The 50,569-nt window shown below is 40.3% G+C and overlaps 2 protein-coding genes across 5 annotated transcripts; both read left to right on the forward strand.

Annotated features, from left to right (window-relative positions):
* The first annotated feature begins 2,968 nt into the window (after positions 1-2,968).
* On the forward strand, positions 2,969-14,679 carry lemd3 (LEM domain containing 3). The gene is made up of 13 exons (XM_036148895.1): positions 2,969-4,309; positions 5,809-5,849; positions 7,037-7,106; positions 7,201-7,274; positions 7,393-7,472; positions 7,821-7,966; positions 8,638-8,739; positions 8,835-8,937; positions 10,504-10,667; positions 11,046-11,127; positions 11,204-11,309; positions 11,379-11,457; positions 13,183-14,679. The coding sequence occupies exons 1-13, from the start codon at positions 3,034-3,036 to the stop codon at positions 13,350-13,352; spliced, it is 2,493 nt and encodes an 830-aa protein (XP_036004788.1). The 5' UTR covers positions 2,969-3,033; the 3' UTR covers positions 13,353-14,679.
* A 4,211-nt stretch (positions 14,680-18,890) lies between these two features.
* On the forward strand, positions 18,891-49,997 carry msrb3 (methionine sulfoxide reductase B3). Of its 4 annotated transcripts, none has more exons than XM_036149364.1 (7): positions 18,891-19,052; positions 26,725-26,839; positions 39,896-40,004; positions 42,776-42,853; positions 43,577-43,605; positions 44,849-44,946; positions 48,343-49,997. In XM_036149364.1, the coding sequence occupies exons 1-7, from the start codon at positions 18,906-18,908 to the stop codon at positions 48,496-48,498; spliced, it is 732 nt and encodes a 243-aa protein (XP_036005257.1). In that variant the 5' UTR covers positions 18,891-18,905; the 3' UTR covers positions 48,499-49,997. The 4 variants fall into 4 exon arrangements, with proteins under 4 accessions (XP_036005257.1, XP_036005258.1, XP_036005260.1 ...); XM_036149367.1 differs by lacking the exon at positions 26,725-26,839 and adding an exon at positions 32,494-32,642 and having other exon boundaries at positions 18,974-19,052; XM_036149366.1 differs by lacking the exon at positions 18,891-19,052 and adding an exon at positions 32,494-32,642 and having other exon boundaries at positions 26,740-26,839.
* Positions 49,998-50,569: the final 572 nt, after the last annotated feature.

The raw sequence follows: 50,569 nt of genomic DNA on the forward strand, positions 1-50,569 counted from the left end.
CATTTTGTGACATGGTGTGGGAGCAATCATCTCATCTTGATTGTAAACAAAATAAAGAAGATGGTTGTAGATTTCAGGAGAAACAGGATTTGATCAAACCCAATTTCCATCATGGGAGAAGAAGTGGAGGTGGTTGAGGAAAATAAATACCTTGGCGTTCATCTGGACAACAGACTTGACTGGAGACTCAACGGTGAAGCCATGCCAAGATGGCGGCACAGGACTACGCAGCCACAAAGGCGCTCCGGCATATTTTGTTTTCCATGCTCTAATACAATACAGAAGAGTGGTGCTGCTGGAACTGAAGCTTCACTGTATCCGCTTTGGAGGCCCAGAGATCGGGGTAAGCGACGAATGAGACGGTGAGGCTGCCAGGCAACTCAGGATTTGCATTGTGAATGGGTTGAGACACATACCAAATGTCTCATTCCACATTCTTTCAGATGAACTTGGGTTCTCTAACTTGGATCTGCAGTGAACCAGGATTCACTGAATCATTCTGATGATGGTTTTCAGCTGTTTTATTTTTCCCTTTGTTTCTTCTGTATATACGTAGTTCCTTAGTTTCTTTTAACTTCATTTTGCTTTCATTTAACTTTTAGTTAAGCTTCACTAGCCTAGTAGAGAGGATTTGTCGATGTTAATTCAGATAAACAGCATTCTATAGTGATGTTCATTTAATAAATTCTTGAACTTGAAGACAATTTGTCACTCCTTTATTCCATATGTTACACCCTTGAAGTATGGACAGGACTCTAGATGTGTTTTTCGAGAGTTATTGTCTGAAAGATATCCAAAGTTGCGGTACTACAAGTTTGTCTTCTTCGTGGCATTCACATTAACTAGAACGGGTTTAATTTTTCTTTACAAAACCACTCTGGCCACAAGTAGATTAAAATGAAGTATACATATTAAATAAATCCTCTGTTACTCTGCATTGTTTCATCAAGCTAGATGGTAAATAGCACAGCATGCCCTTTTAACCCCCATGTCCCATTACCCTTTAGGTAACGCATGAAAACACTAACAGGGGCTACAATCAGTATTCACAGTGAAAATATACGACCAATCTGTTTCACTGGTATCTCTAACATGCTATGGGTTCATTAATTATTGTTTTAACAATGTTGTCTGAAAAATGCCCATGCGCTCAGTTTTAGGCATCTCCCTCTGGTGGTCTCAATCGGTATTACACTTAATTGTACAGCAACTGTAAATGTGTTGTACAGCATTTCTGCTTTTTAAAATAATAAAGTAAAATAAAGAAACATGAAATGAAATAATGACAAATGTAATGAAACCATGAATATTGTAAATATAATAAATGGGATGGCTTCTTTTTACAGATTAACCACTGAAATACTGATAAACTTTACTTGCTATTCTCACAAATGTGTGTTAAAAGAATGCCAGTTCTATCTATCTATCTATCTATCTATCTATCTATCTATCTATCTATCTATCTATCTATCTATCTATCTATCTATCTATCTATCTATCTATCTACACTGCTCAGAAAAATTAAAGGAGAACTTTTTCATCAGTGTATAATATCAAATCAATTAAACATCTTGCATATTGTTCTGGTCAGGCAGTAGAGGAGGCTGTTGATCAGTCTCAGCTGTTCTAATGTGAATGAAATTAACAGCTTCACTAAATGAGCAGCAATGAGACGGCTCCAGAAACAGGAATGGTCCTCCAGGTGAAAGCCCCTGACTTTTTTCCTCCTCCTTGTGCTTTTTTGACACCCTTTCAGTAGTTAAGCAGTTGACCAGGGTTAGAGTCACTACCGGTAGCATGAGGTGATATCTGAACCCTGCAGAGGTTGCACAGGCAGTAAGTAGCCATTGCTCCAAAAGAAACACATAGAAGCCAGATTACAGTTTGCAAATGCACACAGTGACAAAGAAATTGGTGACATGTCCTATGGTCTGACGAAACTAAAATTTAACTGTTTGGCCTTTCAAGCTTTCAAGGCTGAGAACACCATCCCAGTTGTGAAATACAAGGGTGGCAGCATCATGTTGAGGGGACTGGTGCACTTCACAAAAGAGATGACATCATGAGAAAAGAACATTATGTGAAAATTCTTAAGCAACAGCTCAAGAAGTCACCAAGAAAGTACCATAACTGGTTCCAAAGTGGCTTAGGGATAACAGAGTCGATGTTGTGGAATGGCCATCACAAAGCCCTGATCTCAATCGTATTGACAATGTATGAGGAGAGCTGAAAAGGTGTGCATGAGCAAGGCCAACGTTTCTGCCAACCTTTGAGAAGCTTGTGAAAGGATATCCAAAACGTTTGTCCCAAGTCATACAGTTTGAAGGCAAGGGTAGAAAATGTTACCAAAAATGTATGTCAACTTTTGAAATCAAGAAAGTGATAAAACAATGTCTAAAAAAATTGCTGTCATTATTCAGGCATTTAAACATATAAATAGTTTTGGTATTCCTAACAGACCTGAGACAGAAAAGGTTTATTCAGATCTTATGTCTGACAGTGAGAAAATAAAGCACTATTGGTGTGTGTGTGTGATTTGTTGGTTGTGATACACTACAAATTGTCTTCAAATTACCACGTTTCAATCCAGAAACAAAATCATAGACTGAATTAAAAATTTTGCATTTAAATCCACCATAGGTTGTGACAAATTTTTTGAACTTTAAATAACCCTACAAATCTTGCTAAAAATACATATTTTGCATTAGAACGATGATGTTGCCATGTTGGGACAAGGTTCTGGTATGGCACCTTTTTTTTCTCTTGTTTTATGGGTCATTGTTATCAACATAGTTTGATAATAATAATAATAATAATAATAATAATAATAATAATTATTATTATTATTATTATTATTATTATTATTTTCTGTTACATAATTTTATCTATTCAATTTAGTATTATATAAATTAGAGTGTAAAGCACATTCAAATAAAGGTAGGTGGCAGTAGCGCAGCTTTGTGTTGACTGCAGCGATAAACACGGAAAGACGAAGAAGAAGGTTTTCAGACTTTTTTTTTTCCCCTTCTAAAGATGGCGTCGACGCAGTTAACAGATGAGGAGCTTTTTTCACAGTTGAAGTGCTTTGGTTTTACTCCTGGCCCAGTCACAGAGAGCACGCGACCGGTGTACTTAAAGAAACTGAAGAAGTTCCGCGAGGAGCAGCAGCAGCAGCGGGGTAAAGGCCGTGGCAGCAGCACCACCACCAGCAGCAGCAGCAGCACGGGGGCATCAAGGCCAGTTAGACATGACGTCAGGCGCCTGAGCTCCGGCAGGAGACCGGGCCTAAAGTCCTCTGTACTCGGCTTTAGCTCCGACGAATCTGACGCTGAGGCTCCGCTGAAAAGAAAGGGCCTGGATCACAACAAGAGAGCCAACCGGAACCCGCACCTTCAACAGCAGCTAAAGATTAAAGCGACTGCGCCTCCTAACGAGGCTAACAAGAAGCTCTATGGCGTTGGGACCGCTCTGAAAAGCAATTCATTCCCGAGTCCAGGCGGACAGACGAGTCCCTCGCTGGGTTGGGAAACCGGGAAGAGATCCAGGCATGATCCTGAGTCCAGGGACGAGGACGGTAGCGACGAAGAGCTGCAGAACTCCCACTCTGTAAATGGCCGTAGCGCCGCTCGCCTGAACACAAGCCAACTAGCCGGAGAGTACTCCGACTCAGACGAGGAGGAAGTTGGGGCCCCAGGAGGCCCGGACCGAGACCGGAGGAGTTTGGAGCTGCGGCGGATTTGTACCACGGGGCCGTTTCCCTCCCATTTAGACGGCAGGGGTTCTTGGGTCGGAAGAAAGAACTGCGCTTATAACCCGCTGGGGAACAGAAGCATGTTAGGAGGCAGAGAAGGGCCCGAAGAAAGGGTGAAGAAAAGCGACCTGGACGCCTCGGGAGGGTCCCAGAGCCACATGGTCCCTCGGAAGTCCGTCTACGGCTCCCTCGGCGAGGACCACCAGAGCAAGAGCGGAGAAAACAACCATGTTAACAGCGAGGAGGGCCCGTTCAGGTTCGGCGCCGGGCTCAGACCGCGCTTCCCGGGCTCCGGCAGCCCGGCCCCGGCCTCCAGGGGGGGCTACCCGAACCACAGCCCCGTCCCCAACCACCTGTACGGCCAGAAGAAAAAGCTGGCCGCCCCGGAGGACGAGCTGCTGCTGCAGTTCAAGAGAGAGGGGCCGGCCTCCTCCGGGAGCTTCAGCGCCCACTACCTCTCCATGTTCCTGCTCACGGCCGCCTGCCTCTTCTTCCTGCTGCTCGGCCTCGTGTACATCCGGATGAGGGGTTCTGGATCCACGGGGGTGGACGGCGCTAGTAAGTGTCCGGAAGGTTGGAGGCGGTGTTTTAATGGAGGTTATCCGCCGAAGCTTTGGCGGTTCTCCTGTTAAACTGTGAGACGAGGAGAGCCGCATCTGGCGGAGGGAGGGCAGCTCTGACTCACTGGGGGATCAGCCTCCAGATGTGGCACCTACACCTCTGGATAGGTCCAGGAAGGTTCTAGATGATTAAAATAGTAACATGCCAGTTAAAAAGTGGCCTGCATTACTGGAGTATACTTTTTATTTCGGTATAACCCCCAAGGACAGGCGCATTAAAGCTAAAAAAAGTTTCTGTTTTCTTATTTTTTACAGCTTTATTTCTAATTGCACGCAGCCCTTGTGCCAAGCGTTTAGATTCAGCTCAAACCAAAAACCTAAACGAGTCGTTTTTTCTTTCTTTTTTTTTTCTGAAAAGCTTTTGGCTTCGCAGCAGGCGTAACGGGATGCAGCCTTCTGCGAAGTCGTCTCACCGTTTCTCAGAACTAGCGAGATGCTTTTAGTAACCGTGAGACGAGCCTCTTCTTTCGGGGGTTCTCCACGACGCCATTTTTGTCCAGTCTCTCTTTGGTAGGCCGCATCCCAAAATGTTCCAGTTTATAACCCCTAGCTGCTGGAGTCAGCAGTCAGAACTATAATGGGTAGAAAAGGAGCTTCGGACATTTTCGTTAATTTCCGTGAGGTGGGCTGTGCTTATACGGCATGTCACGCAAAGCATTGTGGGGGTTCCTCGTAGCTCCTTAGTGCCGGTAAGGGACCTCAGGAGGTTCCTATGCTAAAGGAGCCATGAGAGGAAGCATGCAGGCTCCTTTTCCTACCTCCTCCTCTACGCACCGCACTATTCGGACAGCACTTATCATGGCGACTGCTGACGCACGTCCGCTTTGGCTGAAGAGTCCTGACCCAGTAGAGGTGTTGGGATGCAGCCTTGTTGCTGAATCTTGACCTCTGACCTTAACTGAGGCCTCTGGAGCTGTTCTGGATTCTTCTGGGACCTCCCAGAATGAGTCAGCATTGTTCTCTTGGAGTAATTTTGGTAGGCGGGCCCGGGGAAGTTCTCCACTGTTCCGTGTTCTCTGCATTTGGGTTCTCTGGGGTTCTCTGGATGTCGGGGGGGGGGGGGACCATTTCTTTAGGCCGTGCGTGGCGTCAGGTTCTGTTTAAGCCAACGTCTGGTTGTACGGGTCTGGGCTTGGCCGGTGGAATTAAAGCGGTAACCGTTGTGGTTTAACCAGGAGGGTTATTATGTTTTCTCATACGGCCAGGCTGGTCTGAATAAATGAATTTTTCCCATCCTAACTGGAATCCTGCTTTTAATGTACAGAGGTTATCTCTGAGTCAGGTTATCAGCAGGTCTCTGTGATCCGGCGTCAGAGGTGCATGATTAAAGGGCCGTTTAAATGTCCGTTTGAAATCTTTCTGCTTAGCTTTTGGTTTCACTTTTCTCCCGTATTGCTCCAGTAACTCTTGTTCTGTCTCCTCCTCTCTGTGCTGCAGTTAAGAGCCACCCGTTTGGCAGCCACTTCGACTCCTTATATGTGAGTATGAACTCCTTTGCCTTCTGGTTTCCTGCTCCGTGGCGTTCCCGTTGAGTCGCCGGGACCCGCGGGCCGAGCTGAGTCACGTTCACGCCTTCAGTTCAGACGCAGGAATGTTAGAGGAAAGCGTCTGGCTTCTGTTTGCCATTAAGAGTTGCCCAACCTATATCAAGTTTCTGTTGTCATGGCCATGTGGGCAATATGTGAAGGAAGCGCTTCCTTGTGGGATGTGGGGTTGTTTTTTTCTTTCTTCTAGCAGTTAGTAAATGTAGTTTAATGCAAAGACTGAACCTGATCACACTGTTATGACGAGGATCAAATGCAGCATTTTATCAAACGACGTCCCACTTTTCCCCGAGACAGCCGGTTTCCTGGCTGGTCAGACAGGAAGAGTGAAAATTACAACGGAAACAACCGCAGTACTAATCATTTTGGAAAACGACGACGTCCCGGGAGCTTCATTTCAACCTGCTGCGATGGAGAAACCTGCGTAGAACAGATGAAACGTTGGTTTAGATGTAGAGGGCTCAGAATGAGCAGAAAGAAAACTATTAGTAGAAAGATAGGAGAGGCTGTCCTCTCCTCTCACAATGGATCAAACCTGAGGAAGAAACCCGCTGAATCCACGTAGAATTACAGCTAATACTAAGAAAAAAAATACATGAATTATTGCAGACTTGTTTTAATTTATTATAGAGCTCATGGCAGAAAATAGATTTAAGGAAGTCAGTCATCCCGCTGTGATCACACACTCTAATGGACAATACGGGGAAATAATTGGGTAGAGCCACCGAGAGCGCTGATGCTCCTGCCACTCCAAGCTAGAAAGTATCATCCTGTGCTCCACCGGCTCAGAAGCAGGGCGTTCATCTAAAAGCACGAGGACCACCGTCACTAAACATCTGTTAAAAACCTTCAAAGGGGCTGATTCTGTCCTGCGTGACGGTTTAAAGCAGAGCGTGAAACCTCTATAATGTTCTCTTCTTATAAAGATAATAGCTTGTGGACTACCTTCTCCCAGGAGAGGGCAGATTGGCCTCTAGGTTCAGGAGTGATGAACGCACCGCTACGTCCATCTAAGCGGCTCCTGGTGTAGCCACGGCTGGCAGCCATAGGCCTGAAGGAGGACACGTTAAAGCAGATGTCAATGATTGGCCGCTGTGCTAACGGCGTGTTTCTCTCTGCAGGATCAGGCAGAAAAGGACGCCATCCTGAAACTGCTGCTCAGCCTTCATGACCACTTGGCCGTCGTCGCCGGTAGATATTGACTCTGTCTTGTGTGTCTGTAGCGTGGCTCATTGTTCTTGTATCTGAAGACGTTTAATAATATGCCACTGTTATTTCCTTCCAGGTCATCATGACTGTGGAGACCAGCAGTTTCCCAACAGGAGTCTGTCCAGAGACAAAGTCACAGAGTATCTGTTGGTAGGGCGACTGACCTTTGACCAGCGGCTGACCTCGGCTGACCTTTTGCTCTCGTTGAGTAGCCACGCCCTAACGGTTGGCTCTGATCCATTCTTTTTGCTTTGTGTCTGTTTTGAAGGCTCAGAACGGAGAGTTTAAAGACTTTATTGACGTCGCTCTGGAGTGGATCATCCGGGCCAGCCAGGATGTTGGTATAAGGTGAGAAATAAGTGATCGATGCTAAAATGTCCATGCTGCCGATCTCTGGTTTAAAGTATCGTCTCCAGCAAGACAAAAATAAACAGGAAGAGCTTTTCTGTCTTACAAATCTGAGAAGCCGGAGGCCTTAGTCCTCGCTGTGGCTGACCCGGGTTCCATTCTGGCCGAGCTTACCTGTAGCATCAGCAAGTTTTCTTACTAAATTCATGTTTAATTTCCTGTGTGTTGGTCGGGTTTCATCTGATCTAGTAAGGCTGATATGTGTGAAAGCACTCGTGTCTTCCTGTAGCCAGCACAGACGCAGTGAAGCGGCTGCGTGTCAACATGTGATGGACTTTGTCTCTTCAGGCTGACGGGCCGGGTCGCCGATGACCCGGTGACGGACGTGTCTGAGATCTCTTGGTTGGAATCCACACATCCCAGGATGCCGCTGGGCTGCCGCTTTCGCCGGGCCTTGCTCACAGTCATGAGCAAAGTGGCGCTGGTTGCCGTTGGTGAGTGGACCTCGCATCACAAACACGTGGAAATGATTTAAAACCCGTTAACTGTTCTTTGTTAAAAATGTTCACATATCAGGCCTGCAGTGTTTTTATCTCTGAAAATGGAAGTAATTTATCTGCACTTAAGAAAACAGGCCAACAAACATGGATTTTCTACCTAGATTAAAAAATAATAATTAGTCCTATATAATTAGACCAGGGTCTAATTATATTGGCCCCTTCTCTTTGGCTCTTAGAAAACCAACTAAGTTATAATAAAAAAAAAAAAAACAGGGTTTTAGCAGTTCTTCTGGGTGTTCTTATGCAATATCTGTAGAACATCTCCAAAATAAGGAGATAATCCAGGACATTCAAAAGTAATTTCATGTTTTAGCTTCAGACTGTATGTTTAAATGAGCCACCTATCTTTATTTTCTATAGTTATGGAAAAAGGCTAATTCACCTGCTTTCATTCTAAAAAATAAAATAAAAATAACATCCGACTCTGATCACAGTTCAGCACCAAATAAAATCTCTCAGACTTTTAGGAACTGTTCCTTTTTCTTTTGTCAAATTCTGTAGAGCGCCGGTGAAAAGCAGAACCGGGCTCTTCTGTCATAGATTTGGGTTTGTCATCCTTTGCGATTAACTGAAGCTGAACACGCGTGCTGCCTGTCTTTGTCTAGCGGTGGGCTTCATCTGGAGCGTGGTCTGCTACGTGAAGTACCGCTGGAGGAGAGAGGAGGAGGAGACGAGGCAGATGTACGACCTGGTGGAGAGGATCATCGGTAGGAGCAGCACACGGTCCAGAGCCGGACGTCCGCCGCCTGTCCGCCGTGGAAATAAAACGCCTAACTTAAGTCTGAACTGTGTTGTCGTTTAGATGTGTTACGTACCCACAGCGAGGCTTGCCAAGAGAACCGGGACCTGGAACCTTACCTGCCCATCCCTCATGTCAGAGATTCGTTGGTCGAGGTGCAAGATCGGTGAGTCAGTCAGTCAGTGCTCAGCCTGACATAGGTGCTGATGTTAATCACAGCATCTGTTTATACTTATTCTTGACTTCTGAGTTAATTGTATGAACACAGCACTACACCGTGTTGCCAGATCTGACTGTTTATGACGTAAAACCAGCCCAAAAAAAAAAAAACAGCCCAAATCTCAACATCTCTGCACAAAATGTGCAATCAGGCAGTTAAATAATCTGCACACACAAGCTCACCTTCCCAATCTCGTTGTCATAGCAACCGCTGAGCGTTTTACCAATAGCCTCCCAGCATCATTGTAAAATATTTTTTTAATATAAATTTTCTCTCCACATTTTAAGTTCATGAGTAGATCTCAACCCATTTGAGGCATTTACAGTTTACGCTCACCACTGCGAGCGTGTTAGCATGTTCTAGCCGGCACCTAGAGCCGTTTCTTCTCATCAATGCGTGGCAAAGACGCGTCCTCGGCTGCTACAAGGCGTTTCACAGCATCCGTTCTGAATCACATACAGCACAGTTGGATAAAGGAAGACTTCGTCCCACCCTGCAGTTTTTGGGGTGCGGGGAGCCTTTAGTTAGGCGCACATGTTTGTTCAAAAAAAGGATCAGGTCTCTGCTAGCGCTCCTATTTCCATTTAACGACGGTTGTGCACGCCCCGTGGTTCTGTTCGTTTGGTAGATTCTGGGTTTAAATGTTTGCTGTAAATTATGAGATTCTGTGCGTGCTTTCCGCCTCGCGGAAATTATGGGCCCCAGCAACTAGCTACTTTATCAATCCCTGATAGAATAGTCGTCATTCAATATGGGGAAAAAGTTTACTCAGCTTTGAAACACCAGCTTTACACTCTGGCTGTAGGCTGCTGATACTGACCGCTTCCTGGGCAGGTCTCCGTATTTACTTGGCCGGGCTGTCCAAGAGTATGTATTATATAATGTATTATATAATATATTTCCATCCTGCTTTGTAATCTAAGGGAAGCTTTGCTTATATGTGACTCATTTTCAATGGGGAAACCGACGACTCGGTCTCACCTCTCTGACTTCAGCATGGCGAGGCTGACTGACTGAGCGCCTGTGAGAGCGTTCGAAGTGGGCGGGGCTTCTAGCTGCACTCGCAGTTTGCTGAAGAGCGTAAACTCAGAGCAATTGGTGTTTTTTTACTAGTTTTAAAAGTCTCAAACGAGACAGAAAAATATTGCTAGAATTGTTTCTTGTCACTTTTGAATAAAATAGTCTCTAGCGGTCTGAAAAATTGTGTTGATAAAAGTAAGCAAGGCCGATCCAACAAGGACCCAGAGGTTCTTTAGATACCAGGGATTCGGAACTCATCCCTAGTCATAAGTCATGATCATCAGAATTAGCAGAAATAAGTACCTGAAATGCATTCATTGCACCCTTTGTGGAATAAATCTGCATAACAAGCATCACTTTTTTTTATTTGAATTCCAGAAATGCCAGAATTTTACAGTGAAATCCTGATAGATTCACCAGTAGATGGCGTCACATGGCAGGAAGTGTCCATCAACCGCAAAAGAATGGATTCAAATCTGATTTGTTTCACAGGAAGAAGATGAAGAAGATTTGGGATCGAGCTGTTCATTATATCTCATCTGACGAGTCCCGGATCCGAACAGAGACGCAGCAGATTAAGGGAGCAGACTTCAAGGTGTGGAGGTGGATCCAGCCGCCCCTCATTTGTGACAAATCTAAAGGGTGGCAGGGAAAAGGTACGTCCCAGTCCTCAGCTTAGCAGCATGCTGCGTCCCTCCTGCTTTTATCCTGCTTTCATTTACTCAGTTATTTTTGCTAACGGCTAGTAGCATCTCCCAGCAAAAGAATGAAGAAAGGTCCAAGATCCAGTGAAAAAAAACACACAAAAAATGTGATTCCAAGAGGGGAAAGACAGGAATGTCGCAGGGAATACAGTAGGAACGTTGGTGTTCACTGAAGCGGACCCTGAACCCGCCCATTGCTCAGATGTGACCACAGAGTTACATACTGCGAGAAAGAACGGGGGCGAGTTTTCTCACGTCTGGCCAGGTGTGAACAGGGCCGTCGTTGTGATGTTTTCATGATTTGTTTTTTTTTTTTGTTTGTTTGCTCAGCTTTCCCCCTGAACCGGAGGAATTCACCCCCCAACAGCCTGACTCCATGTCTGAAGATCAGAAACATGTTTGACCCAGACATGTGAGTCCCTGTCTTGTTCCAGCCGCTGAAGGCTTTCGGTTGTCTTTTTGTTAAACACGGCTTTGTGCGTTTGCAGGGAGGTGGGTGACAACTGGGATTTAGCCATCCAAGAAGCCATCCTGGAGAAGTGCAGTGACAACGATGGCATTGTCCATATTTCTGTTGACAAGAGCTCTAAAGAGGTAAGCTGGGACCTGTAAGGTGTGCACCTTTAACGTACAGCAGACTGACTGAAGCCTTTGTCTCCACAGGGCTGTGTTTATGTCAAGTGTCTTTCTGCAGAGCACTCAGGAAAAGCCTTCAAAGCCCTGCATGGCTCCTGGTTTGATGGTAAACTACATGCATTATATCTTTTTTTGTGTGTGTGCTCTTTAAAAAAACTGCCTCTTATCGAATCAAATTGTTCATTTAGCATTTTGAAGCTTTTTCCCCCCTTTAATAAACTGAATCATCAGCCAAAAACTGCTCAGGTCAGTTTATCTAATCTGTGACAGAAAAACCCCTTAGGAGGGAATGTTTAAAGGGGCTAAACATCTGTTCCCAGCTGTGAAGTTGTGTGCGAGTTGATTTGGATTTTCCCCCTAAAGCCGGGCATACACTGTAGGATATTTTCAATCGTGGTACTCATGTACAGCTCAAACTGTATGACGAAACCACAGGGTTTAAAGGTTCACTGCTCACCGTATCTGTTCTTACACTGTGCGGCCGGACGCATTGATGCGACCTGACAGCTCACACTGTACGTTCAAAAACCACACGTGGGAATCAGCCCCGTAGAGAGAGGGCGCTACTCGGACTCTTCTACCCGGAAGCCAAATGTCAACAGTAGAAGAAGAAAAAGGCGGATGTGTTGATTCTCACTGTTAAATATGAGGCTTACTAGAACGAAACACGCTGCCTTAGCAATTCTACCACTTGCTCCTCCATAGATTGACTCCATGTCACACGTACCACCGTCATGCTTCCCTCCGCTCCTGTTTTCGTTTGAGAAGACGAAGAAGAATCTACATGTTTGCGCCTACGCGAGGTCGGGGGAAATTAGCTCGTAGCTCTGCTTCAACAGCAGGAGGCGCTCACGATCACTCACAAGGACCGACTAATAGGGCTGAACGATTTTGGAAAATAATCTAATTGCAATTTTTTTTTTTTTTTCTTAATATTGCGATTTAATGCGTTTTTTTTTTTCCAGTTTATCATGTCTTTTTAAACATATACAAACAACAAATCATTTTGTTTCCTCGCTGTGCAGATTAGTTGCTAAAAGACCCGCAGCATCTAAACTCAGAGCAGTAATGATTGTGTTCTGCCTACGATATATTTCAACCAAAATTGCAATTTTGACTTTTCTCTGCATTAACCACAAGCAACAAAAATGGCCTCTAAATAAAGATGTTTGTAAACAAGGACTATTTAAAACATGAACTTTTAATGTTTCTATTAATCAGAATATTATTCAAGAGAACAGCTTTTAATTGATTTGGACATCAATCCTTGTTGAACATAAAGTGCAACCAACAAGCAAGTCTACATTAAACTGATTGACCTGTACTTAATGTTATGTATGATTATATAAACTCTAAAACAAGTAATAAATTAGAATATCTCACAGCTGCAACTGTCTTCCCTTCCATGTGGAGGCAAACCCACTTTAAACATTTTACCGACACCTAATGGACGCGTCTAATTTACTAATTGTTACATAGCCAAAAATTGCAAACTCTGCGATTTGGAAATTGCGTTTTTTTTAAATCGCGATTATATTGAAAATGCGATTAATTGTTTAGCCCTACCGACTAAATTTCAAACATGTTTGATTCTTGAGCGACTGTCCGACTCCTGATCAGGAGGTGGTCTTGAGAGGCTAATCGCCCCTCGTTATCCCGTATACTACACGACTCAGGACGCACCATAAAGCTGAAACCTCGCCCCGATCCAAAAAACTTCTCGCACGTCTGAAGAATCGGCCCGAAAAGGACAATAACTCGTACAGTGTACGCCCGGCTTAATTGACCTCCAGTGCCCAGCTCTGTACTAAGGTGTTCCATCTCCTGGCAGGTAAGCTGGTGACAGTCAAGTATCTGCGTCTGGACCGGTACCACCAGCGCTTCCCGCAGGCCCAGGGCTGCAGCACGCCCCTGAGGGCTTCCAGCCTGCACCAGAACATCACCAACACCAGCCCCTTTCTGCTGCAACAAGGGCCCCCCAACGCTTCAGGCTTCTCCTGAGGGGCCGCCGTGTGGCCGGCCCCTCCCTGTACCATAGAACTGTTGCTCACTCCCTGAGGCTGCAACACAGCATATTTGACAGAAGCTGTTCAGTGCTGCAGAGTTTTTAAAAAAAACATAAACTTTATATTTCAAAGTGTCATAGAATTTAAAAAAAAAAGCAAACTGAGTATTTATTATCTTTGTCCTCTTCCATAGTTTATTGCCACAGTGGACTCGTATGTAAGTTTTCAGTACAACTCTGTTATTGTTAAATTCTTCAGTTTATTAGCGTGTCATTGTCGTTAAAAACCGGAAGATGGGGAAATCCTTCCGACTTTCTGCTCGGAGAGGATGTGTGCATCTACAGGCTGACCCTGACATGCAACCGCAGCGTGTCAGCGCGGTGGAAGATGGAGCCACCGGTCGTTTCAATGGACGACCTGTGCTTCCTCCTGCTTCCTGCAGGGGGCGGATAAGGTCAACTAACGAGCAGTGCATCAGAATACCAAAATCACCTGACCCCTCTTCAGATCTACATTTATTTTAGCATGCTTCCAAAGTATCGTTTCCGCAAGATTTCTCGTTTTTTTTCTTTTCTTTTCTGTTGCCACTAAAAGCAGCTTCCAGCAGAATAAATGAGTGCCGTTTGTCCTGACTGTCATGATCTCCAGGTCTAAATCGGCCTATTGGTTCCTGACGCCTCCTGATTCGATCGCTGCTCATATTTGCAGCTATTTGGCAATTATGTCACCATTCTTATTATTAATCTGTCTGATCCGATCCCAAGTCCATGTGTCCCACACACTGCAAAGGATTTGAGACACACTAAGCTCACGGTCTCTCGTTTCTGCTGCACCTTTATATTCCTAAAACGTAACGACATGACCCGATTCTTATTTTAATGCAGATAATGAAATGTTGAACTCAGTTCTTGCTGTGTAAATTGTGCGTATAGTTTTCATATTTTTGTTTTGCTTGCTGCAGTGACCGTTTGCTGCAGATGAGCCAACTGTGCCTTAAATTGTGCTTTTTTTTTTTTTTTTTTTTCTTTTGAACTGGCACTGCATTAGAGAATGTACCGGATATAGAAAAATGTTGAAACTGTTTAGAGGATAAATGAGGCAGACGTATAGTTCTTAGTTTGGAATCCTGGAAGTTGGCATTTTGTAGAAGTTTTCTTTGATATTATACCAAAATGTTCTATTTATTTTCATTTTTAATGAGGGTTATGTACTATTTTAATGTCACAAGACCTGTTGTATGTTTTTCATTAATGATTGACACTTGCTTTGTAAGAATTGTCAGGATGTTTATGACAAAATAAACTGAACACTTTGAGAAATAAGCCAGCGCTTAGAGCTTCTCTGTACGGGTTAACCCGCTGGGTCGGCTCAGGCTACTGGACCACATCTGAATGGAGATATTAAAATTGTTGGCCACTCTGCAAGGGGAGTCCAGATGGGCCTACAGCGTTTTGAAGTCATAAACTAAAATAAAATCCAGTTATTTCATAACCATTGGTGTAATATAAATGACTTTTGTAACTAGCCAAGCTCTGTGAATCCTTTTAGATGCAGGTCAGTGGCTGCTGATTTCCCCAAATGAAAAATGACTCACCTGACCTCACTGATGTATGATCCATGGGTTGACCAATCAGAACGTGAAGAGCTAGTTTTTGCCTTTGTACTTCTGCTGTGAATGAGTTACACTAGCTAACACGTCGGGAAAGATGTTTGAGAGCGGTGCTTGGGGAAAAAATAAAAAATAAACTTGTTAGGAGTTAGAAGAATTACTAGAAACTACAAGTGCCAGTGAAGATGATCCTGTTGAAGGATGTTCAAAGGCCACCTGACCCTTAGCAAAAAGTAGTTTACTTGAAGTAAATTTTATTAGGAATACTTAAGTTTAAGTTTAGAAAGTTTTCTCAAACCATATACTTATAGTGCACTTGAAGTATTACTATTGTAATACTTCTTCAGACTTAACTGGGACATTTCTTAGTTTACAAAGTATACTTAAAGTATACTGTTCCAAGATCATTTTAAGTTCACTAAATTATACATTAAAGTATTAAGCAAGTACACTTATCTATATACTAGACGTTTACAAGGTATACTTGTGGTTCACATTTTAGTTTATTGAAGTATATTTAAAGTATACCACTAGTATACTCTTCAATATCCTGCCAATGTACTGGTTATATACTGCTAGTCCATATTTTAGTTTAATTACGCATTCAAGAATTACTAAAACTACAATACTATTTTTGATATTTTTGTATATTATAAGTATACTTAAGTTCACTCACCATCTTGTAGCACCTATATGAATAACATATTCTTACAGTTACCTCATAATGTAGGTACAATGCAATGTGTTTACACAATTACAAGACAGAATCTTGATAACTTTGATTTATTTATATATTATAGAACATAATGTGCAGTTTCTTTAATGTCAGCTTAAACTATTACAGACTGCATTTCAAAATAAATAAAAAATGTATTTCTCTGAAATTAAACCCTTCTTAGCTTTCAATATTGAAATGAACATGTAAACACATTTACATATGAAAATGTGGGAGGGAGAGAAGGAGGAGATGCAGCCAGCACAGGTGGATGCTGGGCTGGCTGGAGGGGATGGGAACAGACAGGAGCCCTTGAGTTTGGCCTTTATAACGATGGCCTGGTGTTGTGCGAAATTCAGTTCCTCTGAAATAATCTGGCCAGCAGCATTTTGACATTATTAAAAAACATATCAGCCCCAGAGGCGTATTCTGCTATTACTTTTTCGTTGAACCTGAGGTTCCCAGTAAAAGAAATAAAAATTAAATGTGTTCTCGTTTTTAGCAGTTTTGTGGTTTGGGTCTTTATTGTGCTGAAATAATCCCAGACTTCTCCAACTTGAGTCTTGTTCACTTGAACAATAGTTTAACCACACACTATTTTATTGTTTATAAAGATGTTCCATTCTTAATTCAAACTTACTATTTAGCACATTAAGTCACAAACATCAATTTCTAGTACAACCAAACAGAACAGTTGAACATGACTATCTGAACATCTCAGGGAGCTGAAATCCCAAAAAATCTTTTCTCTACTTTTCATGTACACGTACACATGGATAACTTAAAATTATACGCTATAATGTCAGTTCCAAATATGTTATCAGTGGGTACCACCTTTTCTTAAATAACTTAATGGATAAGTTTAACTGTGCTGTTATTTTCTTCATAGTATAAACCATATTTGAGACTCCAATATGTCTTGTTGTGCGTTTCCAGACTCTCCTCGAAATTTACGGAGCTCTGTTAGCATTAGCATTTCACTGTCATTCTTAGCTAAGCTAGCATCTAGCTTTAGCTGCATTTGCATCATCTTCGTATTGTCGCCTTTCCCCACTTTCTGTTCTTTTATGGTCGTCATTTGTAAAGATGTCAAGATGACAGTGTCTTCTGACTTTGAATCTCATAATTATGACTTTGAAAGTCGAAATTATGACTTTCCATGGGGTATTTTTTTTACTTTCATGTGGCAGAAACGGGCTTCCATAGAAGCAGAAAAGAGATTGCTAAATGACATATGCCATTAGGCCCTCCTTTCACTGAAACCAAGTCACAGGAAAAACTGTAGGTTGCCACTTTTCCTTTTGCTGGATTTGAATATCTTTTGGTCTATGCGCCCCCAACCTATTCGCCTCCAGGTTTTCCTCAGAAGACATTAAAGAAAACAGGTGAGAAAATAAATAATCCACCTCATTTATGTTAATCGTGCTCGCCATTGTACCTATTTGGTCTACACCAAACCACACCCACATAGACCCGCCATCGAGGCACATTGTTATACGTCTGCCTTCATTGGCCAAACTGTGGCCTTGGGCTGACCCTGGCCTGAACAAAATTAGCCCCAATGAGCTGCAAACTGAGGAGGCATGGCGAGACGTCTGTCAATCATTCTGAACCAAGAAAGACATTAGATGACCCTGACTCAGATTTACAGTACTGATCCCAGGGGGAAATTACTTTTGTTACATGCTCCAGAATACACACATTGTTATATATATATATTTACAACATTCCACATAAGGTAATACCATATCACAATAGTCATATCACTTCACCTTTGGAATCCCAGTGAAGTGATGGTGACTTGTGTAGAAGAACAGTGCAGAGAATGCATAAATGACAGTTACAGAGGGGGGGGGGGGGGGGGGGGGGGTTAGGATAACTGAGGGAGGCGTTGTAGAGATTGATAGCCACAGGCAGGAATGATTTCCTGTGGCGCTCAGTGGTGCATCTGGGTAAGAGGAGCCTTCTGCTAAAGGGCTGTGAAAAATTAGCCGATGGAAAGACCCTGGTATTTTCCCAAGACTGTTTGGCACCGGTTTTGTTGTAAATTTGACAAAATGTGACAGCCTATATTTTTTAATATGTGTTTATTAGATATTTCCAAAAAACAAAACAAAAAACAATTCAACTTTTTTCCGAAATTTAAAGCCGTTTAGCTTCCTATCCAGAAAGCTTTCTCAATTCAAAATGTCTGGAGTAGTGTGGAGTAGCAAGCTTTATAGTACTGCCCAACTGTTTATTAGGTATTTTAATTTTTTTTATTGTAAACACCAGGGAGGGCTTAGCCCTACTAGCTTACTTATACCTGGTTGAAACACATACCAAATGTGTTCTAATTTGGTCTCATTCCACGTTCTTTAAGATGAACTTTAGTTTTCTAGCTTGGATCTGCAGTGAACCAGGATTCACTGAATCATTCTGATGATGGTTTTCAACTATTTTATTTGTCTATTTGTTTCCTTTGTGTGTACATAGTTCCTTAGCTTCTTTTTATCTTAATTTGCTTAGTAGTTAAGTTTCACTAGCCTAGTAGAGAGGAATTGTTGATTGAAATATAGTGTTAATTCAGATAAACAGCATTCTATAATGTTGTCTCTGGGTGTTTATTTTATTTCTGTTAATAAATTCTAGACCTTGAAGAGAAGTTGTCACTCATTTATTCCATATGTGTGCAGAGTTTGCTGCTAAAAGAAGGGCAGTGCTCGAATCACCTTTTCAACTAGTGTCCCAATATCAGCTGTTTGGGTTGATATTTACCGGACAGTAACCTAACAGAGCAAGAGTTATTTGTTTAACGTTAAATAACTTAGAACAGTGCGTGATGGTACAACATTGCTGAATCATTAGAAGTGGCTAGTCAGCAGTCAGTAGCATGCATTTCACATTTTTTCACATAGCCTTCAAATCTATATTCGCTGTGCCAAATTCCATTGGACCCTCCTCTAAAAACTGCAGAGCCCCCCACTCATAATTCACTGTTTACAAATTGAAAATGTCCCTGGATTTAGTTTCATCAATCTGGTTTATTACAGAACACGTTTTTCACACTGTTGTACAGTAGATGGCGGTATGCACATTGGCGTTGGTTCAAAAGTATCTGTTCCAGTTAATAACATCATTTTTGTTGCCGCTGCTGCTGCTTATTGTACAAATATCAATTAGAGTCCTGGTATGTGGTTTTCTACCAGAGCGGAAGCTGGATAGGTTTTTGCCCATATAAGGTCATGTGTCTCGCTCACCCCGTTTGTCACGGGAGCTCGGTGTCTGTTTATCCGCGCTCCGTGCGATGTGGCGCTATAAAAAAGAGACCTCAGCTCCAGACCCTGGACGTCTACCAGCCAGTATCACTCTGCTGCTGCTGCTGCTCTCTGGTAGGACTTTATCTCGGCTTGAACTGATATCCAACAACCTGGAAACACAAACCGGGACGTGTTAACTTGAGTGTTTTGTTTCCAGTGTGTTTCTGTAAAGTTAGTGCATTTAACGACTGATGTGTAATCGATGTAAACTGTATAGGTTTTAATTTCTGAACCCGGCAGGCGGACTTATTGGACAGGGAAGAAGGTGCTGTTGGTTTGCCAGATGATCTTGGGAGACCAGCATGTTCCAAGAAGTTTTTTTTTGTTTATGTAGGCGTGACTTTCCGGGATCCATTTTACTTGTCAGTCAACAGGCTCCAGCAGAAATGAGGACAAGGTGCCATAGTTACACCGGAGCTCTGACAGACCTGCCCTTCCAATATGGCTGCGTGGCTAGCAGTCGCCTAGCTAGGTTATAGCAGCATTTACGTCTGTTTACGTGACTGTCAAGCGACAGCTGGGACTTCACATGAGTCTGAGACACATGAAGAACTCTCTGACTGTGGAGCACTTTTTCATAGTACTGGATGACATATACAGAGATTGTAAATAGCATTAGCCAAATATTATGTTATGGATTTAGACAAAATATAGCACACGTTCCTCTGCCTTTTTAACAGCCTTTCTTCATCCGTTTCATCTTCCTTTCTATGTCGGCAGTCAGAGGAATAAGATTGTAAAGGTTAAACTAGACAGAAAAGTCATTTCTGCACACTCCTGTTGAAAACCCAGTTCTGTGCTTTTCATTTAACAATCCAACATGACCATCTAAAGTCCTTCAAGCTTTGTGAAGGATAGTTAAAGAAATTAAACAATGCGGAAATAAGATTTTTTTCCCCAGATGGTGCAGACGTAAACAATGTATAATTACTCAGTGTTTAGAAATACTATGGAATCCTAATTATTATTATAGAACTCATAAGAATGGCCTGATTTCTTTGAGTTATGGCCTCCAGTAGACATGGGCCAGAATAAGATGCTCACCATAGGTAAACCCGGAGTAAAAAACAACACGGTGTGAACACTGGTGGTGGCAGATAAAATCTAGTTTTATAATGCATTGAGATGGGAACATTGAAAATATGAATCAATTGACAACCTTCCAAACTAGATTATTTTCATATTCATTTGTAACCTAATTTTGAGGATCACCAAAGGTGGAAACTATGGTTATAATAATGCTGTCTGTAACATGTCTTCATTGTTGAGTTTGATCCATAGACTTGGGCAAAGATCTAGAATAAACACCAGCTAAATTTAGGTGTAGCTTTCAACTGGTTTTGGCATGGTGCACTATTGTAAAACACAAGCATAACAAGCTGGTATCAACTGGTTAATTAAGTTAGTTAGGCTCTCAAATATGTCATTTGTAACTTCCCAGCTAAAGGTTTAAATTAAGGATGGTCCAGTAGCCTTCCTTCAAATTAACTGACAGCAAAGCACTCGATTACCTCGTACTGTATAGGCCTAGAGCCAAAGAATTGGGCACTTTTTCTGGAATCTCATTAAAAAAGACTTTAAGCTGTAGGAGCAGAATTTAGCTGTGAAAACACAACTTTTAAAACCATGTTGTAGCTTAATATCAGTGACCAGTTCATGCCGGACTTCACAAATGCAAACAATATTTGTGATCAAACATCTACAGCGCGGTAAATGTTCTATTCTTATCAATGATAAAATACATTTTTAATGTAAAGGCCACTGAATGACTCTTTTACGAACTTCTGGTTTTAGTAATGTAATGCATATGAACACCTCAGATCTGGCCTTTCAAACATTTTCTCTGCTTATTACCCAGGAGAAAAGACTGATACCTCAGTTTGATAGCTCATCAAACTGCTTTAGTAGATTGTTCATATTAACTAAAAAGTCAATCATACAGAGTTTCACATGGCTCATAAATTTTTTGTATGTGGATGCTTTCGTTTTCTGAACATCTAAGTCTTACAGCTCTCTGTCGGATGTTGAACTTGCTTGATATGTATTCCTCTGCCTTAAGTTCAGCAAATCTGTAAAATGTTTAACAGATTTGCTGAACTTTAATTTCTTCTTGTGTAAATAGGAGAGTTCCTATGACGAAATGTGCCAGGTTTTCTCATTCGGCTAAAATAACCGACGCCACAGTTAAACTCCTTTTAGCATAATGTACACTTTGGAAGAATGGTAAAACGTCAGTGTTTCTGTTGCAGGATAAACATTTATAGATCTAACACAAACAATACATTTTAGTCTAAGTATTTTTGTACTTTGCTTACTGTTGTGGTGTTTAGTTGAGGTTTCTATTCAATCATATTCTCTCATGTAACAGCATTCTCACACATTGGAATTTCACCAGATAATGAATTCCAATTTAACGATCTGTTATAATTGAGGATGCAAACAAATAATCAATTAAATGTCGATTAATTGTTTATTCGATTAAAGTTCGATCCAGCCATTTAACTGATTACGTCCACTTGCGGACCTTCATTCATTGTTGTAGTATTGCAGCCATCCTGAAGAGGGCACTGCCGATTATTTTAATGTGGCAACATGAGTCTGGAGTGGGATTTTTTTACACTGTTTATTAACAAAAATTATGCAAAATGCACTTCATGCCAGTGGTTTCACACTGAGCACATAGAATGGACCTCAGCCTCAGCAACTCATGCTGTTGCTGTTGAGAGAGCGGGACGAAATGATGATCCTCCCAAAATGTTCAGTGTTGCACAGCACTGGTGTAAGTTCATGAGTTAATTGGAACAAGAGTTTAGATGGATGCTGATCGGAAGGTACTGTATGGGAGAGAGGAGCAGTGCTCTAAACTAACTTTTCAAGAATCAAATCTTTTATTGTTGTTATGAAACCATAATGAAATTTTGATGAGACACTCAGAATGATAAGAGGGAAACCTAAATTTAAAACACTTACAGAAAAATGAGACATAAGCATCCCTAAAGGACGTAGCCTCGTGAGACCATCCTGATCTCGCGAGCTTTCAAGGTTTCACTCGCAGATCAGTCTGGCTACTCTCCGTTAAAGAAAATTTGGAGCCGTTCACCAAACGAACGTCCAATCAGCGTTGGCTTTGAGGCGGGTTGAGGTGTGACGCAACGAGGAGATCGACAGTTCAGTCTAAAGAACATGGCGGCTTCAGCCGATGAAACTAGCGTTAGTGTGGCTATCGAGCAAGTTTTATCAGAATTACAGAGTATTTATTTGCTGAGCTAACGAGCCTTTACCTGCAGCAGCAAGAGTAGCTTGGCTTGTGGTTGTGTTTTCGTCGTCGCTCTGTTACGAGCGACGACGAAGCATGTTGACGAGTACGTCATATGCTTTGTTGATCTGATTGGTTTATTTGGTCCGTCTATCACCAACATAGGCCAATCAGCTAACCAGTATTTTCGCCCCTTCCCAAAATTACTTCAACGGAAGGTTTCCAGATGGATATGCGAAGCAAATCTATCTGGCGGCGTCAGGTTATAAAGGATGCCCTCAAAAATGTAAAACCCTCAGAAGAAATGCAAAGTATTAAAGGTGCATAGCAACGTTATTTGACTTTTCTTTAAATTTATACATCAGTAGCCCTGTCTGGTTGCATATAAACTTTTTATGAAAGATTATCATGTAATCCTGTCATAATAGTTATTTTGGTGTTTTATGCTTTGTTTTTTTTCTCAATTTGTTAGTAAATAAAGCCTTTCGTGTTTATTGACGATTTTAATGGAGGTATGGGGTCCGTTCTTCGTACGTTGCTTAAAACATCCAAGATCAAATGAGACATCCAAGATGATTTCATCCGGCTAATCATGATCCGGCTAATTGGGTTCTTCCAACACACCTGTTGTTTATGATTAGTATGGCTGGATTGAGTTATCTGAGACAACTGCGCGTTCATGCGTTTGTTTAAAAGGGGAAATGTATCGATAGTAGAAACAATGATCAGCAGCGCTGCTATTGGCTGTTCAGCATGGCCAAAGAACGCCCACAGTTTTTCTCTCAAGCAGAACACAAGCTTTTAATGGAAGGTTATGCCGAATTTGAGTCATTAATTAAAACAACAAGGAACACCTCAAAGTCTGTTAAAGCCAGGAGAGAGGGCTGGCAAAAAGCAGCAGACAAATTAATGCGTAAATACTGTCCATGGTAGATGTTTCTATCACATTCTACAGCATGAATTTTTGCATTTTAATAATTTGATATTATTTGTTCTTTTATATCAGAGCCTCCACGGGACCCACTAGAACATGGGAACAAGTAAAAGTGAAATACAAGAATATTCTACAAAATGGTAGCCTTTAATTATTACACTTTATTTTAAAAAGGCACTTGTTATGTCAAGAGATCCAAATTTCAGTGTCATTCCTTAGACACTGGAAGTAAAGGATGCGTGCAAACTGGGAATTTTAACATAAAAAATCTTTATCCATAAAAAATGAAAATTTTCCTTTTCCAAGTCATCCACAGTTTACACGGTAAAACTGTATTGCTCCGTGTCTAGATAATCCATCCATAGTTTTTTTCTAATACAATATACGGCTCGACAGGAAGCAAGCCTTTCAAAGTAAACTAAACTTCACAATAAAATGGCCCGAACAAATCTTCTTACTGAATATGATAAAAATAAAAAGCAAACTATCATACAAATAACTTAAATATTTTCTATTTATGGCTCTAACACCACTTTTTCCTCTTTAAAAGCCACTGTTAAATTATGTGTTTGTCTGTTTATAACAGCCACCAAGAAAAATCTCTCTACACTGTCGCGCTGCGCTAAAGGATCCTGTCTATTGCGCAATACGCAATTAATTCAAAAAACTCTGCAAATTATTCTTGCACCTTCCGTAACAGGTTGCTGTCGTAAAAATGGACATGACTACGACAGACTTCCCTATCTCCTCCGCTTATACAGCCGTGATCTAATCTTGTTTACATGAAATAAGCCTGCTCTGGAGCAGGCTTAAGCTGGCGCACATGTTGCTATGACAACAAGTGCAGGATGAGTTTCGAAGAACCAAACGATCCAAGATCATGCCAAATCGTCAACAATGAAATCCAGCTAACTGAGTTAGCGACGTACGAAGAACGGACCCATGTACTGTGCATGCATAGCAGGGGTTAAAACAAGGAAGCGGCTAACAGCTACGAGCATCTCCCAGCAAAACAATGAAGAAAGTTCCAAGATCCAGTGGGGAAAAAAACATCAGAAAATGCAAAAATGTTGCTGGTAACACAGTATGAACGTTGGTGTTTAGTGAACACCAACGGATTTTTACAGATTTTTGACCACTCTGTATAATCTGATTGAATTTGACTTGAGATGACATGTTTCATGAATTGGCGCTATATAAATTGAATTGAATTGAAGTTATCCACAAGTAAACGGCTCTATGGTCATTTTCGGATGTCCTATTAAAAATACCATTTGCTTTGACTGTTGCAAATCACCAAAAGTCTGTTGGAAACAAAAAATCCACCTTCCTGAGTCCATCACTGAAAAGAGATGACTGCTTTATTCTTGCAAAAATACTTATTAACTGATGTTATTGTAACACAATACCTAAGTAGCAACTTTTTTGTGCACTTATTTGCTCTGTCAGTCCAAATGTTCTAGTTTGGAAAATAAAAAGGAAATAAAACAGTTTTTTTTTTTGTCTGATTTCATTGATTAATTGTAAAAGTAATCGACCGATTAATCTATTATTAAAATAATTGTTAGTTGCAGCCCTAGCCACACCGCAGTTGTAAGAGGGAAAAAAGTAACGGCGGAGGCAACATGAAGCAGTCCAAATGGAGTCCGGTGTGGGATTGCTTTTGCACCGTTTAATGAGGATAGAAAATGCTCTTAATGCCGTTATGCTTTTAAATATAAACACTCAACAGGTTTCTTAAGATGTCAGCTAAATAGTTGTTTTTCAGCCAGGCTGCCTGGCGGAGCAGAATCAGTTTCTCAACCAAAACTCACCGATTTGCTCAGAAGGCAAGGATGTGATAACAGAAAAACAGAGGGGATTAAGCTAAAATTTTTGATAGAAAAATACATGATGCTCAAAGCACAGCTGATGGTGTAGGCTTTCGTGGGGATTAATAGTGTTTGATTTTATTCTCTTCAACTTGTTTCTATTCAGTAACCTAATAGATTTCTGTTTGTTATATTTAGTAACTATGTCTAAGTTAAATAATGTGAGAAAACCATAGTGTTTGTTCATTTAGTAAATATTTAATACAGGTGGCACAATAAGATATATATATATATATATATATATATATATATATATATATATATATATATATATATATATATATATATATATATATATATATCTATATATATATATATATATATATATATATATATATATATATATATATATATAAAATAAGATAAAAATATGACATGGCACTTTTAAAATTAACATGAAGAAAAAAAACAGTAGCCCTTCATGTTATGGAAAGACCCTCTTGATACTAGGAGAAAACTAGGGTTCTAAGAAAATGGCCTCATCAATTTTTGAATTAGGACAGATGTAACAGGCTAAAACCTATGTCAGCAAATCAGACTCCTTCAAAACAATGTCGATGTTGAACAGCATTTTGCCTCTACAGTATATTGAAGGGAGAGTTGGTATAAAGCAGCTGACCTTCAAGTGCTTCTTCTTCTTTGTATCTCACTGTCTTTTTATACAGTATTAGACTGCTTTCGGAGATTAAGTAGTACTCCAGTTGTGTAGAGCACTATTTTCTCTCCAATTTCCTAGCGTTAGGCTTTAAAGTATGCAGCTCTAAATTAAAGTAGGGAGACTCCTATGGATAATTGCCTTATTTTTCAAGGTGACTACTTTGTCTGTTGCAACATGCAATAGAAAGAAACACTATGAACAAGAACATCAATTTGTGAACGGTTAGAAATGAAGTTATTTTCTTCTGCTGTGTTTTTGTGTTATACTTAGGAAATTATAAATGGAACAGACTCTTTAAAAGTTGTTGCAGCATTGTCTGATAATGATCTAGCATACTGAAATTTTCTCTCAGGGGCGGAATACTCATATACTGCACTCAAAGGATTTAAAGGCATTAAAAATGGTCAGATGAGACGGGGTTACAAGGAAATACCATAACTTGTTCACACTCAATGTCATCTGTCCAGAGTATAAAGACAAAAGTGGGTAGGTCTGTGGATGTTTTGAGCAAAGCTAATTCAGTCTAAGATAGTATGAAAGGCTACATTTAGGCTATCACTTTTAGTGTCAGCATGAAAGTTAAAATCCCCCACTATAATGATGTTACCCATGTTTAACATGAGAACTGACCTGGCGGACAATACAAATCTACAAAAACAGGTTTTTGTGCTTTGCCGTTTGTATGAGAAAAGATAAGGCTTTAGATATTCAAAAGGATTGTAGATATAAATTGGAACATGTGCGTAGAAATGGTCAGGAGCTAAATTAGGAATGCTAACTGTCCTGTATTAGCCAGGATGTCCCAAGTTTCCCATACAGGACACCCTTTGTCCCATATTTTGACTGTAGCCTGGAATTTGTATTTACAAACACTAGACGGCACTTCTCGCCTTACTTGCCTAGACCTAAATAAGAAAGTAAAGGCCACAGGAGAAGCAGACTTTTTAGCTCTGGAATATTTCAATACTTTTTACCTGTTTAATGTCTAAGAAGTGATCAATGGATACTTGTTTTTCTGTCTGTAGTGTCACAGGTTTATGGCTGCCTTCCTTAGACGTGGGCTCGTCTTGACCTTGCGTCACACCCTTGGGCAAGGCAGCAAATCAGTCTACCCTTCTGCACTGCCTGCAGCTATTCTAGGTATTGTAATGTATCCCATTGTAAGTGTTAAAATATTTACTTTATATACGAGAATGTTGCCTGTAATACTGTCATGAAGAAAAACATTTCAGATTGTTTCCCTGATGTATGCCTTTATGAACTGATGCTGAGAAGTGCACCAATTTAGGAGTAGAGCTGGAGAAACTAGAATACTAAAGAGTTATAAAATAAGAACTAGTCAAGGGATTTTATATTTAATCTGTTTAAAGGTGGGCTTCACTAGAAATCTAACACAAAGGTTACTTGAATGGTCAAAAAATTGTCACCAAGCCTTTTCCCATTTCCCCAGGGAGAGCTGAGCAGATGGTGTGCCTGCAGTAAATAACAGTTAAACACCAAACATAGAGGAAGATGATGCGAATACTTGACTTAAAGGAGCCACTAATTAAACAAAGTTCAACACTACAGGAGCATCTTGCTTCTTGTTTCTACAACAGAGGACTCATAAAAACCTTGTTTTTTCTTTTTCTTTAATTTTTTATTTTATGGAATGTTAAGATTTCTGATTGTAACCCATTAGAAAATCTTCAGTTAACATTACCAAAGATTGGGTCATCAAATCAAAAGCAAAAGACGACAATAAACAACACTTGTAATCACCGACAGAAACCGAGTGTCTGTCTGTCTAAGATTTGAAAGGTCAAATTGAACTAATTGTTTAGTCAGAAATATCTCCAGTCTTAATTAAACTCCTCCCTGTTGACTGCAGAATTAACTTTGTATGGTTCTCAGATGAGGGAAAAAAAATAAATTATTGAGGTGAAATACATTTATTAACTTGTATCCCTTACTTTATACCAACATGGGGTAGGGGGGGACAATAATTCAGGATCAATATATATGTGATATAACTTTATTTAATGAAGGTGATATGACATTTCCAATATTTCAATATACATTACAGTCTATGATTACAGCATTTGTCACTAACGTTCTTGGTTTTCTGTAATTTTGTGTGCGTTATTTTTTTTTTTTTTGTAAAGCAAGTATTTCTAAAATCTTGGAGTTTTTTTAAATATGGCAAAATAATTGTCATAAGTTTGTACAGGCATCTGTGTCGGGCATTCTTTGCAGTCTTTTTAAGACTTTTATTCTGTTTGTATCGAATTTGTAATTATATTGTATCAACAGAAATTAAGAAATATATTGTGATACAAGTTTTGGTCATATCGTCCAGCCCTAACACAGGGTTAAAAATCAAAGCTAGCATAAGGAAATAAAAGGAGAAACCATAAGTTTGGTCAATGATCTAGAATGGTATTATGTATTTGCTTTTTTTACTTGTACTGTAGGAAAACCAATTAAATATTAAAAGTAATAAATAGTTTAGTTATTTGGATGTGCATGAATGTTATAGTGCCATGGAGGCTGTAGCAAATATATCACTATGTTCTGAAACAGGTATGTGTGTATGTGAATGAAATATATATTTTCTAAAATAAAAGGTATAATCAGACCCTGCTTAATTTACAGTAAAATCCATAACAGAATGGATTTTGATATCAGAATCAGTTTTATTTGCCAAAATTGTGTACACAAGGAATTTGACATTGGTTCTGCTTTACTCTTAAGACATTTTAAATTTAATTATATAAAATAAAGTTTATTATATACACAGTGTTCTAAAGAAAAATACACGATTGAATCTGTGCAAATAGTTATAGTACCAATGTGGGGACTGTTAAGTGTTCAGAGACACAGGCTGGGGGAAGAAACAGTCTCTGTGGCAGCTGGTTTTTGTAAATTGTAGTGTGTGTAGCGCTGATCTAAAGGCAAACTTCTAAACTGTTTGCAGATCACATACCCTGGACACAGAGATGTTAGTTACCCTTTTCTTGATCTTAGACTTGTATAAGTGGACAGTCTGTCAGCCCTGATGATCCTCTCTGCAGACCTAATTGTTCAATGTAGTCTGGACCTGTCTTGCTTTTTGACTGAAGCCAATCACACTGATTGATGAACATAGGACAGACTGAATGATGGCTGTATAAAAGATGACGAGCAATTCCTATGGTAGGTTTTACTTCTTGAGTTGCAACAGGAAGTAGAGTCTCTGCTGGGCCTTCGTCCGATCAGTGTCTTTGTGTGATGACCAGCTCACATCCGAGAAAGAGTGTGTAATGTACCATCAGAATCTGGAGACCCTATAATTCAACCAACTTTTGTCTTTCTCGTCTTTTGTCTTTGTTATTGCCGCTTTTGGGAGCCTTGATTATCTTTCTACTTTTGTAGTCTCACAGACAGCTGCTGCCTTATTCTGGCTGCAAACCTCGCATATGAAGCTTCATACCTACGTGCAGACAGAGCAAAGAAATCAAAATCTGCACCCCATTTGCGTTTTGCAAGAATGTATCAAATGCAGTGCAGAGAGATGCACTATCCCCCGCTCTGACCGTCTGTCATTGTGTCCTTTGGCAAGACACTTCACCCAAATTGTCTGCTGCCGGTGATCAGAGGGCCCGGTTGGGCCGATGTATGGCAAGGTTCACTTCTGTCAGTCTGCCCCAGGGCAGCTGTGGCTACTGACATAGCTCACCACCGTCTGGCTGTGACTGGTTGAATGACTGATTGATTGTAGTGTAAAGCGCTTTGGGGTCGTTGTACTAGTTAAAGCGCTATACAAGTACAAGCCATTTACCATTTTCCCCCATAGGCCAAATAATCAACCACTTTTTGAATGTGTCTTATCACTTGTATGCTGACGATATTCAGCTCAACTGTTAATTTAATCTTACTGAATATTTAGATTTGTCCTTCTTGATAAATTGTTCTAGTAGTATTAAACAGTGGATCTGTTACATCTACTTGCAGGTGAATTCTGGTTAGACTGAACCCCTATTTATTGCCCCTGAGAACAGAATATCTGAAATCAAGCAATTTCTAGCTGTATTTGCCTCCTCTGTCAAAGAGAGATTTCTAATTCTAAGCTTTGAACTTTGGTGTCAAAAGCCAAATTAGAGATTCATATTCCTGCTTTTTTCTCATCTAGTCTTGATTATTGCAACAGCCTTTTTATGTGTTTGAATAAGAAAGATCTTGACCTTCTCAAGTTAGTTCAAACTGTGGCTACAAGGCTTTTAACCAACACAAGCAAGAGACAGCCCACTTCTCCAGTTTTAATTTATTTTCGTTTGCTGCACATACATTTTAGAATTCATTATAAAGCCATTTCACAGCTCCTTTTCGAAAGCTATATTTTCATAAGGGTTTTCCTTTGCCACCTTCTCGACCCCAGGTTGTCAAAAGGGTGAATTTGTGAGGACTTACTTGACCTTCCAGTGCTGCTTTTTTGGCGGTTGCTAAGATTTTTCTTCCACTTAGCTTTCCATTAATACCACAGGATACAGCTTTCTCTTTTCATGTTTCTGTCTCTATCATGTATCTTTATACATGATTATATTTTGAAGGCTATCTGCCTTTCTTCCTTTCTACTTCTTGATAAAATGAAACACTCTTTAAAATCTGGTCTAATATAAGATCTGCCAAAATTTAGAATATTTTTCAGCGTTTTTTTTTTCCCCCCAATTTTAATTTTATTACATTCAGAATCTGTTTCGGATCCATTCATGGGTTCTATCTTGCAAAAAATGTGTTTTCCAAGAATAAAGAAACCATCTTGTTTCATAGTTGGACACAGGACTATTGGTGATTTGCGACGATCAAAGCAAATTTTATTTTTGTAGGACATCTCAAAACTACCATAGAGCCATTTACTTGTTGTGAACGGGCTATATTGAGCGTTATTGTTTATAATAATCGAGTTTAAACAGACGTGATCACCCTCATATTAAACATTCTCAGTATATTTTAGTATGTGAAGACCTCCCCCGGGCTCACATTGAATACGGTCTAGTTACGGTTACGGCGCTGCAAGGAACCCAGATAACTAAAAATCAATGTGTCAACTCACATTAGTTGCATGCGGTTGTGGGTTGCGAAAAATTCAGCAAGAAGGAAGTTTGACTGGACACCGCAGTGGTCCCCGGATCAAACTCCTGGATTTCATGAGCTAAATGGGAAACACTGGGCCCTAGACAGGATAAAGAATTTCAGAATAAAATCACCGCACCAACTTAGGTAGCTTGACTAGTGTAAAAAGAAATGACAACATAGAAACAGGAGGAAACAGAGGGGCTTTTGGAGGATGAAATTGGATATTTAAGTGCACGGATGACGAGTGTTGCCCTAAAAAAGGAAACCCATCGTTGTTTTTTTTTTTAAAATCATCTATGATGGAAAGCAACAGAAAGGACCACATGAACTTCTCTTCTCGCCGGCGCCGTTTTCGCAGCTGGAGCCGCAGCTGGAGCCGCAGCTGGAGCCGCAGCTGGAGCCGCAGCTGGAGCCGCAGCTGGCCTAGGGGTAGTGTGAGTCGTTGTTTGACTCATGTCCACCCTATTAAGTGGGAGCCAAGAAACAGAAACACCTCAGGATGCAATATGGAGCTATTTAGAAAGGCTCATAATTTTAACAAAATTAACCATGAACACCTACAGACGTATAAAGATTTACTACATGGGTGACCTTTTTGGGGGGCGGCTGATTTTGTTGGTGTAGCAGCCCCCCCCCCCCCTTGTAGAATGGTAGGGGAAACACTGCCTTCTGAACGCTCTTTATTCATGATGTTCCAGGGTAGAATTGTGAGGTGAGGAAAATTGGAAGCCGTATGGTACCACACATGAATCATGGTACTGTTAACTCTTTCTCCTCAAGACCAATGACCTTCCAGATTGTTCAAACAATATGGCGGCTATCACACTTATACAGATAATATTGTATCAGTGTTCTGTCCATCATTGTGCTTTCTGTGGTTTTCACTTTTTGTCACGCAGGTCCACTCACCTGCCTACTACCCCAGCAAGCTCTCCTTTGGTATGAACCAAATTCTGGGATGGTTCTGGCTCTTGGTGGATGCTCTTGGACTTTCAGAAACTTTCACCTTAACATTTTTGACGATCTGGAAAATTATTATTTTAGGTACAATAGTTTAAGCAGCAGTTTATTCCCATATGAGGCCAATTTAATTTAAATTGATTATGGCTGCTCACTTCTCTGTGGTGATATACATTCCTACTGCCTTCCTTTCCTATTGCAAAGAAGACAAGGATTTCAGGCCCTTTATATCAATTAGACTGCCAATGAAATGTCTACACAAAATAAATTTTTGTTTATACCAGGGCATAAATTAAGTCAAAAGGGTTTTCCTATAAAGTGCTTAACTGAAGAAAAAGATCTTTGCAATGAATCAGATTGCATCTGATCACTCTACACAATAGTCTATCAACAATGAGAGTTGTCTGCACAAAACGAGCTGCAAAGGACTGCACTGAATGATGAAAGAGTTGTGACTGGAACCAACAGTTAATATCAACGGAGGCTTTACACGGAAATTATCTTAGCAGCAGGAAACGCTAAGCAATCTGGTTACTGCAAAGAGAACAAGAGAATGTAACATGTTTATCATTTATGCATTTTCTTTTCTTTCTTTTTACCAATGTCCTTCCGAATCTGCAGAAACACTGGGGATTTCAATAGTCCAGCAGCCTGTGCTTTGCAGCGACATTTGGTTTCTTGTACTGTTCATTATCCTGACCCTTTGCTGTTTTCCCCTTGTCATTCTGTCCCTCATCCAGTCCAGCCCTGGTTGTGGCCTTGCTGAGGGGTGTTTGATTCTATAGGTGTGTGGAGTGCCTTTCTCCAGCAACCATGTCGGGATTCAATCTGCTGCATCTAATAACCAAGAGTCCGCCTGTGTCTCTGAGGTCCTGCAGTCTTCCCTCAGGTCCACTGACTGTGTTCTGTGTGCCTGTTGTGCTCTGCCTTGCATTAACACATTGACACATTGCTGGAGTGGTGTGCTGTGTTTTTTAATTTTCTAATCAGGCTGGTCTGAACTAACCATTTCTAGCTTTTCATTGCTTGTTGCAGAGAACAGGGATCTTACCTTTTTATATTGACCTAACACACTCTAGATGAAATGAAAAGGTAAAATGTTAGATTTTGTTTTCTGTCCTGGATCCTCCAACACAAAATGAGCCTAATTAAACTAATGAGCAAATAATTTGTTAAGAACCCTTGGGTTCTACATGGCCCCAACTTCACTAAGTGGTATTTGACTCTATTAAGGTAGAAGCAGTTCCTGATTAGAATTTGTTTGGACATTGCTTATGTAACGGATGCAAACTTTTCAACAACCCGTATACAGATGACAGGCCTCAGCATGGCGTTCACGTTTACTGTGACAGTCACATACACCAGGTAAAGTCCGGCTCCCCTCATCAGGAAAAAACACCACTGTGAGGGAGGGAGTATAGTTACAATCGCGGGCCGTGATATTACATATTTTACACAGTATAAATCATGTTACAGCCTTTTTGTATAATAAATCATGTATGAACTAGTAATAACTAATCATTGTATATTAAATTCCCTTGTGTGGAGGTGGCATTTTTAGAGTTCAAGTAACTTTATTTATCTGTTAGGAACTTCAAGTCGAGTCACCTTGCAGTGCAGAGAAGAAAGACACAATAACAAACATCAGACACACACACAAACATTAGACACCACTGCACATACATAATAAGACTATAAATATACAATAAATATCATTAAAAGATCTGAAAAGAATCAATCACTGTTGATGGATCTAACTGAGGTTGATACAAAACTGGGCATTGCTCTCTTTGTCCTGAATGACAGTGACCTGTACCTGTGACCTGAGGGGATGGGCTGTACTGACTGGAGTGTGTGAGTGCTGTCAGCGGCTATCTGCAGACCTTTTGATTTGACTTATCTGTTGTAGATGTGTGTGAGTGGTTCCTGTTCTTGATCACTCAATAAGATCTTGATGATCTTACTGAGTGAGTTACAGTGGATGGTTTTCTGAGGACATAGAGACCTTGCTGTCACTTAGAGGTGATGTGCTTACTGTTAAGTTGGAATGTAAGTTTATGATCAATTATTGTACCAAGATATGTGTATGAATGGACTTGTTCTATTGCCTTATTGTTGATGTGAAGTGTGGTGGTGGTGTGTTGTTCTCTGAAATCTATAACCAGTTCTTTAGTTTTGGATATGTTGAGGTCTAGGCAATGCGGTACCGCGCACGTGACGTCACCGTCTCAAGAGCAACGCCCCTTTTGCCGCTTAGGTAGGGCATACAGGAGAGAACGCATACAGGAGAGAACGCACGGATAACAGATATGACCGACTTTACAGCCGTTAAACTTTCCCAAGACGATGTCCCAGGCACACGGATTACTGGTCGCACTGTCGAAGAACACACCAACCTTCAGCTCAAACGATGGCTTGAGGTTCGAGGGCTTAAAAAGACTGGAAAACTGGCCGAGTTGATGAACGGTAAGCTTTGTTTTTTTTTTCCTGCGCGGCGATCATGGCAGCGTCGGCCGTTTTTTTTTTTTTGTTGTTTGCAATCACCGTCCAGGAATGGGTATATGTTTAATGTTTGTCTCATTTGAAATGTTTTTGAGTAAGCTATCCTGGTAGCAGGGTATCATGTTAGCGCCTGCTACCATGATAGCCTATATGCTGTCATGGTAGCAGGCGCTTCTTTATTAACATGTCGGCCACCAAAATACTCTTACCTTGACTTGATGTCGCTGGAATTGGGTCAGGATGTTCTTCGGTTGGGCCCTTTCCTCCGACAAAATGCTTGCTACATATGTACTTGAATTTGGTAACTTTTTCCGGGTTGAACTGTTGTGTAGGCCGACCGCCTCGGTCCCAGCGTACACATTTCTCCTTGGCAGTCTTGAAGAAAACATCCTTCATATGCGGCCGATCAGCGTACCTCGAGTCGCTGTTGCACGTTCCATAGCAACAATGTTTAAAAACCATGGTCTTAGATTTGGAAAAAGCAGTCGTTTACCGAGTAAAACCAAGGGTAACGCACGTCTCTTACAGCGAAACAACGGCGGCTTTCGGGAGTTTGCCCCACTGCGTACCACGTGATGTGACGTCATCGTGACGTTGTGTTTCTAAAAATAGCTCGCGCGCGGTACCCCATTGCTTTTGCATCCGAGTCCATTACTGTTCGTCAGTGTTGATAGCGTCCATGATGACTGTGTCGTCTGAGTATTTGATGTAGGTGATTCCAGGTGATTCTAGTGCTTCTGCAGCCATTGGTGTATAGTGTATACAGAACTGGGGAGATGACACTGGAAAAGTCCATAAACACCAGCCGGACAATAGACTTGGGCTTCTCAAGGTGAATATAGGATCAATGTAGCAGTGTCAGCACAGCATCGTCCACCCCCTGTGCTGCTTACATGCGAACTGAATTGGGTCAGCATGTGCACTAACATCACTTTGAAGATTGTACAGGAGAAGTCTCTCAAATGTTTTCATGATCAGAGATGTTGGTGCAATAGGGCAGTAGGCGTTGTTGCTGGTGGGATTGTTCTTTTTGGCAATGGGACATATGACTGAAGATTTCCAGAGAGAAGGAATTGAGTGTTCACATAAAGAGCAGTTTAGCGGAGAGCCAAACACACCTGCCAGTTGACTGGAGCAGGTTATCAGCAGGCGTCCGCACACCTGGTCAGGTGCGGGGACATTGTTTGTTTTAATCCTCCGCAGCATGCTCTCGACCTCCTGTGGACTCAGCACTAACATTAAAGAAAATAAATACAAATTAATTATATTACATTCAAATGAATTGAGCATACCTGTGATAGACATAAAAATCACAATTTTACTCTTCACATACACCGGGCACACTCTGGCTCCGCTATAAAGTAAAGATGTCATGGTAAAATGGCTGAAATAAAATCATGGCTGATTAATAGCGTTTTCAAAACTCTTATCAGCCCACCAAAGTACACAAAAACAGTAACATCACAACTTCAAATATTTTCTGCACAACATACATAAGGGAAATGAAATGAAAGGAAGTGAAATAATTTTGTAGTGCGTTTTTAACTCCGTGACACCTAATTTCAGATTTAATTTAAAGCAACACTTAAAAGAGCAATAAGTAAAGTATTTACTGTAAAATCAACCTAAATCATTCTCATTAATCACCTGGGATGGGCGTAACATTCCCTATAAACAATCAGTCTCTATAATGAAGACATCAACAATGTCTCAGTCAGGTTTTTCTCCTTTCAAACCTAGTCTGGAACTACTTTGGTTCAGAATGTAGCCCGTGTTTACTTCCTGTTTTCTGAGCCAATCATAGGACAGTTCCCAGAGTTCTCGAAACAGAGCGCAGGATTTGGTATTTTATCTTGGCAAAAGAGCTGCAGCCTGCATAGATGGAAGCCAGAAATAGAACAAAATACAACATAATATACCTATCCTGTGGAAGTAAATATTTAGTGCAACAACGGACTGTTGAGTAAATAGCGGGTGTCCGTGAAAGGCATTGCATATGTGTTGTTCAAATTTTAACCACTAGGTATCTTACTTATTGTTCTGTTAAGCAATTACATGGTAATAGTGTTCTCCTGGCATTGAATGGTATTATGTAGTAGTGAGATGCAGTGTCAAAATATCAGGATGCAATGTCTGGACAATAGCATAAAAAATTGCTTTATTGTCCCTCAACTGAGAAATTCGGGCATGATGGTGACAAAGGCACAGAGTTACACACAATTTATAGTAACCATTAAAAGAAAAGCTCATCTAATCAAAAGTTAGTTTTAAAACAACAGAGAATGAGCTTCATCACAAGGGCCAGTATAAGAATTTAAGATGAATACCAGAGTAAGTATTGCACTAATAATATGGCATACTTGGGTAAACGAAAGATGAAATATTAAAGTTAACAGCAGAAAACAGTGTGGAAACACCAGCCTATTTACAGAACAATATGAGATGGTATGCAATATGCATGATAGTACAGCAGCATCTCACAGCAGCTAAGGTGTGTTCAAGTGTACTTTAGCATCTGAGAGACATCCTAAACGGTTCATGATCAGGGTCTCATTTAAAACTTTGCATAGAATCCATATTAAAATCATACATGCACCAAAAAAATGCTGTCGTATTTATAAAACCATGCTTATGCATACCAGCATGCAATTTTCCTTTTTTATAGATCTCAGCTGTACCTGAATGTTTGCGTACCTGGTTCCTCCTCATGTTCAGCCATCTACATGCCCAGATTCTTGTATATTTCTTTGTAGATTGTGAGACCAGTTTATTTGGTCTCATTCACATTGATTTTAAGGAAAGACAGGTCGCACCAATAAAGAAATTGAATAAGCATGGGACCATCTTTATCAGGGGTAGGAATCTTTTACTATCTCACGATTGCATTCTGATTTCTGGGGCCATGATTTAAAATCTTTCTTTGTTTTTGGGCACTGCTAAGATTTCTTTTACTGTTAAGAAGGCTGTACAGCTATCTCAGTGAAACACTTAGTGGTTCCTTGGCTTCACTGTCTGCAAGGTGCAGATGAACCCCTTGTTCTTCACCACGCTGAAAGGCCGTAAATCTTTGGCAATGAAGCAAGCAATAGACACGGCTATTTTCTATGCCTGCTCAGAGTTTGCGGGGAGTTTGGTGAAGCACTGCAGTGTGCGTTGGTCTGCTGCTGGTGCTGACTCAGCTCCATGTCCTTTGACTCCAGGTGATGCCTGGTAATGTGAGCACGCACATTTGTGGTGTTCCCAAAGTGCTCAATCTTCATTTTGCAAACCTTGCAAAAGATCATGTCAAACTTGGTCTTCCCAGGAATTCTATAAAAACTGAGTCTAAAATTAGTCCAGTTGACCCTTTCTTCCAATTTTTTATTTTTTTAATTTTTTTATTTTTCTCTTTGTTTTGGTGCTTTCTGCACGTGTGTAGATTCCAGTGACAGCCGGCGGATTTGTTCTATTAAATAAAAAATATTATTATTATTATTATTATTATTATTATTATTATTATTATTATTATTATTATTATTGTTGTTGTTGTTGTTGTTGTTGTTTTTGGACATCTTTATATCAATTCAGAATTTTTGTAAAAGCGAATCCCGATTCTATGAAGACTTGTGATAACTAAATCATCAACATATCTAAGAATAAAACAAGAGTTATGGTTACTCTGACACTGTGGAACACTAAGGGTGATAAAATACAGCCTTAAGGGGATCCAGCAGAACAAACTATTTGTCTATAATACCCACTTTTCACGGGTTTTGCTTGGCGTGGCTCTAACCCATTTCACCAGCTTTGCAAGCACTTCGATAATTTTTTTTTTTCATACCAGGCTGGTGTTTTTCTACCTCAGGAGGTAATTTAAGCAAGGTAGGGCTGAAATGTGACATGAATAGACTGCTGTTCACTGATTGGCCATGGGACGAGGAGAAACAAGGTTTTTCTCTGGGGAAGTGCAGTGAAGTTCTTATGAGGACCACCATGAACACAGCGGGTCAAACTGAAAAATAATTTTACTCTGTACAAACCATAAACCACAGCTGAAGAAAAGCAAAAGGATATTTCAGCTTTCTATACGCAGACAGGCACGTTGGGATTTAGCAAGGCCTTTTCCCATTTCACATACGATGAAAGCTATTAAGTTTTGTCTCTAAAGAGTGTATGGTTTAAATAGTTGTTTATGGCCCCTGATCGACCGCTGTGTACAGGAGGAGAAAAAAGGAAGTGGAGCATCCCTCTGCTGCAGCCTGTCTGCTACGGGGGCAGCAGTCCGCAGCAGCGGGATCTAACCCAGAAAATATGCGTAAATATCCGTGGCCAAAGGTGCGTGGTTTTGCTCTTTGCAGTCCTAATCGTCATTCTGGCCATGGCTGAGCAACCCCCCTCTGAAACAAGAACTGTAAGAAGTGCCGTGACCAGTGTACCTTTGTGTGGTTTCTCATGGTACCTACTCCTTACATTTTCATTTGATACCGTGATTAGCTAAAACCAACCTTTGGTAGGCAGGCACTAGAGGTTGCTTCACCTAATCAGCTCAACAGTTCTGCTGAATATGTCTCCTTTCCCCGAAGGGATTGATAAAGTGCAGAACCAAGAGTCCCATTAGTAAAAGCCCACATTGATCCATGAATCCTTTCTATATTAAATGGTAATGACAGAAGTTCTGCCTCCCTGGATAGTGTCACGGCTAACAGAATGCCAGACTAGATGCACCTACTATGAAGAGAAAAAAAAACAGAACAAAAAGTTGTGTACCCTTGTATACTGATCAGCCAAACATGAAAACCAGTGAACAATATAGTTGTATCACAGTGCCACACTGTGTCAAAAATTGTTAACAAATGACTCACCCCAACATTTATAGCTTGTATTCCAGCTCCCAACATAAGCACTCTCCAGGATGCCCCGCCTCATACAGTACAGGGTATACCCATCAAACCTTTTTAGATTTTGAAAACATAAAGCTGAATTTATGCTGAGACTAAATTTTATACGTGGGAATTCTGGTTACCAATTGGCTGCAATCTGAAGGCTACTGGTTGTACCATGTTTTATTTAGGGATTTTAACACCAAAAGGACAGAAAACACACATCACTCTTTAAATTTCCAATCATAGAAAAAACGTTGAGAACTATGTATCATTTTTCTCCCACTTCACATCTACGTGCTACTTTTGGCTATCATCTAATTTCGAAATAAAATAATTTTGAAGTTTGTAGTTAAAAATTTGCAAACGTGAAACAAGTTGAGTATGTTATCATGGATAAAGTTCATATTTAGAACCATTTGCTATAGACAAAAGATCTTACTACACAACGACTCGCACTTCAAAAACGATTTGCTGCCACCGTCCCAAGAGAGCAGACTCAAAAGGTTGAAGTACATCTTTGGTATGCCATCAAGTTTGGCAAAGGCCTGGTAAAGAGCCATTTATTTTTATTCAGCTGTGCTGGTAAAGGACTGGAGTTGGATACCATTACTATAGACAAAGCTAAGCTGATGGCTTTCAGAGTTTGTTGGGATCAATGGATATGCTTCTGTGTGTCTTGTTTTATATCTAGTTAGATCAGCAAAAGACTTGTTGATGCTCCTTCTGTGGCATGAGAAAAAAATACAAAGCAAACCTTTTTTTCTGTCTTCTTTTGTAGGAGCTTGTAGGAGTAAGAAGACATGGCCAGTGAGTTACACCCAGGAGGAACTGAGGAAACGCCTCACCCCAAAGCAGTTCCATGTTACTCAAGAGAGAGGGACCGAGAGGTTGGGAAAAATGAGAATTTTGATTTTCTGTAATGCTTATCTGCAGGTCATGTCACAAATTAGTTCATTTGTCTGCCTTGTTTTTTTATCCAGATTATCTAGGGATAAGTCTCAGGTTTCATTACATGTCTGAATGTTGCATAATATATTCCATAATATATTTTGACATGAGGAGAAGCAAAAATAATTTGCTGATCTCTTCAAACTTTATGTCTACGTAATAACCTCCTAATCCTATAGTCAGGACTAGACTGGGACAAAAAAAAATGGCCCTGGCATTCTTTGGTCGTGGCGACCCACCAACGATTAATTATTCAATATGCTGAGACTCACGACATACTAGAGGATTTGTTGTCACATTGTGTTGTTTGAAAAGCTAAAATAAAGTGCAGCAGCCTACATGGAAGAGAGTAACCATGTTAAAGAATGAACGGCTTTCACTACACAACTTTGTATTTGTCAGAGAAGGCCACAGTGCCACAGTTCTCACTATTTAGTGAATGTGGCTGTTAAACACTGCTAATGATGTTGTTTAGGGTTTAATGAAGTATACTGTTCATATAAATAAGACAGACCAACAGTGAGAAAAACATCCATGTTGAATAAAAAAAAATGGCACCTTAAAATACAAAATAGTAATAGATTGTGAGAGAGGCAGACAGACGAAGAAAAAGAGAGAAGGGTTCAGTTAAGGTATAAATAAAATAGGAATTATGGGCCCCATGACAAATAATCTAAATAATACCAAAAGCTCATGTAAATACATAAAAATGTATTTTTATTTTTAGGACAAATCCAAAGGGCCCTTGGAATTGTCCTAACCTTTCCCCCCATACAACGCCCCTGGCTATAAGTAAGATATTTACAATAAGATCAACATAAATCATTCTCACTTGTCACCCAGGATGGAAGTAACATTCCCTATTAACAATCATCAACAATGTCTTAGTAAAGTTTTTCTCCTTTCAAACCTAGAGGTACGTTGCAGAACTACTTCGGTTCAGAGTGTAGCCTGTGTTTGCATCCTGGTTCCTGAGCCAATCATATCAGAGCTCCCAGGGTTCCCAAAATAGAGTGCAGCATTCAGTATTTCATCTTTGCAGCCTGCACACATGGAAGCCAGTAAGAGACAGGGTTTCCCCCAGAAAATGGGATAATATTGGCGGTAGGTGTTGTGGTGGGTCGCGTGAGGTGTGTGTTCAACCGCAACACTTATTTACACTCCCGATGTAAAAGACAATTTTCTCAGATGGAGCCCAGAAAAGTAAGATGCATCTCCCAAATTGTGTGCACGACATTCCAAGTTGGACTTTAAGATAGTAACCACGGGATCCATTTGGTTGCAGCTGTGGAACCCCATCCACCATCTTCACATCTGTGAACGTGCTGGAAAACACTTCAGCCAGAGATGCACGGTTCTTGCACCGTGTGTCAGTGCCATGTTCTCTATGAGGCTACTGGAGCTGTGTGGGTGCTGCTGGAACTTGGTCTGGTATAGCAGAGATGAATTTGTGCAGAAGGCTGCCCACTGGAACACTGACAGCTTCTAAGCTCACCTTCAGTGCTTCCTGTGAGTTTTAGGCAGGGGTTGGCGGTAGAGAAGGATGGATTGGCAGAATGGTCTCAGAGAAATCTGAACTTTCTTTGTGGTGCCTGACGCGAAACGTGTATCACTCAACCTTTTGTGGACTAAATTGTCCCCAAGTTCCAGTGGCACTGCTCATCAGTGCTAGACAATCCAGTGAGACCTTCGGACACAGCAAACTGCATCTTTATAATAAGTTTAAATAGAACCATTATATATTAATATATTATAGTCCTTGGTGTGAAAATATTTATATAAAAAATATGGACCGTTAATGGTGGCAACTATAAACTGTCCATATTATTCTACTTACCTTGATAATGTACACATCCATTTTTAAATTAGACTGGTATAAATTAAAATGGTGCACTTACCTTTTCAGAAAGGAAGCAGTGGTACACCAACAGGTGGTGTGCTGATAGAATATTACCTTTACCTAAACTTGAATGACCTTACCTTAACCCAAGCAGCGTCAATGAACAAGAGATCAGACTTTTACTTATCCTGATGCCTCTCAATAGTCCAGGTAGAAAAAACAGTCAAATTTAGTAGGTCATCTAGACGGGTTCTTCTATGTTGAAAAGTTTCATCTCTTCTCCAAGAGACTTCTTCAGTCTGTAGAGTTGGAGGTAAACTGTAACTGTAAGTCTGTTTGCAATAATGGATCAGCTAGTTTAACGGTGACAATCCAGACAGTCACATGGAGAAGAGAACCACCAAGCTACCAGCCAATCATTAGTGCTCTGATGGCCACTAATTGTTCCCAGGGGGCTGACTTATGCTCAGAATGACAGGACAATAAAACCTAGTAATACTAGTAACTACTAACCACCTCTGAGAGTGATTAATCGTCCATTTTGGCGAGGCAATCTTCCACTAACACTAAATGGTAAATAAACTGAATTTATACAGTGCCTTTCCAGTCATACTGACCACTCAAAGCTTTGTACAAAAGGCTACATTTGATCACCTCAGTTGACAGTGAGGGGAGGGGTGGACCGAGGAGGATTTTAAAAAATTTCAAGAAAAGAAAAAACAATGGGCTGCATTTTGTGTCTGATATACTGTGCATGTCGGCCCACCGCGCATCGCCCGGTACAGCAGATGGCCAATCCAGTCCTGCCTACAGTACATGATACCGTCCAGTTTTTGCCATTCTGCTTCACTAATGCTTCCTTTCCCGCAGCGCCTTTACTGGGGAGTTCACCTACCATAAAGATGAGGGAACCTACAATTGTGTTGTTTGTGGAGCCCCTCTCTTCAGGTAAGGAGCTTTGTGAGAACATGTATAGAAGATGACTGTTTGGGTGCCTCTGTGTTTGCCTAAAGCAGGAAATACACTGGCCGTGTGATGTAAGGGGCATGTTTTTAAAAGCATAAATTTACATCAGACGCTGCAAGTACGCCCCACAGCTACGTGTTGCGCAGAAAAGAAGTTTCGCCACAGAGCACTAGTTGACAAAGAGTTGCGAGAGGACCGGCAGAGTGCTCAGCAGAAATGGGTGCATCCCATCATCTGCAGCGTCAACAACAAGGAGACTTCTATCACCTTGTGCCTGAACTGACTCGACTATTAATTTGGTATACTTTGGGAGGTGAACTTTTTGTTTCCCTGTTTATTCCCTGCCAAACAGGAGCGTATATGCGTCTGAAATGATAACTTCAATCTAATTTAGATGTCGCATAGCATGAACACGTGGGTTGTACTTGTGTATCATGGTTCTAGTGTAAATTTATTGACTGATTAAACTGAAAAGCTAACCTAAGCGTAGGACGTGCATATGCTGCTTTGCTGCGCTTACACGCTGCAACGCGACTGGTGTATTTCCTCCTTAACACAAGTATAGAGGGAAATTCTACTGGTAATTGAAGCTTACACTAAAAGACTTTTTTTATTTAAAGAAATGGCATTTTTGTGTTTAAAAGCAACAGAACTAGGGCACACGTGAAAAGATAAAACAATAAAAAATGTTGCTTCCCTTTACAGCTCGCATTCTAAATTTGATTCCGGATCAGGTGAGTAGAACTTCTGTCAGGTACTAATCTGTTACCTTATTATCTTCTCAATCTTTTTTTAGTTCAGTCTGGGTTTTTGCAGCTGCAGGTAACTTTTTAGAATCAAAAAAGCAGTGGAATGCAATGGAAGCCTTAAAGGTGCCATGACATCACTATATAAATTATTTCATGTACAGGACTGTCTCAGAAAATTTGAATATTGTGATAAAGTTCTTTATTTTCTGTAATGCAATTAAAAAACATGAAATGTCATACATTCTGGATTCATTACAAATCAACTGAAATATCGCAAGCCTTTTATTGTTTTAATATCGCTGAGTATGGCTTACAGCTTAAGAAACCCAAATATCCTATCTCAAAATATTAGAATATCGTGAAAAAGTATACTAGTAGGCTATTCAACTAATCACTTGAATGGTCTAATTAACTGGAAACACTGCAGGGTTTCCTGAGCCTTGAAAAACACTCAGCTTGGTTCAGTAAACTAAATCACAAGTATGGTAGTGGTTAAGAGACAACATAAGATTCTCACAGTAACTGGTGTACTGACCATGGCATTACTGTCCTTGATTGGCCTGCCAATTCCCCTGACCTGAACCCCATAGAGAATTTGTGGGGTATAGTGAAGAAGAAGCTGAAAGACACCAGAGCCAACAATGCAAATGAGCTAAAGGCCGCTATTGAAGCATCCTGGGCATCCATAACACCTCAGCAATGCCACAGGCTGATTGCCTCCATGCCACGCCGCATTGATGCACTAATCTGTGCAAAAGGATTCCCAACCAAGTACTGAGTGCAGTAATGGACATTTTCAAATGTTTGATTTTGTTTTGCTGTTATATATATTTTTTTTTACTTGGTCTGAGGAAATATTCTAATATTTTGAGATAGGATTTTTGAGTTTTCTTCAGCTGTACGCCATAATCAGCGATATTAAAACAATAAAAGGCTTGCGATATTTCAGTTGATTTGTAATGAATCCAGAATGTATGACATTTCATGTTTTTTAATTGCATTACAGAAAATAAAGAACTTTATCACAATATTCTAATTTTCTGAGACAGTCCTGTGGTTGATACTGCTGCATATGTAAATTATCAAAGGATTTCATAAAAAATAACCTCAGTTTTGTCAGGCCATGTGTAAAATGCAAAGGTAAAGATGTGCAGGTTTAACAAAAATGCAGTTACCTTGGTGTTGGCATTTTTCTGTAATGATTCTGATTGAAACTTCTGATGTGTAGGCTGGCCGTCTTTCTTTGACCTCCTGAAAGAAGAGTCCATTACTCTGACTGATGATTTCTCCTATGGCTTGCACAGGGTGGAGACCACTTGCAGTCAAGTAAGCTGCATTTTAATTATTGAGTTTTCTTGAAGTTATCACAGATGAAAGTAAAGAAGTTCACCATCAGTTTTAGGGTAAATTTCATTCCTTGCCACTTATTCTTATCATGAAGATGTATGTCTAAGTGGAAGGATGGCCCAATTGTCTGTGTTTAAATGGGACACATCACACAAAATTCTCTTTTTGTTTAGCCCTTAAATACATTTTGTTGTGTACTTAGAGTCTCTGGGAATGCAGAAAAGTTAAATGTAGTATGCCCCGGTGATGTGTAGATGTCTTTGTTTTTTTTTTTTTACATCATATTGTTCAAGCTGTTTAGTTTTTTGTTATGTTCTGTGGAAAATGACATCTCAGTATTGGTGCGGAACTGCTAAAGGAGCCTTCCAACCTCAAAGTGATCGTCAAGCATTACAACAACCAAGAAAGTTTGCTAAATGCAAATAAAGTAAAGCAGACATGTCCAGGTTAAAGAGTCAAAGAAAAGAACTCCCTAATAATATTAAAAATTTCTGAACATGATTCTTCATAGTAAAGAGAATTGCACCAAGCTCTGAACCTTGTGGTACTCCACAGGTAACCCTGCAGTGTAACAATTTATCATTTACATGAACAAACTGGAATCTGACACTCGCTTTTATAATGAGAAGGACCCATCTCCTCTTCACTGTTTAATGCTGATTCAAAATTCAGCTGCCCGTCTACAAATGGAGACGAGACCACGTGAACCCCCCCCCCCCCATTTTGTAGTCCCCCCACTGGATGCCCGTTTCTTTTGCAACTGTTTTTAAGATTTTGGTTTTAGTTTTTAAATGTCTAAATGGCCTACCACCTTTTTATCTCAACTTTTACAGCCACATAATCCCAGTAGACTTCTAGTTTTTTAGATCAAACACATGTGCACTTGTTCCAGGACTCAGATCGTGACCAGGGGAGACAGAGCTTTTTCAGCCACAAGTCCTATGCTCTGGCAGTCTCCCACTTTCTGTGAGCTCTGATGGATATTTAAAAGATTTGAAGTCTCCTTTGAAAAACATCTTTTTAACAGGTTTTTAATTCTAGAGCGCATGACCATTGGGCCAGCCTTTATTTCTTCTTTGCCTTTTATTGCTTATACTGTAATAAAAGTATAAGTATTTTTATTTAAAAAAAAATGTAATCTTCCTTTTAGTTCTTACGTACCTGTATGGCAATTGGGATTTTAAAGTAAGTTTAAAGTAAATGCAGCTCTAAGATCTAAGTACAGACACAAGTCCATTATCTGAGGCCATGAGAATATCATTAGGGACCTTCACCAGAGCTGTTTTGGCACTATGATGAGCTCTGAAGCCTGACTGAAACTCTTCAAATGGGTCATTTACTGTGGAAATTTTCAAATACTCGATTAGCAAGTATTAACTAAAGAAAATTAGACAGGAAAATTAGATGCAGTAGGTCTGTAATTACATCATCTTGATCAGGGATCCAGCCTGGGATATGGGATTCAGGCTTAGGCTTCATCATCGATTTGTTGTGTCGTGCAACTAATGCATTACTTGCCATGTCACGGAGCCATTTACCTCACCTACCTCGTCAATGCTGGTTGGCTGCAGAGCGACGTAAAGGAAACTAGGCTGAGGCAGAGCTGGCATTTTCAAAAAACTTCAAAAATTCTACAAATGACACACAGAGAACACAGCTCGTACCATGTCCTCAAAAGATAAAGAGCACGCCGTGCTTCACAAAACCAAAACATTAGTAATGTGAGATTTGACATGGCACGAGAGCTCCACAGTGATGGTCAAGGAGCTGAAACAACATGGAGTCATTGATGAGGGTGATGGGAGGTCAACAACAGTGTAAAGGTCCTTCCACATAGGACGCGGTGTGCGTTGAGTTTGCCACAGGGTTCACTACTGGTCTTCCCGGCTGAAAAAAAAAAAAAAGTATCTATGGAATGTGAGCCTGCACACCGCGGTCAAACACATGCTGTTGACCATAATGGGTGTTAGAGCGCAGAGTTGTGCTTCGGGGTGCCGCCTGAACATCAGCCTGATGGTTCATCTAATGCGGCTGTTAGCTGATTAACGACAGGAACGCGTTTATATGCGCAACATTCCCTGATCAGATTAAAATGTGTTTGTTTTAAAAGGAAAGAAATTATTCCGAATGCACAGTTTATATGGGCTCAAAATCAAATGATCTTATCATGACGTTCGTTTACTTGCTCCAAGCTTTATTCAAAGTAGAAACTCTTGACATTAGCAGAGTTGTTGAATTTTCATCAAACAACCGCAGAAGTTTTGTACTTTTTTATGCGGGGGAAAAAAAGCAACAATAACCATGGAGGAGCGTTGGTTCTGACTGTTCCGAGCGCATAGAATGGACCTGCAATAGGTTCTGAGAGCGGTTGAGAGTTTGCTTTCCATAATGACGCTACAGGCTCAGCAACTCATGCTGTTGCTGTTGAGAGAAGGGGAGGAAATGATGATCCTCCCAAAATGTTCTGTGCTGCAGCGCTGCAAGAGTCTTTATTGTTATGTAACCCTAAAGAAATTTTGGTGAGCCACAGTTACAGTTACAGTTACAAAAAAACGAGACATAAGCACCCCAAAAGGACACCCTCAAAAATGTTAAAACCTCAGAAAAAATACAAAGTATTAAATATCTAACATTGAAAATTTTAAAAACTTATAGAATAAACATCCTTGGAAGTAAAATATGTAGAAGGACAAATGTAGCATGTAGTATTTACATAAAATGCAGCTTGTGCTGAAACAGTCTGTGAACAGGGCTGCTGGTTTATTCAATTGTCAGAAGCAATGTTTCATTGTTACACCCAATTTTTCCCCCTAGATGCACTAGAACAAGGGACAGGTTCAACCAACCTGCATTTGACATCCCAATTTTACAGCTTCACTTTTGTTGTGTTTAAATCGCTGTTCATAAAGACAACATTGCCTATTAAATGATCACAATCTAGTCGACATAAACTTCTTTATTTGAAGCAAAAAAATTATCTAATATTATTGTAACAGAACACCTAAGTAGCAACTTGTTTTTTATGTTCTTATTTGCTGTGTGAAGTGGAAATAAAAGTATTTTACTCACCGATTCATTGATTAATCATGAAAATAATCACCCGATTAATTGATTATTAAAATAATCATTAGTTGCAGCCCTAATCTTTATACACCGATGAGCTACCTTGAACCAGTTTGGTTAAACTCTTCTTTCTTTTACAAGTTGGTTTAGATTGAGCAGGTGACACTCTCTCTCTCTCTCTCTCTGTCTCACTCTAGAAAATGTGTGGATCTTTGAAAAAACAAACAAAACAAAAAAACTTTACCTGGGTTCATATTGGACACACAGTTTCAGACTTATTTCTCAATGCCAGTGAATGATTCTGTGTTTCAGTGCGGAGCACATCTTGGACACCTGTTTGACGATGGTCCAAAGCCTACAGGAAAGCGCTACTGCATAAACTCTGCCTCGCTGGCTTTTCAACCCAAAGACGCGCCTCTGGATGGGGCATGCGGCAGCACCGACGCTGACGGGAAGGCTGAACTTTAAAAGAGTCACAGCTGTCAGGCAGATGCTTTGGCAAAGTCCTACCGGTTATAGAAAAATGCTTCTTTGTTTTTGATGTGCAGAGAGATTGTACGAAGTACCAGTAAGGTATATTTGAAACGGTAAATGCAGATAATGATAACAATCCAGAAGAAGAACTAAACTCAAAAATAGTGAAGGTATTTAGTGAAGCTGTTTTGGGTTACTTTGTTTAAAATCACCGACATTTTTACTGTTTTTCTTGTCATAATGTCACCTGAAAGTAGCTGTTTATGCAGATCTTATTTACATTATTCAACATTAACAGGGGTTTGATTTCAGAAATGAGTTTTTGTGTTTAAACCTTAAGGTACAATGTTACTACTTTTATTCTGTCCCTCTATCTAGGCGACCCTAGGCCCACATGCTGTAGCGTTTGTCCCAGATTGTCTGTTTTTCACAAGTATCTCTCACACAAGGAATGTTCTTCTAAACTTGCACTGTTCCGCTAGCATTGTTTCAGTCATCAATCACAGATGACCTTTTTGACATTACTGTTGATCGTAGCAGGGATTTGTAGAAAGTGCGGGGAAGTGGCGTGCTATAGTCTGCAGCATTTCCACAGATTTCCTGCGCATATACACAAGTTCCTCAGAGATTCACATTTTACATTTTGGTGATAATCTAAAGTTCAGGATATCCCATTTCCTTTTCCCTGTTCTGACCTTGCCTACTAATCAAGAATCTATTGTCATCATCGCGATAATGATCCCAGCTGGCATTTGGATGTCAAGTCACTGTAGAATCAACCCAGGTAGTTCTGTGGTTTAACTGTCAAATTTTGTTTAGATTTTGCAAGTCTAATCGACATTGAAATAGCCATGTCAATTCTACGTGAAAATAATGTTGATTAGACATACCACTCAAAAATGGTTGAGTTGACACCATGAAACGGTTTGCTGTTCAAGGTTGTTTTGACGTTGAATGAATGTTTTAATTAAACTGACATTATTTCAGCAACATTCAAACGTTTAATGTAGAATGCCAGCTGGGATGTGCTTTAACACAAACAGTCATGGTAAAAAGGTGAAGCTTTTGAAAAGTGTACTTAACCAACAAATGCATTTTTCTTCGTCGTTGTTCAACCAAATAATTACATTATGACTAGTCAGTTGAAGCTAGTTTTAAAATCTATTCAAAAGCCATTAAGCACCAGATTATGCATTAGTTTTATTTTTTACCATGACTGTCCTCATCTTTTTATTTTTGTTAAACTAAACTTTTCACATTTGCATTAGATTCAGTCTGAATTACAATGCACACTGAGTAATAATGAAATATCTATGCAAGTATATTTGTTTTTTTTTGTTCTTTTGATTGCCGTGATGGAGCATATTGTAATACTAAATTGATCCACGTTTGGGGTCAGACGTATTTGGTGTTTTTGATTTAAAATGTATCCAGTTTACCCTTTTCAACGTGAAGTGAACACCTGCTTAAGTGAATAAAATATATTTTAAAAGTTGTATGGATTTATTGCCAATGAAACATAACTGATTCCCTTGGAATCTATGAGGTGTATGTTGTAACTATTGACACATCTGTGTTGTGGGGACAGTATCTCCATGTGTTTTGAAATGCCAGTGCTTCCTTCAGCAAATGGGCTAAAGATATTTGTGGGGAAAACATTTAGCTTGTAGGCGTGAATGATCATGGCCAAAAGTGTCTGCAGACACAAATGTGTTTTAGGCCTCAAACATTTCTCCTTTTTCATGGTATAGTGAAAATGAAAACTTTTAATTGTAATTGCTTTAGTTATCAAACACAATTTTTATTTTTTAGGAAAAGACCATATTTGTTAAATTAAATGTTATTTATAAAACACGTCATCTCAAGGCACTTTATAAAGTCAATTCTAACAAATCTTCCAGACTGACTGGTTAATAATGTTCCATCTAAGGAAATCCAGCAGATTGCATTGACTTATTGGTTCCATCCAAATAAGTCTAATTATAGCTCCTGCTCCTTGATCTTTCATGGAGTCAACAGTAAGAACTCTATTGTAGGTAGGAAAGGCGCTTCGGAGTGCGGTGAT

The sequence above is a fragment of the Fundulus heteroclitus genome, chromosome 17 (assembly GCF_011125445.2).
Source record: "Fundulus heteroclitus isolate FHET01 chromosome 17, MU-UCD_Fhet_4.1, whole genome shotgun sequence".
In the NCBI taxonomy this organism is placed as follows: domain Eukaryota; kingdom Metazoa; phylum Chordata; class Actinopteri; order Cyprinodontiformes; family Fundulidae; genus Fundulus; species Fundulus heteroclitus.

Bases quoted from the DNA above. Each gene is read 5' to 3' on its own strand.
- lemd3 (XM_036148895.1), top strand. From the start codon at position 3,034: ATGGCGTCGACGCAGTTAACAGATGAGGAGCTTTTTTCACAGTTGAAG. The intron at 5,850-7,036 runs GTGAGTATGAAC...TTCTCTCTGCAG, and splicing joins GCCACTTCGACTCCTTATAT to GATCAGGCAGAAAAGGACGC. The intron at 11,458-13,182 runs GTAAACTACATG...ATCTCCTGGCAG, and splicing joins GCATGGCTCCTGGTTTGATG to GTAAGCTGGTGACAGTCAAG.
- msrb3 (XM_036149364.1), top strand. From the start codon at position 18,906: ATGTGTCTCGCTCACCCCGTTTGTCACGGGAGCTCGGTGTCTGTTTAT. The intron at 26,840-39,895 runs GTATTGTAATGT...CTTCTTTTGTAG, and splicing joins ACTGCCTGCAGCTATTCTAG to GAGCTTGTAGGAGTAAGAAG. The intron at 44,947-48,342 runs GTAAGCTGCATT...TCTGTGTTTCAG, and splicing joins TGGAGACCACTTGCAGTCAA to TGCGGAGCACATCTTGGACA.